Source organism: Cetorhinus maximus, chromosome 6 (genome assembly GCF_964194155.1).
Source record: "Cetorhinus maximus chromosome 6, sCetMax3.hap1.1, whole genome shotgun sequence".
NCBI lineage: Eukaryota > Metazoa > Chordata > Chondrichthyes > Lamniformes > Cetorhinidae > Cetorhinus > Cetorhinus maximus.
This window is the reverse complement of record NC_135884.1, coordinates 25,246,002-25,318,090: the sequence shown is the minus strand read 5'-3', so window position 1 is coordinate 25,318,090 and position 72,089 is coordinate 25,246,002. Positions and strand designations below refer to the sequence as shown.

Here is a 72,089-nt window from a genome sequence, read left to right as displayed (position 1 = left end):
GGATGGTGTGGCAAACTGGTCGCATGGTAAAATTCATATCCCGCTGCAAATTGTCAGAAATGTTCATTCATAAACTGTGGACTGTTGTCCGAGACTACCTCATCCAGAATGCCATGCTTCTGCGGTTTTGGCATGGAGTCTGCCGATTTCCATCAGCGAGAGTAATAACCAATGACTGGAAGGTAGATTTTTCCTCTGAAGTCAAACATATCCATTCCTAGCCTTTGCCAATGCCTGTGTGGAAATGTTGATGGTAGTCATAATTCTATTGGTTCTTGGCTGTTCCTGATGACATGGCGAAATGTTAAGGAATTGCCTCAGTCTATGAAAGGGTTAAAAATTCAGCTAAACTAAAATTCAGCTAAAAGCCTTGGTGAGAAATACATACACTTTCACAGAGACAGAAAAACAGACAGGGACCTTGACAGGCTATGCTTTTCCAAGCAGGGAGTCATACTTAAAGCTGCTAACAAGTACAGCTGCATTACGAAAAACATGTCGATTCTCAAGATCCTCAGTAAAACAAAGATGTTTCATATTAAGCCAGACAATGGTACTTTATTCTCAAACCAACAGATTTTCTTTATAATTAGCAAACTTAGTAAGCAAAAAGTCAGACGGGAAGAGGTCCGCAATAGATTCAGATCTCATGGGTAGAGGTCCAAAATTGAGTTACTTTGGATTGTAAGTATAAGTCGTTTTATTGTTTGTTTGGATATCTTAATCATTTTTATTTTTTAACTGGATTCGAGAACTGAAGTTAGTACTCTTAGAGGAATTAATATATGTTGTATATACACTTTGTATATTTCAATGTAATCTTAGACACGTATACTTAAAAATAAATGAAGATTTATTGTACTCATTTAACAGGTTGTAGTCTCATTCTGTAAACCTCACGAACCCTATGCATATGTGTTTGGCTTCTAGAATTCTTAATTGTAAGGTTCTAAATTCTAATAAAGGAATGCTCCAAGAAATTCAAGTCTTTTATAAATATACAGTTTATGTTTCTTCCTGAGATAGTTTTGTTTAGTTTAGGAACTCCTTGGAGAAAGGTTATTAATCTTAACACCCAATTGCTATTTAGCTTGGTGATTAAACACTTATAATGTTTTAGAATGTCTCTTAGTTGAGGTTTTAAACTAGCAATAAATTCAAAAGGAAGATTTACCCTTGCCAGCAGTGGCAGGGGGAGGAGGGGATTGAGGGGGGTGGGGGTGTAAAGATAACAGAATTCTAACAGAAATAAAAGCTTCGATACATTTCCAAATTCCCAGCCATCATATTGATTGTTGTGCCTGTGCTCTGCATTTGGAAATGCCCAAATGGCCACTGTGGATCTTTCGGAGAATGTTTTCTCACGTTGCTCTCTCAGGATTACTAGCCTGTCATTGAAGACTCGAAAGTTATCAACAATCGTTAGATGTTTTTGTTGTTCGTGGTATTGTCTTAACACCTGATTGCTTGGGGTGTATTCAGGCCAACCGTCTTGGCAATACCTTTGGGCCTGACTGCACTCTGTGTCCTTCAGCTGGGCTTGTCTGATCTCCTGGGGCAGAATTTTCTGCCTGTCGGGCGGGTGGGCCCGACCCAGTCTCTGGCGGGCGGGGAGTTGATCCCCGCCGGAGAAGCGGGCCCTGCCGCCATTTTACGTGGGCGGGCCAATTAAGGCCCGCCCAGCGTGATGTCCGGTGGGAAGTGCTATGTGCTTCCTGTGCGAGTGGGGGGGATTCCCCAAATGGGAGAGTGCGTTCTTTCGCGCATGCGCATGAAAGAGCGCACATCTCCCTGAGGCTAAGTGCTGCCTCGGGGAGATCGCTTACACTTTGAAAAATATGAAAAATAGAAAAAAAATTCTCTAACATGTTCCCCTCATGTCACATGAGATGGGACATGTTCAAAATGTACAATTGTAACTTTATTAAACTTTTTAAAACCCTGCATGAAACCTCATCCCACAGGTGGATGAGGTTTCATGTTTTATCTACTTCCCGCCGGGGCTCCTGGCCTGCCCGCCAACCTTAAGGTTGGACGGGCAGGTCCTTTAATTGTATAATTGACCCTGTCAATGGCCTCAATTGGCCATTGACAGGTCAGCAGGCCCACAGCTGATTTTGCTGCGCTCCTGCCTTCCTGAAAATTTAAATGGGTCGGGATGACGTCAGGGGTTCCGCCCAACGTCATCCCGCCTCATTTAACGTGTCGGCGAGCAGGCCCCGCCCCCTGCTCGCCAACAGGAAAATTCTGCCCCTGGAGTTCGTGTGCAGAGGCCGGTAGGGTACCTGTTATTGATGAATAATATGCTTCCATCTCAGAGATAAGTGTCAAATGATGTTCTGTAGCCTGGTCGCCTGTAGCTCCCAACAGTGTGTTAGCAGTTGTCTGACTTTTCCCCAGCACGTGCAGAGCTGTAGAGTCATAGCACATGAGTCTTAGCTGGAAACGTTGTATTCTTGGTGGCATCATAGCAATTTTCTTGGAATTCAGGAGGGTGAGCAGAGGTTTATTTTCCATCTCAACTCTAAATTGTAAGCCCATTAAGTAATCTGAAAAATTTTTACAGGCCCAGTCGCCAAAAGTGCTTCCTTTTCAATCATTGCATAATGTTTTTCAGTCTCTGTCAATGATGAGAAGCACAGTAAACAAGTTTTTCCCTGCTGTCCTCCTGGATCTGTAGCAGGATGGCTCCAAGCCACGTTGCTGATGCATCAGCTGCCACTGTTATTGGCAGTCATACTGGGGTCATAATGTGTAAGCGCATCCGAAGAGACGAGCAGCTCTTTAATCTTGTCAAAGGCATTCTTCTGCTCAACTCCCCAATACCACTGCTGAACTTTTCTCAGTAGGTCTCATAAATGTTCATTGATGGCAGACAGATTGCGCATGATTTTCCCCATCTGATTAACTGTGCCTAAAAATTGTCATATATCAGCAACCGTCTCGGGCTGTGGAAATTCTTTCATCACCTTGGTCTTTTGGAGTCTACTGTTATCCTTTTTTTTGGTGCATTATATGGCCTAAAAATTTGATGGTGGTCTTCCCAAACTCGCACCTTTCACTCAGGGTAAGGCCTTCTAGTTCAAGCACTTTTAAAAGCTCCTGGACTGTATGGTTGTGTTCTTCGTTAGTAGCACCATGTGGCAAATAATTCCTTCTTTGCCTTCAAGGATGTTGGGCATAGTGCTTTGAAAGATTTCTGGCGCAGAGGATATGCCAAAGGGAAGTTGATTGAACAAAAGTGACCAAAGGGAATGGTAAACATTGGTAAAGGGGAATCTGCCATAAACCACTGTTGACATCCAGCTTCATAAAAAGAATGCTTTTGGACAACTTCGCCACTCTGTAATCAACAGGGGACATAGGGTATATCTCTCCTTGAGTGGCTTTATTTAGCAGTGTCAGTGTCAGAGCCTGATTTCACCATTAGGTTTAGGGACTATCACTAGGCTTGAGCACCATCTTGTAGGCACTGTAACAGGAGACACCAACCCTTGATGTGGCATCCTGTCAATTTATTCTTTGACTTTTCCAATCAGCGGGCGTGATGCCCTCCTAGGGGTAAATAAGCAGGCGGGTTTGGCATCTGGGAATAGAGTGATATCATACTCACTTTTGAGCTTCCCAGTCCCTGGAACAACCTAGGAAATTAATTCATAAATACGGTTCCATTGTCACCTTGTACTACCTCATCGATGCTTTGTAAAAGAGTGAGCCCTGAACACACTGCCCTGCAGACCAAAGAAATTTGCTGATTCCGTACGAAAAAGAGTTTCATTAATTTTTTTGTCTTTAGGGTTGTAGCGATCTGGCCCTTCACTTTTACGTCTGTGCCTCCTGGCCATATAACTTTATTTTTGATGGCTGGATCTCAACATTATTAAACCAGTCCAATTTGTCTGATAAGACTGTGATCCCAGCCCCTACGTCCAGTTCAAATTCTGTTCTATAACCTTTGACATCCAGCTCTACACACCAGAACTGCTTGTTAGGATCTTTTATTTCCCCCAGGAAATCTTCATCCTGACTGTCTGTATTTCCAATTTGTTGAATGTTAGAATAATGAGAAGCTCGTTCCCACTCTCTTCTTTTCAATTGCGCTTGGATCCGCAGAACCATTTAAAATGTCCGGGCCTGAGTTTTTCGGTTGTCGGGCACGCGATATCGGCGAGCCTGGGAGTGGACGGGAAATGGGCCACTGGCTGCGAGTGGCCTCCAGCCATGATTTCATGCTGGCTGGCCAATTAACAGCCAGCCAGCGTGAAACGCGCGCTGAAACGCTCAGCGCTGCCGGGGTGGGGGCAGGAAGAGGGCAGACGCTAACGTAACTGAGGGTGTGGGTGAGTGCTTCAAGAGAGCTCCCTGAAGGCAGACAGCTGGCCCATGGAGCTGCAGACCTCCACACACTAAAGGGCACGACAAAAATGCTGCAAAATAAGTCCATGCAGCACAATCAAGCACACCTCACAAAAAACCATTACCCAGATATCTCTTTTTATTTTACTTTTTTTCACTGAGATTTTATCCCGCTCTAGATCGAGGTTTGAGCAAAAATGTGAATGCCGCCTGGGAGAATGGCCCATTCGTCAACCCAAGGCCTGACTCACAACCGCCTCCCCCATCCCAAGGCCCGATTCACAACTACCTCCGTCCCCACCCCCAAGGCACAACTCCTGACCTCTCCCCCAACCAAGGCCTGACTCCCCACCTATACCCCCCGCCCCCCAGGCAGCCCAACTCCCTCCCACCACCCCCGCAGGTCAGACTTGGCTTCCATCCTCCCACCTCAGCCAGGCCCGCTCCCTCCCCCCAACCCCACCCCCAGCCCCACCGCCCCACCAATTCCTACCCATTAACCTGATATACTTACCTTCTCTCTAGCTTGCCAAAGGCCTTTAAACCTGCTGGACCTTTAAACAAGCCTGGTTTATAGCAGCTAATTCTGTAGAAAAAGGAGGCATCACTTATCTGCGCCCGAGCTGCCCTTGACGGTTGGCCCCGACAGTGAGCTGCACTGCACAGATCTTGCCCAGCCTGCGTTGGAATGTCAGGCGTGATAGGATTGCCTGGATTTCTAGGTGAGATCTTTTGAGCGGCTCAAATGCCTCTCCATCAGAAGTTACAGCCCAGTGATGATCTTCACAATAGTTAATTGGAAAAAATTGCTGCTCATCCAAAATTGGATGTCGGACAAGCTGTCTAACAATTTAGAGACAGTGGAGGGGCCAAGAGAGATAATGGTGAGAGAACATGCATACTGAAATTGAAGCCGTGCTTTTGGATAATATTGCCAAGGGGCAGCCAGTAGACAGGAAATAAGAGAGAGAAAAGGGTAGATCCTTAGGGGACACGAGAGGAAACCATTCCGGAATAGGAAGAAAAGTCATTGCAAATGGTTCTCTGACTACAAAGAATGGAACCAAGCAAGTGCATTCCTATGGGGGTGGACAACAGTGGAGAGGCTTTGGAAGGGGATGGAGTGGTAAACCATGTCAAAAGCTGCAGACAGGTCCAGAAAGATAGTTTATCTTTGTAACAGTCACATAGGAAGTCATTTGTGACTTTGGTAAGAGCTGTTTCATTACTGTAGCAGGGGCAAAAAACAATAAATTATAAAGCACAGAAAGTGATTTTTAGTCCATGTTGCGTGACAGCAGAAGAAAGTAAGCCCAAAGAGTTCGCATATTTTTGAAAATTTGTCATGTTCGACAGATACGTACACAAATGTATAAAGAAAGTTTTATGTATTATATATTATAAACATTGTTTACTGATCTTGTTCTTTCCTTTTTATTTGCTTTCAGAATGCTGGCTTTCCCAGGTTTAGCCGTGTTGTTTCTCCTGAGGTCTTCCAATGCTGAACAATGTCCAGAATCCTGCCAGTGTAAATCTGTTTCTCATGGTATGATAATTAACTGCAGCTCCAGAGGCCTACAGGAATTACCATTTATTCCAGAAACTGCAACAAAGCTTTATCTGCACAATAACTTACTAACTACAGTTTCTCCAGGTGCTTTTGACAAACTGCAGAACCTACAGACTATTAGCCTCCACAACAACACCTGGAACTGTGATTGCCATATTGCATACCTTAAACAGTGGCTACAGAACACAGCAACAATGGTTCATTCTAACATCACCTGCTTCACACCGACTTCTTTTGGAACGAAGCCTGTGGCAGAACTAAGTGGAAGTGAATTTTCAAGTTGTCATTCCCATAACCAATACCAATGTCAGGTCTTATACTTTGGAAGCATTGCTGTTTGTCTTATCCTTCTGCTTCTCCTTGTCCTGATGATGTTTTCACTCATCTGTGTCAAATCAAAAGTTTACATATTTACTCCAAATACTGATTTTAAAAAATTTGATCGCATTCCTTTAATAAAGCGAAGGAGAGCCACAAGCTGCATACAAGACAAGAGGAGACAGGAGCTGTCAGGTCTTGAGTCAAGCATTGGGTGGTCATGTGACGACTTGATAGAGAAACCCTTTCTCCCTGACAGTATGGAAATTTTGCCACAGATACTAAGTACACTGCATACAAATCATAACATTAAAATTAAATTACACTGAGCCAACTGTGTATTTTTTAATGACATGTGGATTAACATTTTAAGGACAATCTGAAGTCCGCATATGCCATTTCTTTAAATTTATTCATGGGATGTGAGCATATATTGCCCATGCCTAATCACCCTTAAGAAGGTGGGGGTGATTTGTTTTCTTGAACTGCTACAGTCCTTGAGGTGTAGGTATACCCATAGTGCTGTCAGGAAGTTCCACGATTTTGACCCTGTGGTAGTGCAGGAAAAACGATATAGTTCCAAGTCAGGATGGTGTGTGACTTGAAGGGGAACTTGCAGGTGGTGGTGTTCCCATGCCTCTGCTGTGCTTGTTCTTCTAGATGGTCACAAGTTTGGAAGGTGCTGTCAAAGGAGCCTTGGTGAGTTGATGCAGTATATCTTGCAGATGGTACACACTGCTGCCAGTGTGCACCAGTGATGAATGTTTAAGGGCAGATGGAATGTCAATCAAGTGGGCTGCTTTCTCGTGCATAGAGTTGAGCTTCTTGATGTCATTCGAGCAGCACTCATCCAGGCAAGTGAGGATATTCCATCACATTCCTGTCTTGCGCCTTGCAGATGGTGAAAAGGCCTTGGGGAATCAGGAGTGAGTTACTCACTGCAGGGTTCCCAGCCTACGACCTGCTCTTGTAGTCACACTATTTATATGCTGGTCCAGTTAATTTTCTGATCGATGGTGACTACCCCACCCCCCCATCCCCAAACCCAGGATGTTGATGGTGGGGGAATCAGTAGTTGTGATGCTGTTGAACATCAAGGGGAGATGGTTAAATTCTCTCTCTTTGGAGAAAGTCATTGCCTTGAGGTGAGAATGTTACTTGGCACTTATCAGCACAAGCCTGGATGTTGTCCAGGTCTTGCTGCATGTGAGCATAGGCTGCTTCAGTATCTGTGGAGTTGCAAACACTGTGATTCGCAAACTTCCCTGCTTCTGACCTTCTGACCTACTGTCTCCAACTAGAGTGACCAAAAATCTGGATCAAATAGATCAGTTGAATGATTGACAGATAAAAGTGCTAGTTGTAATTAATCATGGAAAGCTGGAACAACAGATTTATAATGCTGAGATGAATGTATTTGGTTATGGCTAAATAATAGGCAAATTGAGATAGACCAGCCTACAAATATGAATATTGCTTTAATGAGCAAATCCAGTAGTCATGATTTCCTTTCCTCCCACCCACTGGCAGGTGAATGACCTCCTGTTGCCCAACACAGCAGAATTAACAACAATTCCACATCTTCCTTTCCCAATCTTATTTCACAGGTGAAAGCTTGAGAGTTGGAGAATGAGAGGAAAAATGGGAAAATACAAAACACAAAATCAACAATGATGTTCAGAAAACAAAATATTTGGTTTTCATTGTGTCTAAAGCTCATCCAAATAATTGAAAGAGGCGACATTAGCATTGGTCATTTGGTTACATGCCAGTAATTGTTTGTTTCATTTGTACATTTGGGTTGCACTTTTACATTTTTCTAACAGTGCAGTGGATTTACACTTTCACCACTGCATTGATTTGCCATCTGTGTAGTTTTTAATTCACAATAATGTTTCTTTAAATAGTTACAATGGCAAAAAAAAGGAAAAAAACATGAATTGGGATTTCTGGTTCCGACCACAGGGGAAAATTTGGCAGAGCAGCCAAAGGGCCGTTGACTTCGGGCAGGAATTTCAGCGGGACCGGAGAATCCTGGCCTAATACAAAAGAAAAGAGGAAAGGTTAAAAAATGTCAGAAAGAGGTTTAATAATAAAGAATTTATTATATAAATGAACCAGTGGAACTGCATGTTAATGTGATCAACCATTGCACTAATAAATAGGTAAAATTCTTTTAGAATGATTGTCTGTGTAATATTTTAAAGAAATGTACCAATCAAATATACTCATATTACTGTTTGCACCAGTGATAGCCTACCAGCAGCTGCCCAGATGGACCAAGAACATGACAACAGAATGCTTTCTAAATGGCAAAAGTACATCTATTGTCAGAAAGGGGAGACTGTGGAGTGGTGTGGTGGTAATGTCTCTGGACTCTAATCCAGATGCCCAGGCTAATACTCTGAGGAACATGGTTTCAAATCTTACCATGGCAGATGGTGAAGTTTGAATTCAGTTAATAAATCTGGTTATTAGTAATGACAACTGTGAAACTATTGTCGATTATTGTTAAAAGCACATCTGGCTCATTAATGTCCTTTAGGGGAGGAAATCCTTACCTGGTCTGGCCTACCTGTAACTCCAGACCCACAGCAATGTGGTTGACTCTTAACTGCCCTTTGAAATGGCCTGGTATGACACTTAGTTCAAGGGCAGTTAGGGGTGAGCAACAAATGCTGCCTTTGCCAGCAATGCCCACATTCCACGAAATAATTTTAAAAAGTTTACAGTAATAGTGATGTTTTCTAAATTCTAGAAAAGAGAAGACTGAGGGGTGACCTGACAGAGGCTATGAAATGATTTGATAAAGTAGATGTAGAGAAGATGTTTCTATTTGCAGTGTGATCCAGAACTAGGGGATCTAATAAATCCAATAGGGAATTCATGAGAATTTTTTTGAGTCATAAAGTGGTGAGAATGTGGCACTTGCTACCGCAAGGAGTAGCTGAGGTGACTAGCATAAATGCATTTATGAGGAAGCTGGATAAACAATGAGGGAGAAAGGATTAGAGGGATATGTTGTTGAGGTTAGATGAAGCAGGGTAGCAGGAGGCTCATGTGGAGCATAAGTATCAGCATGGACCTATTGGGCTGAATGCTCTGTTACTGTCCTGTTAAATATTTTGTAACATTATGTAACACTATGTATTTGTGATTTAATATTTTTCATCCATAAAATTAAACTGTTAACATATTATTCTGTCAACTAGCCTGATTCAAAAAGAACTTCTTTTTCAATTTTTTGACATTGAGTACATATATAAAGCAAAGGATTATGGCACCAAATTTGGTTCAATACAAACAATATCAGTTGAAATGAATTCTGAACTTACAAACGTTAACGGACAGTCAAAACTGCATATTCCAATGTAACCCAAACACATCCTATATAGGCATTTTCTTACTTAATTCATTAAGCAACTTCAGCACAATGTCATGTTTTTCAGATCTAGTGCCACACTAGTGAATCATCTGGTCTATACAATTGTGGAAGGTGAATTCAATGTTAGAACCAGAAAATTAGGTAAAGGATTAGCAATGATTCTGTGTGAATTGCACCAGTAGAAAATGTGCATTTTGTAAGAAGATAACTTGATGAGTATTTGTGACAGTTAAAACTCCAGATAAAACAAGTTGTCCCACGATGGCAAGTGATGTATAACAACTACAGTGAACAAGTCAATAGAATAAACATTTAATTTCCATCTGCTTTTCTGGTCGAGAATTTATTGTCTTGTCTGTGTCCTTACGGAGCTTGTCTTGAGGCAACTTCCCAGCAGTCTTTTTTGTAGTCATGTGTTTATACAACTAAAGAAGACAAAGAAATCAGCACAAGTGTGTATTAATGACTCTCACCCTTTAAATGTTGAGCTTGCGTTTTACAAAACACAGATATGGGAATCAGTTATCCTGTCCTCCCATCTTTGCCAAGCCACTACTCCTGTCAATATGACCCAAACCCACCAGTATTTCCAAGTCGGACAGATATACCTCAAGGGCCTGTACCAGGGCCTAGGACTTTTGCCATATATATTAATGATTTCAATGAAGGAATACTGTAAAGAGTTGTACATCTAAATTTTCAGTTAGCCCTAAGTTGGCAGGCACAGTAAATTGTGTAGATAAGAGCAGGAAGTTACAAAGAGACATGGACAGATTAAGTGACCAGGTAAAATTATGGCAAATGGAGTTAAATGTGGGACAGTGTGAAGGTATTGGGAGAAAATTTGGATCTGAGTAAAACAAACTGAATATTTTCTTAATGGTGACAGATTTGGAGCTGTAGAGGGACAACGTGATTTAAGTATCCACATATACAAATCACTAAAAGCTAGTGTATAGATACAAAACGTAATCAACAAAGCCAATGAAATATTGGTCTTTATCTCATCAACCAGTTCCCGCAGCTTGTAGGAAGTATTTTAATGAGATTCAAGGATCAATTTCTATTGATCTTTGCATCTCTTTCTTTGAGTGGTGCACTAGTCAAACAACACCAAAATATGGGCTTTTAGAGAACTTTTGTTTGTAGAGATTCTAGAGGTTTTTATTATTCCAGACCAGATTCTACACCCCCTACCTCCACACCCCCACCAAGTGTCTCGCAGGTCATTCCCTGCGCTGGATACTCAGCAATTGAACAGTATAAAACAAAATGGAAATATAAGCCTGAAATTTACACTCCCACCCAACATGAGTGGGCTGGCAGGTGGCGGGGGTGGGAGGGCATAAAATCTGGTGAGATGACGGGAGGTGCCGTGCCTGCCACCTACCCACCTCTGCTGGCATTTTACTAGTGGCAGGGTAGGTGGCAGGAGGCTCCTATTGGCCCTTAAGAGCCTCTTCCTGCCACCATTGCTATTTTACTAGCGGCTGGGGTGCTCAGACCACATGGTGTGGCTGCCCTGGCAGCCTGCCTCCAGGCTTGGGGAGGTGGGGTTCTCTCTTGTTCAGGTATCCTGTGCCCCACAAAGGGCTACCTAACTGGCAAAGGTCACTTCACTTAAAGAAGCCCTCCCTGGCCTCTCAATCACACTCCCATTGCTGGGTTCTGCATGCAGGCCCAGATGAGCCCACCCCAGTCAACCTAACTCTGGGCCTTCTGCAATGTTCCTCGTCAAAGGACTACAGCAATCCCAACAGTGGCCACTGCTCCAAAGAGCTGCTAGTCAGGGAGAGAAATCATGGGCTCCGGAGATTCTCCAGTTTCTGGGCCCCTTATCCTCTTCCTGCCCTTTAACCCTCACCCTCAATTGTGCATGCAATTTTTTTCCCCTTTCAAGATTCACCAATCCATTCACCAAACAATAACTGGAAGGTCCTAGTGAAATGATAACTTCCAATGTTAGCATCTGATTACAAATATTGTCCGATACATGTGCAGTACGGGTCATTACTATTAAGAGCAGCAACAATATAATGCAGTGTCAGTTTGTGTGTGCCCTATAGGTGATCCCACTGTGACTATTAGACAAACCAGAGAATATAAATTTTAATTTAATAGCTTCATGCAATATTGTTAAGGCTCCATTTGCTGCCAACGACATAGCCATCGCCGGGCATACTCAGCTGATTCTGTTGCTCCCTCACATTATAGCGAGCAATGGTGTTGGCAGTGGCCAGGACCAAAAATGGCACCACTCAAACAATCACAGCTTTGTTTTCTCCCATGGTCAGTCAACAGTCAATCCCGGCCCTTTTTAATAATGTTACAATTCTCAGTTCAGAACTTGAGTTAATTACCTTTGTGAATCATGAATTCACCAATATCATTTTAAGAAGAAAGGCAGAAATCTTAGACTGTATCCTCTTCATTTTAAGCCTGACATCAATATCAAATGCACTGCACAAACACATCCAATGCATCATGGTTTGTATAGACAACTTACAATGCTGTTTTTAATGTCTTTTAATGCCAGACTATAGAGTCAGATTTCATAGGGGAGCCATCACATGTGTACACACACGTACCTAAAAATACCGGCTGTAATTTGCATAATCACAGGCCCATGAAAGCTGCAACTGAATACCAGTACAGTATTGTGATGCTGTTTTCCAAACTCGCCTATTAAACTCAGCTAACACAACATTCCATTGAGCTTTAGAGGCAGAAGATTTCTGTTCAACTGCTACTCTGACAAAGACTCGGTCTTCTCCTCGGGATGAGTTTTAACCATAGGAGTTGGGGTTCAGCCTATCCTCTCTGGCAGACTCGACAATTTGACACAGGAGCCAGAGATTTGCACAGTATGTCAGATCACTCTATTGTTACTGAGCTTGGCTGGCTCAACATTGGAAGTTGTAAGGATACCTTTCCTTAATTAATTAATTGTTGCTTTATCGTGTTTCAGGCTAAACCTGCATATTCATTGCAGGCAGTGTGTCCATACAGATATAAAAGCTTTTTACACATGTGCAGAGGTGTACTGGCAGGCTGGGCACAGCGGAATGACATCATTGGTGTTATGCACATGCATGGGCCAGTGCACATGCGCACAGTGAACATTTGCATTAGCAGGAGTTCCAGTGTACTGCTAATTTGACAGGAAAATATCCCATTAGTCGTTTATAACACTGTGCAGGCAATTGGTGATTGCCTCATTAACATGTTCACCGTATTGCACCATATGTACCCAATGGCAGTAAATTCAGATTTTGGGGAAAGATTCAATACTTGCAACCCAGTTGCAAGTAAACCTCTCAGGTTTTGTTTTATATATTTTGACTACCTGTTCTGTATAGAAAAGGAAGACTGTGCCCACGCTGCAGCTTGCATTGTTTCATTGTTGGAGATTTGTAGAAGGGAAAGAGGGAGGGAGTGAGAGGAGGAGGTGGGGAGGGAATGGTCCCATTCACTTGCTGCTCCCTCCCTGGACACACTGACACAGCACTCACTCACTTCACTCAAGATAACTCAGTATCACTAGAAGTGAAGTTCCAGTTTTCTGGAGTGACTCGTGCTGCAGACAGACAACAGCCTGGGGTGAGGCTGAGTGACAGCTCCCCCGGGCCTGCTCTGGTGGAGACTCCCTCCTGTTCTTTCATTTTCTGCTTCTTCTCCTTGGCCTCCAGAAGATGTTGTGACAAATCATTCAGTGCAGCTGAAAGCCTCCTGCATGGCGGCCAGCGAGAACAGCCAGAATTACTGCTCCCAGCTCCTCCAATCATAGGCTCCCTCTCTCCTGCCCTGGCTACTCCTCCAATCATAGATTCTGTTTCTGGAGGAGCAGCAAAATTGGGAGAGAGGGAATCCGTGATTGGAGGAGCTGGAGCAATCACCTGCCCTTACTATGTCTATATGCACAGCCTCATCCCTGATCATCCTTCCTTCCTTTTTTTCCCATGAGTTGAATGCGTAAATCCTGGAGTACTTGATTTCAACAAATAAATAATCCACATTCACTGAAGCAGTGGGAGCAGCGGGATCTGTCATTGGAGGAGCGGCTCTGTCTTTCTCCACTTGCTGCTCCTCCAGTCACTGCTCTGTTGCTTCTGACTTTCTGGCAGCTTCATGGTTGACTGGCTTAAAAAAAAAACTGGAACCACAAAGCTTCCAGAAGGTTGGAAGCAGCAGCGTAGCAACTCAGGGAAACTGACCTGAATGACCAGCTTTAAAAGAAAATCAGAACTGTCAGGCTGATGGTTCCAATTCTTTTTTAAAGCTGGTCTTTTAGATCTGCAGCTCTGCCGCTGGTTGCTCAGGCTGGACAAATTCAACACCCAGCCCGGGCCCTCCTTGCCCCCAGTGTTTTGTACCGGGTGCACTCCCCTCTCCCGGGCCCTGCTGCTGGTCCTCTGATTGGCCGCCAGCTCTTGGAGGTGACATTCTGCCTTAGAGGGGTGGAAGCCACGACTTCAGGCAACTAATTTCCTGAGCCACGTAAAAGGCAGGTGGTGGTGGGTTTGCCCCTGACTTTCTAGCCGTTGGGTGGGGCCACTTGTCGCGGAAAAACGGAGTGAACACTCAGAACCTGGAGGTTTGTCTAGGAAGTCTTTATTAAAGTCGTGATATCTTTTTTTTTGGCAAAAATATACTTTATTCATAAAATATCTTCAACCACATTCCAAACCATTTCAAAAACACCATTACAAGGTTCATTTTACAAAATGTATCACCAGGTGCATCAGTACGAACAATATTACAATCATTTACAGCCTTTCATTTTGAGCTGTACAGCCCGAGGGGGTTTAAACAGTTCCCAGCCCCTCGGTGCGCTGTGGCAGAAAGGGCTTAGACAGTGACCCTTTCCCATTGCGCCTTTGCGGCAGCTGCCCCAAGCTTTAGTGCGTCCCTCAGCACGTAGTCCTGGACTTTGGATTGTTCCAGTCCGCAACACTCGGTCGGGGACAACTCTTTGTGCTGGAAGACCAACAAGTTTCGGGCAGACCAAAGCGCGTCTTTCACCGAGCTGATGATCCTCCAGCTGCAGTTGATGTTTCTCTCGGTGTGTGTCCCTGGGAACAGCCCATAGAGCACAGAGTCCTGTGTCACAGAACTGCTCGGGATGAACCTCGACAGAAACCACTGCATCTCTCTCCAGACCTTCTTTGCAAAGGCACAATCCACAAGGAGGTGAACAACGGTCTCGTCCCCACCACAGCCACCTCGAGGGCAACGTGCAGAGGGGGTGAGACTCCTGGCGTGTAGGAAGGATCTGACGGGGAGGGCCTTTCTCACCACCAGCCAAGCCACGTCTTGGTGCTTGTTGGAAAGTTCTGGCGATGAGGCATTCTGCCAAATGACTTTGACAGTCTGCTCGGGGAACCATCCCACAGGATCCACCCTCTCCTTTTCCCACAGGGCCTCTAAGACGTTACGTGCTGGCCACTGCCTGATGGACTTGTGGTCAAAGGTGTTTTTCTGCATAAATTTTTCCACCAGGGACAGGTGGTATGGCACGGTCCAACTACTTGGAGCGTTCTGCGGCAGCGTGGCCAGACCCATCCTTCGCAACACCGGGGACAGGTAGAACCTCAGCACGTAGTGACACTTGGTGTTTGCGTACTGAGGGTCTACGCACCGCTTGATGCAGCCACACACAAAGGTGGCCATCAGTATGAGGGTGATGTTGGGCACGTTTTTTCCCTCTTTATCTAGAGGCTTGTACATCGCGTCCCTGCGGACACGATCCATTTTTGACCTCCAGATAAAGCGGAAGATGGCTCGAGTGATCGCCACCACGCAGGACTGTGGAATGGACCAGACCTGCGCCATGTACAGCAACAGCGAGACTGCCTCACACCTGATGACCAGGTTCTTACCCGCAATGGAGAGGGAGCGTCGCTCCCACATGCCCAGTTTCCTTTTCACCATAGACACTCGCTCCTTCCAGTTTCTAACGCATGCCCTGGTACCTCCGAACCATATCCCCAGCACCTTCAGGCCGTCAGCCCTGACAGTGAAGGGGACAAAGGATCGGTCAGCCCAGTTCCCAAAGAACATGGCCTCGCTCTACCCATGATTTACCTTGGCTCCCGAGGCCAGTTCGAACTGGTCGCAGATGTGGATCAGTTTGCGCACCGACAGCGGATCCGAGCAGAAGACGGCGACATCATCCATGTACAGGGAGGCTTTTACCTGAGTGCCTCCACTGCCTGGGATCGTCACTCCTCTTATGCCCGGATCCTTCCTGATGGACTCGGCAAAGGGTTCTATGCAACACACGAAAAGAACAGGCGAGAGAGGACAGCCCTGCCTGACTCCAGATTTAATCGGAAAGCTATCTGTTTCCCACCCATTGATTGAGACTGTGCTACTGATGTTAGTGTAGAGCAGTTGGATCCAATTTCGAATTCCCTCCCCAAACCCCATTTTGAAGAGCACATCCACCATGTAGGTGTGCGATATTCTGTCAAAGGCCTTCTCCTGATCCAAGCTGATGAGGCAGGTGTCCACACCCCTGTCCTGTACATAGGCAATCGTATCCCTGAGCAGCACGAGGCTGTCAGAGATCTTCCTGCCTGGCACAGTGCAGGTCTGGTCAGGGTGAATCACCAATTCCAGAGCGGATTTGACCCGATTGGCGATGACCTTGGACAGAATCTTATAGTCCACATTCAACAGTGAAATGGGTCGCCAATTTCTAATTTCCTCCCTTCTCCCCTTGTGCTTGTGGATGAGGGTGATAATGCCTTTCCTCATGGATTCTGACATACTGCTGGCCAGGAGCATACTCTCGTACACTTCTAGCAGGTCTGGGCCGATCCAGTCCCACAGAGCCGAATACAACTCCGCCGGCAAGCCGTCGCTTCCGGGAGTTTTACTCTTCTCAAAGGACTCAAGGGCCTTAGTCAGTTCATCAGGAGTTAGCGGTTTGTCCAGGCTCTCCCGCGTACTGTCGTCTAAGACCTCCGTGATAGAGGACAGGAAGGACTGGGAGGCCGTGCTGTCCGTGGGCTTCACGTCATACAATCCGGCATATAAGGATTTGCTGACCCTCAAAATGTTGGACTGCGATGACTTTACTGAGCCGTCTTCTTCCTTCAGGCTGCTGATCACAGAGATCTCTCTGTGTACCTTTTGGAAGAAGAAACGTGAGCACGTCTCATCCTGCTCCACGGAGCGGACTCTGGAACGGAAGATGATCTTGGAGGCCTCCGAGGCAAAGTGCGAGGCTTGCTGGCTCTTCACCTCTTGGAGTTCCTCCTTGACATCGACCCCCATCGACCGCAGCCGGAGCAGATTCTGCATGTTTTTCTGGAGTCGAGACATTTCCCTTTGTTCCTTTCTAGCTTTCTGGGTGCCTTTGAGGATGAAAAACCTCTTGATGTTTCCCTTGATCGCTTCCCACCAGTGTGTCAGGGACTCAAAGAGGGGTTTCACGGTTCTCCAACCTTTGTAATCCCTCTTGAGCTCCTCAATGTTCTCTGGGGTCAGCAGTTGCACATTTAGCTTCCATGCCCCCCTGCCCACCCTCAGGTCCTTCTCTAAGTGGCAGTCCGCCAGTAGGAGGCAGTGGTCAGAGAAAAACACCGGCTTGACGTCGGTGGATCTGACTGTGAATGCACGGGACACAAACAGGAAGTCTATCCTGGATCGAATGGACCCGTCTGGCCGTGACCAGGTGTATCTACGCTGCGCTCCATCTGCAGGGTTGCTGAAGACGTTGTGCAGCTTGGCATCCTTAACTGTTTCCATCAGGGATCTGGACGTAGCGTCCAATCTGCTGTCGGCCCTGCTGGATCGTCCAGCCGCATCGATGATGCAGTTGAAGTCACCGCACAGAATGACCGGCCTGGAGGTCGCTAGCAGCAGTGGGAGCTGCTGAAAAACCTCCAGCCACTCAGCCCCTTGTGACGGGCCATACACGTTAATTAACCGGAGTGGAGCGTTCTTGTACATCACGTCTGCTACGAGGAGGCGCCCGCCCACCACGTCCTTAACCTCGGAGACGGTGAAGTTGCCTCCCCGCAGCAGAATACCCAGGCCGGAGGAACGAGAGTCGTTTCCGCCCGACCAGATCGATGGCCCATGGGACCACCATTGTGACCATTGCCTGTAGGAGCTGAGGTGCAGTATCGCACACTCCTGCAGAAACAACAGGTCAGCTTTGACCTTGGCAAGGTAATCCAAGTTCGTAACACATCGCGTAGTAGATTTAATGCTACGCACATTTATGGATACAATCTTTAAACCCATTTTAAAGCATTTATTCTCCTACCAAACCCGTTGTCTCTGAGAGTCCCAGACCTTTAGTCTGCTCCTTCATACCCGTAGTGAGCTCAAATTCCTTCACTTTGGATGGGCTGAGGTAGTTCTCCTTGGCAGTGTTCTGCTCAGGTGGCATCTGGGGGTTCGCGTAGAGAGCGGGTTTTGAGATGACCTTTGCTGGAGAAGCTTCTCCAAAACTCACCCCCTCTGGGGCGTTGCTGTTCCCGGCTTCCCAGAGCTGGGGTGCGATGATTGCCTCACTGCTCCCAGATTCCTGGGGCTGTGGTGCACTGGCCTCCTCAGGTTGCAGGCAAAGTTGGGGTGCGCTGGTCTCCTTGTTGTCTCCAATGTTCTGGAGCTTGGGTGCCTCGTCCTCCAATGCCCTGGAGCTTTGCCGCTTCTTCTGTCGGTGCCGCCCTGGCACTTCTTCATCCGAAGAGCTGCTGCCTTTGTCATCCATGTCGGATGGGAGACGCCTCTTGCCACTTGTCTGGGAAGTGGCTTTGCCTCTTCTTCGCTCCTTCTTCCTTTTGGCTCTCTTCACCGTCTGCCACTCCCCCTGCTGCTTTTCCACTGCTGCCTCCTCCTCCATTGATTCGCTGTCCTGAGGACTGGGAGGTTCAGGGGGTAGTGCTGTTGATTGGCTATCTGTTGCCTCAATCTCTTCCTCCACCTTGTCTCTCTCTGTGTCCTCCTTTGTCCCGTTGAGCTCCCTGGGGGTCTTGGTGATTGGGTGACACGAAGCATTTCTTCTGCTTCCCCTTCGTTGGCTTTGGCTGCCTGTGCGTAAGTACGGCAGCATTTGGGGCAGGTCCTGTAGAGGTGACCTGCCTCGCCACACAGGTCGCAGCACTTAGCCTGTTTGCAGTCTTTTGTCTGGTGCCCTTCCTGTTTGCAGATCTTGCAGAGGGAGGCACTGCAGTTGGCCGCCACATGACTAGCCTTGCCGCATGAGCGACAATGCTTGGGTTGCCCAGCGTAGACCAGGTAGCCACGGTTTCCCCTGATAGCGAATCTGGAAGGAGGGTGGAAAATGGCTCCCTTACCGTCGGTCTTTAGCGTGACCTTAAACTGGCGTTTGCCTGTCCAGATCCCCAAGTCGTCTCGAATCTCGGTGCCGCTCCCCACCTTATCGAAGTACCTGGTGAGGAAGGTGACCACTTCGGCGACAGGGACGAAGGGGTTGTACAGATGCACCGTCACCACCCGGTCCCGTTGCAACGGCAGAGCAAAGAGCGGCTCCACCGTCAGGATCTTCATCTCTGGCAGGTCTCTCTTCTGCTTGAACACCGTCAGGAGCTGGACGCAGTCTGCCACCCGCTTGAACGTCACGTCGAAAAATCCAGTGCTGGGGAAGTCCTGCAGGGTGAAGATCTCCGGAGCTTCAAAACCGCACGCCTTCAACAGGATCCTCCTGGCGAAGAAGGCCCGATCCATAGGTGATCCTCCTTCGCTGTCCTTCACCGTGACTCGGATGGTGTTAGATAACCCATGGTATGGGTTTCAATTGGTTATAGCCTTTGCTTCCCGACCTTGCCTTGGCAGGACCATGCTCATGGTCTCTCCCCTGCCAGGTAAGTATCTATATCAGAAATCTGGGCAATTACAATAGTTTCAAATGGTTTCAAAAGATAGCGATCAGTGTTAATGGTTTAACGATTAGACAGGACAATGTCAATGGTTTAGCAAATGGACAGGACAATGTCAATGGTTTAGCAAATAGACAGGACAATGTCAATGGTTTAGCATATAGACAGGACAATGTCAATGGTTTAGCAAATAGACAGGACAATGTCAATGGTTTAGCAAATAGACAGGACAATGTCAATGATTTAGCAAATAGACAGTGATAATTGGTTACATATCCTGGGCAATGCACACACAATAGTTTTTTTCCCTTAGATTTTGCCACCGTATCTGACATCCGGGGCCCCTTAGTCTGGGAAGGTAGCACTGGCCCTTTGATATGCTAATTTATGTGCTGGCTGCGTGACTGTTTGGGGACAGCCTACAGTAAATTACATTATACATGTATTGTAAGTTTACTTCTCTCACAAATATAGGTGTATTTTATTTATTTCACAATTGTACGTGTATTTTATTTCATTCACAATTATACATGTATTTTATTTCATTCACAATTACACACGTATTTTATTCCTCCACAGTCCCTCCTTGTTAATCTTTTCTTTTAGATTAACACCAGTGAGGAATAATATCTTCATCATCATACGGGGGTTCATAACCATGAGGAAAAGGCCGGTCCCTGGTGGGGTAAACTTTCTCCCCCCACCAGTGGGCTTCGCTGGGGCCAGTGCGCATCATTTGGGGAATGATTGGGGCACCCCCTAATCCAGTGGAGACACTATTGATAATCTGGGAGCAGCAAATCCGTAAAGTAACACACGCACAGCACCCTATGATACATGCCATGACTAATCCAATTAAAAAGTATAGCAACCAACTTCCCCAACCGGAAAACCAACCTAGTATTGTCGACCACTGAGAATCTTTTTTTATAAAAATCGCTCGAACTTTCCCCAGCCTTCTTTATTTCTTGTACCTTGTCCATGACATGCTTTCCCAAGTCAGTGATATTTTCAGAGACATCGGGGACATAAGTGCAGCACTCTGAGCCTATCATAGCATAAGTGCCACCTTTTTCAGCTAGAAGGAAGTCAAGGGCCATCCTGTTTTGTAATACGGTTAGGCGTAATGCTATCGTTTCAGTGGTGCTGGCTGAGATCTGCTTCTGCGTTTTAATCAGAGCATCAACCGTTGAATTAGCGACTTTTTCAAGCGCAGCTGCCAGGTTGATAATTTCACGTGAATTACGAGCCGATCCATAAGGGGGCAAAGCAATCATCCAGAATCGTTCAGATTCCGAGATGCCACGGCGATGTAGGCGCCGATGTGGGTGCATATCTGATTTACCTATATGGCGAAGATAGGGATTTAAGTATGCTAGATAGCAACAGCCACTCCAGGTGGGAGTGGTTTTGTTCTTTTCCGAATTTCCTACTGACATGTTAGAGAAAAGGGACAGCTGAGGCATCCCAGGCAACCAGGGGTAAGCTTTATCTCCACAAACCCAATATGTACCATTAAGAGGGTCTGGTGGATGTTCAGCACCGGCGGGCTTTCGGACAGATAGGCCAAAGATGTGTGATACTGTAGTATGACAGGAGCTTCGTCCCAGATCATAAGTGCTGAGTGTAAGGTTGGAACACCAACAGGTGGCGTTTACCGGCTCTAGTGGGGATCTAATTCTAATCCCATGTTTTTGTATAGTTCCACCCATTGGCAGGTGGAGAGCGACGGAACCAACCCCTAAACATATTGTGCTGCGATGTTACAATATCAAAAGTTCGAACGTCAGCATACTCAGTGTCATTTAGAGGGACAGCACGCCAATTACCCGTCTCTCCCCCATGTTGGGGAGTCTGGGCGCATATCCAACAGGCACCCTGTCCTACCTCTCTAGCATAGGTGCGGCATAGAGACAAAAAGGTGTTTGGGTGAGGGTCCCTTGGGCATACTCCGCGGAATATAACAAAGAACAATATCCTATACATAATGCAAGTTAAATCACTTAGTAACAGTTGCTATACTGTCGCCAGACAATGTTTTTTACAGCGGATGACGTGGATCCAGTCTTCCTTCCCTTCAACCTTCAAAGCTGTCCGAGCTGTTAGCAACACGAGGTAGGGTCCTTTCCACCTAAGAGAAAGAGAGTCTTTATTTAGATTTTTTACATACACTTGATCACCTGGCTGGAAGTCGTGTATAGGAGTATCTTCTGCGGTCACCTGAGCCTGCCTTACCCTCTCATGCAATTCAGCTGCAGTTTTGCATAGTGCTTGGGCATAAGCCAAAGTCTGTTCATTGTTCCATACTAAGGCTAATTTTTCGGCACATACAGGGGGCTGGGCTCCAGTAGTCATAGGACGTCCCATAAGAGTTTCATGGGGGCGTTATTCCAGTGGCTCTATTTTTTCTATTTCGCATAGCATAAAGCACTACTGGGAGTGCTTCTGGCCACGGAAGTTTATTATCCTGACAAACTTTAGACAGGGCGTTTTTTAATTCCCCATTTACCCTTTCTACCATCCCTGAGGACTGTGGCTGGTAGGGAATATGCAATCTCCACTGAAATCCCATAACCTGCACTAAGTCTTTTACTATCTTTCCGGTAAAGTGAGTCCCTCGGTCACTATTTATTCCCATAGGTATTCCGTATCTAGGTATTATTCCTTTCCACAATATTTTCACTACCGTTCGAGCATCATCTTTTCGTGTGGGGTAAGCTTCTACCCATCGGCTGAACATGTCTACTATCACTAACATATACTTATATCCCAAGGCCGGGGGCATATGTACAAAATCAATCTGTAAATTTTCGAAGTCATCTTGGGCACCGGGAGGTGATCATACTTGGCTGCTGGCCCTTTGTTATTCTGCTGGCAAATTGAACAAGAGCAAGTGATTTTTTTGTATGGTTGGGGTTATGCCTGGTGCAAACCATTGTTGTTAATCGCATGTTGCATCCCTCCTTTGCCCATGTGTGCCTGTGCATGCACTAGGCGACACAGGGGCAAAAACAGACTTTGGGGACATACCACCCGCCCATCTGGATGAAACCAAACTCCTTCCTTAGGACTGCATTGTGCCCGTTCCCATGTCCGCTTTTCCTGTTGAGTAGAGTTTTGTTGTGCTGTCTGTAGTTCAGAAGACTCTAAAACAGGGATGGGAGGGTGGCTGGAGACGCGGAGAGCTTGCAGGAGAGGTACTTGTGCGGCAGCTACTCCTTTGGCTGCCTGGTCAGCGCGGGCATTTCCTTTGGCGACATCATCAGTTAAATTAGTGTGTGCTTCACATTTAATAATTGCCAGGCGCTTGGGCAACTGAATTGCTTCGAGGAGGTTTAATACAAGTTGGGAATGCTTGATGGACTTTCCCGCTGATGTAATAAAACCCCGATTTTTCCATATCTGTCCGAAATCATGCACAACACCAAAGGCATAGCGGGAATTGGTGTAAATATTGGCTGCCTGATCACCGGCCAGGATGCAGGCTCGGGTGAGGGCAAAAAGTTCCGCTGCCTGCGCTGAAGTGCCAGGGGGCAATGCATAGGCTTCCACAGTGTGGTGCGGGTCCACGATGGCACAACCGGCGAGGAGTAAATAGTCTCTTGGTCAATGAGAAGAGCCGTCGGTGTAAAAGATAACATCCAGATCGAGCAGGGGGTCTATCCGCAGATCCTCCCTGGGGGAGGTAGTTCGTTCGACCACTGTGAGGCAGTCATGCTCCGCATCAGTTGAGGGCTCCGGCACAAAGGTGGCAGGATTAATTGCAGGTGATCGGCAGTAGGTGTAATTGGGGTGTGATAGCAAAATTACTTCATATCCTGTACGTCGTGAGGCAGTAAAATGTTGTGTAGCGGCGGAGTTTAAAAGTAACATGACAGCATGGGGTACTCGCACCTGACAAGGGTGGTCGAGGACCAACGGTAAAGACTTTTCGACCATGGCAGCGGTGGCTGCGATGGCACGGAGGCAGGCAGGCATTCCCAGTACTACAGCAGGGAGAGCCGGAGAGTAGTAAGCGACTGACCTCCTTCCTCCTCCATGGTCCTGTGTAAGCACTTCCGTGGTGATTCCTTCCTTCTCACAGACGTGCAAATGAAAAGGCCGCGCATAGTTAGGTAGCCCCAAAGCCGGGTCTGTTGTTACAGCTGTCTTGAGGGCTCGGAATGCTGACTCCCGTTCTGGAGTCCATTGAACGAGTGCAGGTGCTTCTTTCAGAGTAGCAGCACGGAGGACAGCATCATGCAGGCGATAATCAGGTATCCATTGTCGACAATAGCCAACCATGCCTAGAAAAGAAAGGATTTCCTTTTTAGTCTTAGGAGGGGGTATTCGTAGGATAGCCTGTACTCGCTCAGGTCCTATTTGCCGAGTTCCAGCCTTCAAGGTAAATCCCAGGTACTGGACTTGTGACTGGCAGAACTGTAGTTTAGACCTCGATACCCTGTGGCCTCTTGTAGCTAAGAATTGGAGCAAAGTCACTGAGTCCTCTACACAGTCTTCCAGGGTAGGTGAGGCCACTAAAGGTTCATCAGCATATTGTATCAGGGTAGAATTTCCATTCAGACAGCATTCTTCCAAATCACATTTCACAGCAGCTGCATACACAGCGGGGCTCTCTGTATACCCTTGGGGAAGCCGTGTCCAGGTATATTGTCGTCCTTTATATGTAAAAGCAAACAAATACTGGCTATCAGGGTGGAGAGGGATGGAAAAGAATGCAGAACACAAGTCAACCACAGTGTAAACCGCAGCTTCAGACAGGATAGAGGATAGAATCACATTTACATCGGGCACCACCGGGGCTATGGGAATCACGATGTTATTTACAGCTCACAAGTCCTGCACAAAACGCCATTCATCTGGCCGTCCAACTTTAGGTATAGGCAGTATCGGTGTGTTACAGGTGCTGACAGTAGGCTTGAGAACCCCTTGTTGGAGCAGGGAGTCTATGACTGCTGCGATGCCTGCCTCAGCTTCAGGGGTCAGTTAGTACTGTCGAACGCAGGGCAGCACAACATCCTTTCGGAGTATGACACGGTGGTCTGGGGCAGTGAGCACTCGGCCTACATGAGTATTGTGCAGGGCCCACAAATCGCTATTGATTATGTCCAAGGCTGGAGGGCCAATGAGGCTGGGCTGCTCAGGGGGCTGCTGCCGCTGAAATTCAGCAAGAGGGTCAATTAACTGACAGGAAATACCAGGGAGGTATATTCTCAGGTCCAAACCACTCAAAAGATCCAATGCATTCAGAGGTAGAGGCCGACTGTAACCGTTTAATCATGGGACCTATGTGCTTTGCCAGGAAGGGGGCCGAATAGTGAGTGTCAAGTGGGGCGTTGAATCAAGGTCCATACGGAACAGGGGCTGCTGCTCTGTGGTTAGGTGCACTGGGACGCCTATGCCCGCTTCCCCGAAATAAAGGTAGGGGTCGGGGCTGACGGAGGTTAACTGTCCTGCAAGAGCATTGGCGATACTCAGGGTCATCTTTCATTGTAATCCACGCAGTACAGTGTAAGCGAGAGTAATACTGCACCACCTGTAACCGGCTTTTCAGAGTCCTAACAGGAGTTAAAAACGGCAGCTTGTCAATTTCCTGCCACAAGCGGCCCATCTTTGCCGCATAAGGGTTACCCTCAAGTTGCCAGCAGTATAAGGTCGGTTCGGGCTCAGCTTCGGGGGTAAGGAGTAGGGACGTTAACTGATGGGTTTGGGGCGAGGGTACCTCCATATACATGCCTTGAGGTGTACAGTAGATAGTGGCTCCTAATTTGCACAGGGTCTGGCGTCCTAGCAGGAGTAAGGGAGTGGTTGCTGATACTATCAGTGTCTCCTCTACACGGTTGTCTTTTAATGATAAATCAACTGGTTTCAATAGGGGCTCTGATAAAGGAACCCCAGACACTCCCACAGTCACTACCCTGTTCTGACTAAGGGGCAATCCCAGGGAGGGGGGTACAGAGGACAGGGTAGCGCCAGTGTCCACTAAGGCTCGTAAATGAGTATCTCCTATTCTAAGGGTTACCATAGGTTGTGTTTCTGAGTCTTGGGAAAGTGATATAACCGCTCCCTGTACCATAACCTCCCCTGGGCCCTGCTAATTTTGTGGAAAAGGGTTATTATAAGTAAAAGAGGGAACCGCGGTCATCGGCTGCCTGTGTGGCATAGCATGCTCCTTGGGGGGAGTAGATGGGCAGTCCCTGGCCCAGTGCCCTTTCTTCCCGCATTTACGGCAAATGTCTTGGGATTTGTCCTGTCTCAGACCCCTAGCCTGTCCCTTACATCTGCCCTGCTCCTGACGATAGGATTGGGTCTTTTGTTGTTTGGGGCCCTCCCGCGGGCTAGCAAACAGACCCTCACGGTCCATATTGACCAAAGTAGTGGTAATTTCAGACCAGCGCATCGTTTGCCAATTTAGATTTCGCATCTTAAAGGCCTGGGCTTGTTGGGGCAGCATACAGTTCAGCAGCGTCTGAATAGCCAAGGGCCCATTGCCCTCCAAGGGAACACCTGCATACTCTTCCCAGGTATTACGGAATCTGGCAATAAAATCAGGGGCGCCCTCATCTTTCTTCTGCAAACACCGAGTTACTTCCCCCAGGTCCCCATGTCTCTGTGCTGCCTCCATAATTGCAATACGTCCCCTCCCTCGTAACCAATGCTCTAAACTTTCATTTCCCGTGTCAGCTTGATCATCATCGGACCGCCAATCCCCATTTTCCCCAGGTGGCACCAGAATGGTATCCCTCAGTGTGGCCCAGGAACTGCCATAAGCAAATTTTAATAAGGCTTGTAAGTCGCCTGGAAGGGGTTGATAAATTGCACACATTTGCTCCAACCAATTGAGGAAGGCTGCGGGACGCTTAATGGGGTTGGGTGCCTCGGCTACCATGGCGCGAGCCTCAGCTGGGGTCCAAGGTTAAGTACGGCCATGTCTCCAATCATTATTTTAGGGGCCTGAAATGCATGAGAGGCAGAGTCAGCTGCTATCTGTCCAGAGAGGCTTCGCGTGATGGCTCCATTTAGCCGAGTCGCTTTCTTACATTCACTATCAGATTCCGACCCCCTGAATCGGGAAGGGTGTTTACGCTGGTCGTCAGTTGGGACGGGATTTGGTGGTCCCGGACCCGTTTCTGCCTCTGCTCCAGCTTCCGCACCCGGTCTCGCTACTTTATTACACTGTCTCCAAGGCGCTACCATCTCTATTAGTTCTTCTGTCAGGGTATCAGGGAGAGGAGGCTGACAGGGGCTGTCAGAAACGGGCGACATGAGTCTAGGGAACTGGGGATAAGGCCCCAGTAGTCTGCAGTTAGTGGGATAAGGTGGAGGGGCAGAGGGGTTTTCAGGCTCTGGAGCGGGAGTTTTCTCCTTTAGGGTGGTATCAGGGGTACCCCCTCAGTTGGTCGGGGTCTCATTATCAGAAGCCAAACCCTCCTGTTTACTCTTTTGTTTGGGGGGCTGATGCCGCTTTGCTACTTCCATCCATTTTTCAAAACAACCCAGCATATAATTAAAATCCCAAGTAGGATCTCTGGCCCCATTCGCAACTCCATCCCACCAGGTCTGGATGAGGGGTATTTTAAAACTGCCGTCATACGGCCATTCCCCTTGTGTCCAGCCATATAAGTCACTACTAAAAGGCACCGCATACCTGTCATCTCCCGTTTCTGTTATAACAACGTCGGCTGGCAACCCCAGGGGGGCCAGCGGATCTCCTACCTTCTGCCGAGCCCTGGTTACCATTTTCATACATTTTTCCGTTCTCTTGCCCATCTTCAAAGTTCCTGATTTGGGTTCTGGCTTCGGTCTGTTTTTGAATTCCCGTGGAGCCGGGGATGCAGCAGATGCCTCTCTGCTGCCACGATTTCCCATTTTATCTGGAAAGGAAACACAATTAAACAGCGCAGTGCGTTTTGCCTACCTATGCGCTCACCGGTGTTTAAGAATTCCTCAACAATTCCTCCAGATCCTTGGGTCTTTCAAATCTTTTCGGTCGGTAGCCACCCTTTTTCAAGCACTCCCCCTTTCAGCTAGGATGCTTGTTCGTCCCCCTTTCACCTCTCCAACTTAAGAGGCCACCTCTCCAACTTAAGAGGCCACCTCTCCAACTTAAGAGGTAGCTGGGACGCTATTCAACTGCACTCCCCCTTTCAGCTAGGATGCAGTTCGTATTCTCACCAATTTAGGAGAGTCTCTCCCTTTCTCCGCGAGGGTTCTTTTTCAAAGATCCGACGGTCCAGGTTTTCAATTACCTCTCCAACTTAAGAGGCCACTGGACTTCAGTCGGATCCCACTCTCGTCACCATCTGTCGCGGAAAAACGGAGTGAACACTCAGAACCCGGAGGTTTGTCTAGGAAGTCTTTATTAAAGTTGTGATTTTTTTTTTTGCAAAAATATACTTTATTCGCAAAATATCTTCAACCACATTCCAAACCATTTCAAAAACACCATTACAAAGGTACAATCAGGTTCAACTTTTACAACGTGTATCACCAGGTACATCAGTACAAACAATATTACAATCATTTACAGACATTCATTTTGAGCTGTACAGCCCAAGTGGATTTAAACAGTTCCCAGTCCCTCAGTGCACCGTGGCAGAAAGGTCTTAGACAGCGACCCTTCCCCATTGCGCCTTTACGGCAGCTGCCCCAAGCTTTAGTGCGTCCCTCAGCATGTAGTCCTGGACTTTGGAATGTGCCAGTCTGCAACACTCGGTCGGGGACAACTCTTTGTGCTGGAAGACCAACAAGTTTCGGGCAGACCAAAGAGCGTCTTTCACCGAGTTGATGATCCTCCAGCTGCAGTTGATGTTTGTCTCGGTGTGTGTCCCTGGGAACAGCCCGTAGAGCACAGAGTCCTGTGTCACAGAACTGCTCGGGATGAACCTCGACAGCAACCACTGCATCTCTCTCCAGACCTTCTTTGCAAAGGCACAATCTACAAGGAGGTGAACAACGGTCTCTTCCCCACCACAGCCACCTCGAGGGCAACGTGCAGAGGGGGTGAGACTCCTGGCGTGTAGGAAGGATCTGACGGGGAGGGCCTTTCTCACCACCAGCCAAGCTACATCTTGGTGCTTGTTGGAAAGTTCTGGCGATGAGGCATTCTGCCAAATGACTTTGACAGTCTGCTCGAGGTACCATCCCACAGGATCCACCCTCTCCTTTTCCCTCAGGGCCTCTAAGACGTTACGTGCCGACCACTGCCTGATGGACTTGTGGTCAAAGGTGTTTTTCTGCATAAAGTTTTCCACCAGGGACAGGTGGTACAGCACGGTCCAACTACTTGGAGCGTTCCGTGGCAGCGTGGCCAGACCCATCCTTCACAACACCGGGGACAGGTAGAACCTCAGCACATAGTGACACTTGGTGTTTGCGTACTGAGGGTCTACGCACCGCTTGATGCAGCCACACACAAAGGTGGCCATCAGTATGAGGGCGATGTTGGGCACGTTTTTTTCCCCCTTTATCTAGAGGCTTGTACATCGCGTCCCTGCGGACATGATCCATTTTTAACCTCCAGATAAAGCGGAAGATGGCTCGAGTGATCGCCACCACGCAGGAGTGTGGAATGGGCCAGACCTGCGCCACGTACAGCAACAGCGAGAGTGCCTCACACCTGATGACCAGGTTCTTACCCGCAATGGAGAGGGAGCGTTGCTCCCACATGCCCAGTTTCCTTTTCACCATAGACACTCGCTCCCTCCAGTTTCTAACGCATGCCCTGGTCCCTCCGAACCATATCCCCAGCACCTTCAGGCCGTCAGCCCTGACAGTGAAGGGGACAAAGGATCGGTCAGCCCAGTTCCCAAAGAATATGGCCTCGCTCTTCCCACGATTTACCTTGGCTCCCGAGGCCAGTTCGAACTGGTCGCAGATGTGGATCAGTCTGCGCACCGACAGCGGATCTGAGCAGAAGATGGCGACATCATCCATGTACAGGGAGGCTTTGACCTGAGTGCCTCCACTGCCTGGGATCGTCACTCCTCTTATGCCTGGATTCTTCCTGATGGATTCAGCAAAGGGTTCTATGCAACACACGAAAAGAACAGGCGAGAGAGGACAGCCCTGCCTGACTCCAGATTTAATCGGAAAGCTATCTGTTTCCCACCCATTGATTGAGGCTGCGCTACTGATGCAGTTGGATCCAATTTCGAATTCCCTCCCCAAACCCCATTTTGGAGAGCACATCCACCATGTAGGTGTGCGATATTCTGTCAAAGGCCTTCTCCTGATCCAAGCTGATGAGGCAGGTGTCCACACCCCTGTCCTGTACATAGGCAATCGTATCCCTGAGCAGCACGAGGCTGTCAGAGATCTTCCTGCCTGGCACAGTGCAGGTCTGGTCAGGGTGGATCACCAATTCCAGAGCGGATTTGACCCGAATGGCGATGACCTTGGACAGAATCTTATAGTCCACATTCAACAGTGAAATGGGTTGCCAATTTCTAATTTCCTCCCTTTCCCCCTTGTGCTTGTAGATGAGGGTGATAATGCCTTTCCGGAGAGCCTAGTCGCATACAACAGAGCGAACCAGTCTCTGCCTAACACCTCTTTACACACATAGATATAGCAAAAGGTTCGTGACAGAAACTTGGGCAATTACAATAGTTTCAAATGGTTTCAAAAGATAGCGATCAGTGTTAATGGTTTAACGATTAGACAGGACAATGTCAATGGTTTAGCAAATAGACAGGACAATGTCAATGGTTTAGCATATAGACAGGACAATGTCAATGGTTTAGCAAATAGACAGTGATAATAGATTACATATCCTGGGCAATGCACACACACAATAGTTTTTTTCTCTTAGATTTTGCCACCGTATCTGACATCCGGAGCCCCTTAGTCTGGGAAGGTAGCACTGGCCCTTTGATATGCTAGTTTATGTGCTGGCTGCGTGACTGTTTGGGGACAGCCTACAGTAAATTACATTATACATTATTGTAAGTTTATTTCTCTCACAAATAATATAGGTGCATTTTATTTATTTCACAATTGTACGTGTATTTCATTTCATTCACAATTGTACATGTATTTCATTTCATTCACAATTGTACGTGTATTTCATTTCATTCACAATTGTACGTGTATTTTATTTCATTCACAATTATACGTGTATTTTATTTCATTCACAATTATATGTGTAGTTTATTTCATTCACAATTACACACGTATTTTATTCCTCCACACCACTGCCACCATGTTAAATCCTGGCTATTGTATCACATGTTGGTAAGTGATTGACTGGTCATTGAATACACAGTCAAATTCTTCCGTCTAGGGTGGTCAGATTCCAGCCAGCTCGCTGGCCTCTATACTTCAATCTGTCACAAGTTAAACAACTGAAGTTGATTATTTTGAAAATACAGTGCTTTAATTCTCAAAAACAACTACAGTTCATAGGTAGATGTGGAGGAGAATATGGCATGGCACACTTAATTGTGAATACAAATCAGCCCTTAGGTTGTAACAGTGCTAAACATGAGTTATTTCTAGAATTAGTCAAGAAGCTGTTACAACTTCTAAAGTATTATTATTGAGGAGAGTTCCTCAGCTCAATTTCAGCAAGTGACCTTGTGAGAGTTTTAATTAAAAGATTATGGAAGAGTCAGACCATATTAATCTTTTCAGTGATGATGGGGAGCAGAGAGTCAGTTCAAACTCACCTGCACACTGGGAAAAAAATGTCATGAAGGCACCAATAGGAAGCTTGCTATTCAAGTGTTTATTCAGCTGCTTAAAAAAATGCAACATCTGTAGCCTGATCACATTTGTGATGTAATTTACACTTAGTACACTTTCGCCATTGATGCTCATATTCATAAAAGCAAAAAACGGCGGATGCTGGAAATCCAAAACAAAAACAAAAATACCTGGAAAAACTCAGCAGGTCTGACAGCATCTGCAGAGAGGAACACCGTTAACGTTTCGAGTCTGTATGACTCTTCAACAGAACAGCTCATATTCATGTTCGGTCAGGATAACCTAATTTGATTAAGGTCTAAATCAGTTCAGACACTGTAGGGTACACAACGCTTGCCCAGTGCAAATACTTGCACTTCTCTGTGATTGAATACAGTTAGAGATTTGCATCAGACTGTTCTGTACCAGCCTAACTTAACAATGGAGATCTAAACTAAGATCTGGAATTGAAGTTTCTAACTAGAATGTGCCAGCAAAATAAATAACTCGCACCAATTGCCATGTAACATACCATCAGTCTCCTGAAATTAAGATGCAGCATTTTCCTACCCCAGATTTGATATAATGGGCCATATCTTCCAATCAGTGGCGATACTGTGTGCATTGCTGCTGACTGCGGAGATCATTGCATGCTTATCTTCTTTGTGTCCTTCCAGCTGGGACTTCTGATCCTGGCTGGAACAATGAAGCCTGGGCACAGCGATCCAGGAGAAGACTAGAGAAGAGGAGCAGTGCACAGGACAGGCCATCTTTTTACAATATCAGCTGCTGTATTCAGGTAAGTTTTTAAAAGTCTCAAGTCTTTCAGTGTAATAATGGGTGAGTGTGTGAGTGGGTGAGTGGGTGAATGAGTGAGTGAATAAGTGAGTGGCCGGGATTTTCCGTGCCCGCCAGTGTTGGGCATATTCAGTGGTGTGAGTGGACAATATGGCACGATCGGTTTCACGTTGGGGCGCAAGGCCAGTTTGTGATCACCCGCTCAGCCCGCCGAGGCCAGGCCACATTTCTTGCCATCGGACTACAGGAGCCGCTTTGTAATACATCTGCATATCACTAATTGGCCAGCCCGCCAGAATTGTACCCCTCCCACAGCTGGATAGTCTGCCCACGTTAGCGGGAAAATACGCCAACGTGTTTCACAACAGCACATACGCGACATGGACTTTGCTCAGGGCTTCAAGGTTTGTTTGCCTACCTTGCCTCGGTCAGCACCCGCAGTCATCAGTGTCAGGATTCACAGACAGCACTGCATCACTTTTAGGGGGGCTCACAGCAGGTCCCTACCTACCAGACTAGCCACATGTGGGTGGCTTTCTAATGGCTGCAGGGCTAGGGATTGCTTGGTGAAGGGGGAGAAGTGGCCTCAGGCAAAGGAAGAGGCTGCAGGATGAGGGCTGTACTGGGGAAGGAGGGTATCCCAGGGTGTGTGTGGGGACACATGTTGATCTGCGCAAGTGGCCTCTAGGTGGCGAGGGCTGAGGAGGCAGTCTCCAGAGATGAGGCCAGATGGAGTGTGAGGGTGTGTGTGTGAGATTGGGTGGTGATGTCCCCTGAGCTGGCAGTGAATGAGATGCCAGTGAATGTGTGATGGGCTTGAGCGTGTGAGTTTAGAGTGATGAGGTGGTTGCCATACCCTGGCTGCATGGATGAGATCATCATCCTCTATCTGCATTTGAAGGCCAAACTTTTCTGTGCAGCATTGGCACTGATCACCACTGCCACCACCTCCCAAGCCTGGTTGGTCATGCTGCTGCCCATCCTGCGGCCAGAACGGTGGTACAGGACATTGCAGCAGGCCTCCAAGGCATCCAAAAGACGTGTCACTAAACCTGAGGGCTGCAGTCTTTTTGCCTTTCATGGACATCTTCCCTGCAGTATTCCTGGGCTGGAAGCACTGAGAAACGTGCACGCATCTGGACTTTAAATATGGTGGCCAGTATGATGAAGCGGCGAGGTGATGGCGTGGCGGGCGAATGAGAGCCTGCCCACCATTGAAACAGTGTGTTTCTCCGGGAATGTGTAACTAATGCAGTGGGTTTGGGACAATATGGCGTGAAAACCCACCATTACCGCCGGCAGGTAAAACAATGTTTTACCCGCCCGCTACCGCACTTAATGCAAATCTGGGAAGATTCCACCCAGAGAGTAAATGAGTGAATGGGTGGGTAAGTGAGTGAGTGAGTGATTTAAAGGCTTCATTCCGCTGCGCTGGTATTCATTCAGTAGTGGGCGAAGGACTCGCCATATGGGGAGCGTGACAAACTTTCGAGTGGGCTTCCAGGGGTGTCCATCATTCAAAGCCATGATGCTTTCATTCTAAACCATTGAAGTCTCCCATGGATATTCACATTGCTAAGCAGAGTCAGTGGTTGGCTCCTTGGAGACAAAGATTGGCCTCTACAGATGTAGCTGATGACACCTGTGAGGAGCCCTCCCATTGTCGTACAGGAAAGCTGCAACATATGAACATATGTTCATGAAGTGCCTGGACAAATCTGGGGGAGCCCTTCAGTGTACACCAGCAAGGGCATCCAGAATGATGGTGATACACTGTGCTTTGTGCAACATAGTGCAGCAGAGAGGATTAGAGCTGCAGGAGGAAGGAAATGACTACCCACATCTTCAGAGAAGGAAGGAGAGGAGGAGCCATAGGAGGAACAAGAAGGGGATCCTGAAAAAGAAACAAAATTTGCTGAATAATGTTCAGCAAGTCTGGCAGCATCGGTCCAGAGAGAAACAGAGTTAACATTTCAGGTCTGCCACCATTCGTCAGAACAGGAGGAGCCTGGTGTGACCAAGGTACCTGGAGCTATGAACTTAGCTGCCTGGGATTCACGGTTCAAATTCATTCTGGATGCTTCAGCTAATCTAAGACAGTGCATTCATCTGACACACCAATTGTGAAGTCATTGTGCCCACCCCAAGCTCCCAGCATAAAGCAGTCTCACAGTCGACAATCCAACCCTCTCACTGTCATACCATTTCCTCAAGGTTGAAGGACAATTGGCAGGTGAGAGGCAATGAAGCTTAGCAATAAAGTTTATGATGCATAAACATTGGCAATAGAAGTGACAATTTAAAAAAACTTATGATACCCAAGTGATTTCCCCTGTGGAACTATAAATTATTTCTGTTGCTTTTCCTATTACTCTTACACGGTGCTACCCTTGGGGCTTCAGCAGAGCTACAGGCAGGCTGTTAATTCCCCTGCACTGACTGTTCAGATGCTCATGGCAAATGTCGCCTGGGTTTTGAAGCCCATGAGGGCCCCCCAAAGAGTGCCGCACCTGTACCTGTGCAGGAGCAGATATGCCCATTTGGACAAGGGGCAGCAGGTAGGGCTCTAACTGGGGGAGTGAGGATGTGTGGGGCGAGGAGTGGGAGTAACTTGAGCAGAGTCCCCGCTTCTATGTTCCCTTTCTCCATCTTCCCTCTTGTGGCCCATCCACACTTCCCTGCCTGTTAGCCAAGAGCTGGAGAGCACTTTGTTGTATTTCAGTGAGGTGCTGAACAGCTCAGGTGATGTTTTACTCTATCCTGTTTAAGCTGGCAGGATTTTCCTGGCGGGATCATCTGGTCCTGCCGAAAGTCAATGGGCTTTTGGCTGGCCCACCACATTCCCCACGGCGGGTCCCACCACAGCAAGGCCGGAAAATCCTGGCCTAAGTGTACAGACCATTGGTCAAGGCCAGCATGCACTCAGTTGCCTGTTGCGTCTGATGCTCCATACAGGTGCCCACACTTTTCATACAGCACTGCTTCCCATGTTATTTTCCAACTGGCTCCATTTTAACGCTTGAAAATTAACATATCCCCAGACGCCAGCAAGTACAAAATAGCAATAAAAGCAGCATAGTAACATTCAGAATATAATCATTAAAATTACACATTATAAATCAACATATAATACATTGGATAAATATGAAAATCTGTATTTTCAAAGTGCTTTGTAAAAGTGTTATGATTTTATGTTCTCATGCTAAGTTTCAGCCAAGCTCTCCCTGTTCCCTGGTGACAAAAGAAACAGTGAAGCCCCTCATCAGCCCCCAACACCACACATATTGTAGTTAGCCCACACATACATACACACACACACACACACACGCACACACACACACACACTCTCTCCCCTCTTCTCAGCCCTCCTCCTCACCACCCCCACACACACCAGCCGGTCTTTCCAACACCCACTCGCTCAGACATTCAACAACCCCTTTCCACTGTCAGGGTAGCTTTCAGTGCCTGTAAAGCAGAGTCGCTATCCTGGGTTAAGGAGTCTGTACAACAGGCAAACAGGAGCAGAAACACAGTGAAACTTGAAGCCGCCTGCTGCTCACCTTCCTGGCTCAGCCACATGACCTCCTAGTTTTTCCTGCACTCTGGACACAGTCAATCTCTGCCCGCCTTTGCCTGCACCAAATAGGTCAGATCATTATTATCAAATCACCATTAATCCCACTCAGCACTCACTGATAATTGTGTTTCCTAAGATTAAAGAGCACTTTGGGTTCATCTTCCATCCCTTGCTATTGGTGGCAGGATCCAGTGGATACAGGGCTGTCCCGCCGGGGCCTCCAGACTAGGCAGTCTCCTTTCCAGTTGCCATTGCTGCTTTGAAGGAGGGGGAGCTGGCGACCCCAAATGTGATTTCTGCAACTCCACTGGGGGTCACAACCCACAGTTTGGGAACTCCTGCAGTAGAGGTTAACATCATGCAAAGGCCTAAGACATCATGGTGAAGACAGGTTCCCTATCTTGGAGGTCCCATTGAGGTGTGTGTATTTGAGTTGGTGGAGGGAACACACCAACCTCCCACCAGTCCCTGAGTGATGCTTGAAAGGCGATGGGAGATGAAAGGCATGAATTAGAATTGACAAGATCATAGAGTTCAAAATCAATATTGTGTAGATCATCTTCTTTGTGGCTGCTAACATCAAGTTAATATGAGTGAGTGTTGTTTGCCATGTAGGCTTATGATATCTAATCCTGTCACCAGGTATCTGGGAGACACCCAACTTTCCATCACCAATGGCCATGCATTCTGAGGCCCTGCTTATCTCGTCTTCTGCAGGAATCAGGGCTGCTATGACTGGTGGACCGCCCCCAGTTCTCTGCCTCTGCCTGGCATTCTGCGTTCTCTTGTCTTGCATTGAGAGAAAGATGAGAGGTCTGAATGTGAGAATTGGAATGTGTTGAGATGGCAACAAGATGAGGGTGAATGTCAGTGGTAGCTGTTCAGATGGGGCTGGGAGGAAGTCCACAGAGAGATTGGGTGCATTCCTATCTTCGTTCACGTCACCAGTCTATTTCTATTCTTGTATGTATCTGTCTGAGTTTTTACACCTTTTGCTTTCCTGTTAATCAGTTCCTTTCTATTCCAGTATGTCACAAAGAGCTTTACAGCGAGTGAAATGTCTTTTAAATGTTGTCACTGTGGTAGGAAACACAGCACCCGATTTGCACACAGTAATCACAAAAATAGCAGTGAGATTAATAATGGTCTGATAATTAGATCACTAAAGTTTGGAATATGAATAAATAAAACTGAAAAATAAACATTCCCTGTTATTCTTCATAATACTGCCATGGGATCTTTAGTGTGACCTGAGAGGATATTCAGGATCTTAATTTAATGTCTCATGTTCTAACAATGCAGTACTGAGGGAGTACTACCAATGAACTTATGATGACATTCACAGCATAGTACAATAGTTAGATTTTTTACTGTTATTGGATTATCCTTTGTCCAGAGCAGATCATTCACTGATAGACTGCGGCTGATATTGTATTTTCAGGATTCCCTGCTTTCACACCCAGCATTATCTAAACTTATCTAAACTATTCATTAAATGTTGTTCCATCTTAAGAAACTTTATTGTGGCTATTTGGGAGTACATCAAGAGCATTGCAATCTAATCAAAGGTGACATCATAAACCAGAGGAGATCATAAACATCATCTAAAATCAGAGAGATGTTCAACCTTGAATCCCTTTATGTTCGAATAAAATTCTAAAATTACACAAAACAGGACCTCTTTCAAAACTGGTGAGCTATCATTATGCAAGCCAGCATCATGCCTCTTAATGTGCCAGAAATTGCAACAAAAATAGTCTAACAGAAGTAAAAGCAAAATATTCCGGGTGTCAAAATTCTAAAATAAAAAAAATGCTGTGGAAACACTCAGCAGGTCAGGTAGTATCTCCATAGTGGGAAACGGAGTTAATGGACTGAGTTTTTATTCCCGGGTCAGGACCCCAACATCAAGATCATTTCTAGATCCTGACCCTGCTTGCTGTTGCTACTGAATGTCCAATGGCATTTTGGAAGAGACGACCAAATAGGGACCTGCTGGTGCACTCGCCGTCCAATTAGGCGGATCCATTGAGGAGGATGTAGACGTGGCGGACCTGATTTATAGGGCAGCCATAAGGGTGGGCGCAGGCATTGCGGGTGATGGTAGAGTGTGGAAGGTATTGGCACAGCAGTATGGCATGCACCCGTGGAACGGTGTTCTCAAGACTTTCCAAATCCTCCCTGAAGGTGCTATTAGAGGTGGTGGCAACCAGAGGAAGGTCCTATTTCTGATGAGTGGCAGGAGGAGGCCCATTACCATTTCCACTTGAAGGGGATGGAGCTCTGTTCTCATTTGAGTAGTCCATGCCAATGAATAATCGGCTATGGGCTGCTGCAGCACTTCTTAGCTGTCACAAAAAGCGGGACAAATTCAACACGGCCAAGTACGGCCCCATCAGCAAAGTGATGGAAGGTGTCATCGATAGTGTTATCAAACGGCTTTGCAATAACCTGCTCACTGTTTGGGGCCACTCCTCAAGGCAGCATTTGACTGAGTGTGGCATCAAAGAACCACAGAAAAGTTGAAGTCAAGGGAATTAGGGGGAACCTCTCCACCTAGCACAAAAGGAAGATGGTTGTTGTTGGAGGTCAGTCATCTCAGCTCCAGGACATCACTGCAGGAGTTCCTTAGGGTAATGTCCTTGGCCCAACCATCTTTAGCTGCTTCATCAATGACCTTCCTTCTATCATAAGGTCAGTAATGGGGATGTTCGCTGATGATTGCACAATGTTCAGCACCATTTGCGACTCCTCAGTTACTGAAACAGTCCGTGTCCATAAGCAGTAAGTCCTGGACAACATTCAGGCTCGGCTGATAAGTGGCAATTAACATTCATGCCACACATGTGCCAGGTAATGACCATCTCCAACAAGAGAGAATCTAACTGTCACTCCCTTGACATTCAAAAGGCAATACTATCGCTGAATCCCCGACTTTCAACATCCTGGAGGTTACCATTGATGAGAAACTGAATGGGACTAGCCATATAAATACTGTGGCTACAAGAGCAGGTCAGAGGCTAGGAATCCTGTAGCAAATAACTAACCTCCTGACTCCCCAAAGCCCATCCACCATCTACAAGGCAGAAGTCAGGTGAGTGATGGAATACTCTCCACTTGCCTGGATGAGTGCAGCTCCAACAACACTCAAGAAGCTTGACACTATCCAGGACAAAGCAGCCCGCTTGATTGGCACCCCATTTACCACCTTCAACATTCATTCCCTCCACCACCGACACACACTGGCAGTAGTGTGCACCATCTACAAGATGCACTGGAGCAACTCACCAAGGCTCATTCCATAAAGCTTCCCAAACCTGCAACGTCTACTACCTAGAAGGGCAACAGACACATGGGAACACAGTTGGAACTACATTGCTGTTCACTGTTGCTGGGTAAAAATCCTGGAACTCCCTAACAGCACTGTGGGTGTCACTACACCAGATGGACTACAGCGATTCAAGAAGGGAGCTCACCACAAACTTCTCAAGGGCAATTAGAGACGGGCAAGAAATGTTGGCCTAGCCAGCAATGCCCAGATCCCATGAAAGAATAAATTTTTAAAAAGCTGTCAGTGGCAACTTCAGAGCAAGAAGATGTATCCAAGGCACCACAATCACAGAAGTAAAATGTACCCTCCATCAGTGCAGAAATACTCCACTTTGGTGGGCCCTTACACAAGTTTAGAACAGAGGGCATGAGGTAACCAGCACTTCATATATGAACAGGAGGTAGTGACTAAGACAGAGGCAGCCTTGTGCAGTCCTGCTTGGAGGATGAAGGAAAGAGACAGACATGCTCAGCTGGGCAGAGATGCAGAGCCCCAGGATCACATACAAGCAGAATATTTCTAGAGCAGTAATGAGAAGCGTGCATCCAAATGTCAGAGATCACTAAGGTAGTGCAGAGCCATGAGCAGAGAATGGAGGGGTCCATCTGTGAGATGATTCTCCAATGTTTCGGGCATATGAGCACCAGAGCTCCTGCATTGAAAGAGTGGCCAACCTACTGGAGAGCCATATGCAGCATCATGCTGATTGGATGCAGGAATATTGCGTTGACATGCACAGAAAGCATGCCACACTCTGCAGCATTGACCAGTCAGTTGCACTGATAGCGCAAAGGTGCATGTGTGGGCAACCAGAATACACTCCTCCACACCCCACCCCCACTGCTGGTTCCCTTAGATGTTCATACACTCCATGAATATGCTGAGGTGGACAAGAATAAGTTTAGGGGGCCAACCCTCACAGGGCATCTTCGTCATTAACTAAACTCTTGGTCCCCAGACTGAGTCACCATGTATAAAGCAAGCTCCTACGACTGAGGCTGCCCCTGCATCATTGCATATGGGGCAGCCTCTGCTGGTGGTCCCTATTGGCAATGTGGCACTGAGGGTGGGCAAAAAGAGCAGCTCAACTTCATGCAAAGACTAAGGGCTGAATTTTCCCAGAATTGTACTAAGTGCGGTAGTGGGTGGGTAAAATGGAGTCCTACCCGCCAATGAAAATGGCAGGTTTTCACACAGTATCTGCCCGAGCCCCCCCTCATTGTATATTCACTCCCACGAAACACGCCGTTTCCATGGCGGGCGGGCTGTCATTCACCTGCTCGCCATCACCGCGCTGTTGCATCACGCTGGCTGTCATCTTTAAAATGCAGCCGCCAGCAAAGTGCTCATCGCCACCAGCTCACCACCGCTAACTGGGAGACATGGCCTGCAAAGGCAAAAAGACTGCAGCCCCCCGCTTCAACAACAGGTCCCTCGAGCGACTGCTGTGCAGCCACCATCTCTCTCCTTGGGCATGCTGCTGAACCAGCATGTTATTCAGGCATTGCTTGGAAAATCTAAATCAGCTGTTGTTATGACACAGCTGATGGTAAATGCTGAGCTGTTCAAATCCCAGAGGGAAACTTGAAACAACTGTCACAACTAATTTTCAATTTGTATAAATTTCGAGATCAGTACCTTGAATAATAAGACCACCAAGTCTTCTAGGTTTTATAAAACTAGATTAAATATTTATTTACAAGAGAAATGATTTTAAATACATACATAGCTCTACAAATTACTACTATGATAACTTTTAAATCCCCTTAATCAATCTAACTCCCAGTTACACTTACATTAAGGCAACAATGAGACACATAGGCCAGGATTTTGTCTTCGTTGGGTGGGCTAGGCTGGGGTGCGCGTGAGCGGTTGGGAAGCCGACCACCGCCCGCAATCGGGCCGGACCATGATTTCACGCTGGCGGGCCAATTAAGGCCCACCCAGCATAAACACGCGCTGCAGCACTCAGTGTGGGGGTTGAGGTGGCCAGTGAACAACTTCATGCATGCACAGTACTGCCTCATGAAGCTGGAGATATAAAAAATCAAAAATAAAGATTTAAAAAATGTTACAAAACATGTCCCCTCATGTGATTCTGTCCCATGAGCAGGGACATGTTATTAATGAAAAGTCAAAATTTTTATTTAATGTTTAATTGCTGTTGGAAACCTCATCCAGCCCATGGATGAGGTTTCCTAAAAAATGCAAAGGCCGCTTGGCCTTCTCACCTGCCCACCAACCATAAGGTTGGATGAGCAGTGGCAAATTACATTTAATTGGCACTTTAATGGCCTTAATAAGCCTGTTAATTGTCAGTGAGCACGCTGCCAACTCCCGCCGACTGAAATATCGCATGAGCGCGCAATGACATCGGGATGCTCGCCCGACGTCATCGCATGTCATTTTACGCTCATTTGGGTCAGGCTGTGCCCACCCGATGAGCTAAATGTTCTGTCCATAGATTTTAAAAGATCCAGGCAAAGAAACAAGATACCCTGAACAAGATGAATTCAAAGTGACTTCTCTTCACTTCAGTCCCTGGAGACAGCAGCTTGAGGCATAGATGCTGAAGGCTTTTTCATACACTTGTAAGATCTTAAAAATGCCTCCCCTTACATACAGCCTTTGTTCCTTTATACATATCTTCCTCTTTGAATGCAAATATCCATTTTTTCACTTTGTCTTTGGACTTTATCTCCCTGATACTAAAACCCTTTCATAGCACTAAGTTTTACCAGTAATCTTTGGGAAAAATAAACACACTGTTTCTAAACTTCACCTGGCTAGGTGACACACTTCACCCTCCCTTTGAAAACAATCTAGTCTGGTTTATTTAAAAATGCAAATGTTCCCTTAACACCTATGTTTCTAAACTTTCCCATGTTTACCTAATTAACATTTCAAACCTCTCTTCTTAGATCAAATTTAATCTCTTTAGTCTCTGATTTAATTAAATCTCACACACACAGACACATATAGACACATAGACACATCCCACTATTATTCTATTTTACAATAAATTCCAATAACATTGAGAATTATTATATCTCCTTGACACCATGCAATTTAGATTTTTAGGGGGAGACAGTGGCGTGATGGTAATACCTCTGGACCAGGGGCCCGGGCTAATGTTCTGGTGACACAACTTCAAATCCCACCACAGCAGCTGGTGGAATTTAAATTCAATTAATAAAAACTGGAATGGTAAAGCTAGTCTCAGGAATGGTCACCATGAAACTATCCATCTGGTTCACTCATGCCCTTCAGGGAAAGGACCTGCCATCCTCGCCCGGTCTGGCACACATGTGACCCCCCCCTCCCCTCCCCTCCCCTCAGATCCACAGCAATGTGGTTGACCATTGACCCTCAGCTACCACTCGGTTCAAGGGCGATGAGGGATGGGCAATAAACGCTTGACCTTGCCAGCGACGCCCACGTCCCCATGAATGAAAGAACTGGGGGGCGGAGGAGGGGGAAGAAAAAAAATACTCGAACAACACCGGCGTGCTGCAGCGGGCCACGTGCGCCGAGAGGCGTTGGGTCCTGAAGGCGCGTACGGGCCAGCTATGTGCAAGTGCCCTATCGGCTGCATGGGGGCTGCGCTCAGGCAGTGCGGTAGGCAGACCAGCAGCTTGGGGTGGTGGTGTGGGGGGGGCCTGGCGGTGGATCTCTCTGGAACATTTCCGTCGGTCCTGGACTTTTCCGCGTCCACGTCATGTGCAGGAGTGTGAGGGCGCCCGGAGATTATCCTTCTTCCTGCCGTCCTTGCGGGCCGGCCGCCCCTCCGTGCATCGACTGAAGGTTGTCGCCGACTACGGGGAATGAAAAGATGTCGGGGCCTGTGGACCCGGACGAGCCTTACGATTTCCTCTTCAAGATCGTCCTGATCGGGGACGCCGGCGTCGGCAAGACCTGCGTCGTCCAGCGGTTCAAATCGGGTATTTTCGTGGAGAAGCAGGGCAACACGATCGGGGTGGACTTCACCATGAAAACCTTGGAGATTCAAGGCAAGCGGGTCAAAGTAAGTGCGCTGCCCCGGCAGCCCGGGTTTTTTCCGCCCCCCCCCCAGCCTGAAGCCTCTCTGCCCTGCTTCCAGGTTGTGATGCTTTTCCTGCGCCCACTGGTTATTTATTATTTTACACTTGCAGCTCGCCCAGGGGCTCACCCTTCAACTTGATTCCCAGTCCTGGGTTCAGCAGGATTTTTTTTTTTCTTTTTCGTATTATTGTATTTTTATATGAACAGCAGCAATCCGATGGGACTTCTTGCGTTGTTGGGCTAACACACACTCGCAAACTTGGTATGTTTGAATGGATCTTGTTAAAATGCAGCATTATTTCTCTTCTCTTTCTTCCCCTACCCCACCTTCCCCTTCCAACAAAAGCCGTAACTTTATGCAAGCCCCACAAGTCAAGGATGAGTCACTTTGGACTTTGAAGTGTTGACAAAAGTAAACTTCTCACCGACTCCTTTCTGCCACTTTTTAAACCTTCCTCTCCAGGGAGGAATTGAAATGTGTTTTATATTAAAAGACTATGAAACACCCAAAGTGGCAGGAAAGGAAACTATTTTTATTTTAAAAAGTTTTATCTCAAACAGGAAATAGAAAGTTGGCCATCTATCACGTTACATAATATAAACCATATACCCTAAAGATCTATATTAAACCCCAAGTGCGGAATCCATCAACTATGTGGATATATGATCATTGGTGAGGGTCCACCTGCTCTCCCTCAAAAACTTGCAGCATTTTGCCACCATGGTTTTAGGCAAAGGAAAACCAGCAAGTGAAATTCAGTCAGTTGCACATTCAGATAGTTAATACACACGTTATTGAATAAATAATTCAGCCAAGGTGAAATAAACTGTCTATTGTGATGTTTTCAAACTAAACTTATCTCGCATATGAGAATAGGTGTGTATTGCAAATATGTCTTCAGATTGACTTTTTAAAATTGCATTGTATTTTATTTCTTCTTTACACTTACCAAGACTGGGTGGATCTAGGGGCAGGAGAGGGACACATGACGTGATTGTTTCCAGACAACTCTTTACCCTTCATATATTTTTTAAAAATCAATTTTTAAAATCAATTTAATTGTTTTTTTTAGTTTGAATTGGATGTAGATACTGTATAATCATCTCAGGCTTCAAAACAAAGTATCCAATACCCTAGTGTGAATCAAATGGCCTCAGAATAATTTCAGTTAGTATGTATTAATTTAGCAACAGTCAGGTGAACTCCCATGCTATATTTGAGTCACCTCTGACTTGGCAGTTCCCCAACCAGTGACCAGCATTTGTGTTGTACAACAGCTTGCATTTATATAGAGCCTTTAATGTAGGGAAACATGTGGAGGAGAACTTTAAATTCAAGGTGGTGGTGGACTGTTAGTCAGAATAGTTTGGTGAGCATATTGGTGCTGTTTGAAAGATTTACTGTGGATAAGGAAGCAGGCAGCAGAGTATTGGATGAGCTCATGTTTATGGAGGATGGAAGACCAGCCAGGTGAGCAGTGAAATGGTCAAGTCTGGGAGTAACAAAAGCATGGATGAGGATTTCGGTTACAAGAATGCAACATGGTGAGATTTCTATAAAATAAAAAAATGCCATATGTTAACAAATGTTGATACATCTCACAATTTGAATGATATTCATAAAAACTTGAGTCTTGCTCATGGGGAAAGAAATTTTACATTTAAATAGTGCCTTTCATGATCACAGGACATCCCAAAGTGCTTTGCAACTAATGAAGTACTTTCAAAACATTGTCACTGTTGTAATGCAGGAAATGCAGCAGCTACTTTACACACAGGAAACTCCCACCAAGAGAAGTGCAATAATGACCAGAAATCTCTTTTTGTGGTGTTGACTGAGGGATAAATGTTGACCAGGGAGAATACGCCACTCTTTCTCAAAAGAGGACCATGGGATCTTTTACATCCACCTGAGATGGCAGTTGGGACCTGGGTTTGACGTCATGTCTGGATGACAGAACCTCTGATAGTGCAACACTCCCTTGTACTGCTGAACTACTGGAGTGGAATTTGAACCCACAACCTTCTGACTTGGAGGTGAGAGTGCTATTAACTGAGCCACAGCTAATACACACACCACACATTCGTGGTTTCAAATCACCTGAAGCCTGCACATATACTCAACCCCTCCCTATCCAACCTTGAAGGATAACAGATACTTAAAAAAAATTATGTATGTAATAAAAAACTTGCTCTGATAGAAAATGTCAGTATGCACATCAGTAGCATTAATTCTTTGGAAACATCAGCTTTGAGGGATGAACAGGTACTAAAAGTGAAATAACCCAGATAAATGCAATAATAATGCCAAACTAACTAGGTCAGAGTCTTGAATCAATTACACCTGTGCTCATCATCCTTTAACAAGATATGAAGGATGTAAGTGGGTCTCCGCTCCACCCTGTGGCCAAACCAACCCAGAACCAATGTTGAGCAATGATGTTTCTTGCTTCCTGTTTTTCATTATTCTTCATATGTTTTCCTGTTACAGTTGCAGATATGGGACACAGCTGGACAAGAACGATTTAGGACAATTACACAGAGTTATTATCGAAGTGCTAATGGTGCGATTATTGCTTATGACATTAGCAAAAGGGGATCTTTTGAATCTGTGCCACGGTGGATAGAAGATGTGAAGAAGTATGCAGGTTCAAACATTGTGCAATTATTAATTGGTAGGTTTTCTCACGGAAAGTTTAAATTGAAAGTGCCTGGGTACAGAATCATGCAAATACTCATTACCCTGGCCAGGCAAAAATATTGTCATCAATTACCACAGTATTTCCCATGAATACAGCAGCTTTTTTCCACAACTATTTATGTTCAGATGTTGCCCCTTTCTGAAAGTGTATAAGCATGAGTCTTCCGCTTTTTAAATGTACCCTAGTTCTAAACGATGCTTGGCGAGAGGAGTATATGAGGAGGCTGCCTGCTCAATGTCAGTGTCTGTCTCTAAGGGTGGAGGTTGTCTAGTGCCTCCATGTTTGTGCAAGTGGAGCCATCGTGGGTATTGCTGTATTAGCTGCCTGGGCCTACACACTTCATGCACATGGATTGGGATAGTCCAATTTTGCTTTGACAATTTCAGGGTGGAAATGAATGAGTGAGTGAATAAGGAGATAAGAAATGAAAAGCATAGGATAATACTACTCATGAGCTTGGGGGACCTCCAAGCTCCCCCCCCCCCCCCCCCCCCCACCCCCTCCAACCTCACTTCCTCTATTTCCTTGGTGCCCAAAATCTCCAGTGGACCCATGGCTTTCTGCAGCTAAAAGCAGCTGCTGCTGATTATCAGCAACTTTCTGAAACACTTAATGACAGGAATATATATTGTTTAAAAGCGATGGAAAGTCAGATGCCCCAGTACCCACTATGTGACTGTGTGAATCTTATGTGGACAGTATGTGTGATGTTTATTTATCTCATTTAAAGGGCTACATGACCAAACACCTTATCCCACCTGCAATGCTGAATCCTTAGAGAAAAATGGGCATGCTCTGTATATTTGGAAAGTCTGCAAGCAGTTGGCAGAATGCTGTTAATTGTCCCTATGACCCACAGTAACAAGTTTTCAATAATGTGCTATTAAGATATGTTACAAGGCAACATTTTGAAAGGAAACAAAATGTCAGCAGCATTTAATTTAGCAACCTGCCTGAGACCAACAACTTTTTTCTTGACCTGCCCCAGGTCTGTGAGCACCTGACATTTACATTCCACTGTTTCAGTTGCTTCCATCCCTGCAGTTCAGGCACTGAGCCGAACTCAGCTCCGAAAGGAATCACCAGTTCTTGCAGGACCCTCTACAACAGCATCTTGAAATCCACTTCATTAAATTGCCTGTGACGATAGCACCACCACAATCCCTTTGGATTCTTGATTGAATGGTGGTCTTGCAATCACATTTGGATATCCTTTAATCTACTGAAGTTAGTTGTGTTTTCTAATTGAGAACACGTTGAATGATACAATTTTAATGTCAGAGTTAAGTGATGTGCACTTGTGATTTCCTGAAACGTATTCTGTGTGAGCCACTAGCAGCAGGGAATTGGCCCTGTAGTGAGAAGGCAGTTAGATGGAACTTGCTCTATGTAATAGGGACAAGCTTGCTCAGCCTAATGGACTTTCCCTGTTTTTTTTTTATTGTCCTTGGGGTAGATTTTCTTCCTTGTTGCACATGGGAAATATCTGTTCCCAAGTAGTACAAAGAGGTAAGGAGGGAGAAAACATTTGTATCAGGGCTTCATATCTGAAGGGCTGCCCAAGATTTTTGAGACTTTCCAAAATTGACAAAGGGTGTTTGCGCCTGGAGCAGGCTCAGACCCAATGTCTGTGGGGTAGGAAGTGATACTTCCAGCCCCCCAACTTCATTTTCCCCTTGCTGCAGTCACGGATCAGTGAAACAAAGGGGCAGCCCAAGATAGCTGGCCGTGATTTTGTGCTACGGTACACAGTAGCAAACAAAAGATTGATGTGGATTAAGGTATGGCAATGATAGAACATTATTTTTTACCTCCTAAGGCCTTCTGGCTGCTGTTTTCCAGGAAGGTCTCCAAGGCATGAGGCTGGTACGCTGCATCTGTCCAATGTTCAATGTGGTTTTGTCTTTAAATTGGACTAATTTATTAATTTTTTGGGAGGCCTTTCAATTGTTTAAATGCATACTTTTGAAAACTTTCCCTTCATTGTTATTCATTGTCTTCACACAACCTTGTAATAAGAAATATAATGAAATACTCCTTGAAATCTATTTTGATTGTTAGACTTTAATGTGTTTAAGAGACTCTACGTAAGTGTTGAAATGACATTGTAGACTGAAAGCAGACTTTCTTATAGATCATTGCATGGCTTTGTGATCAAAGAATTGAAATCAGCCACCAAAGGTCTTACTGGTTTTAAAAAAAATTCTACCTGCCTCACTGCTTAGCTGAACAAAGTGTTCCTTGGACGTAGCTAATAACTTAAGAGGGATTCTATGGTATGAACTTGCCCAGAGACTCCTTGTAGAGCTTAGCTATTAAATCATTGGCATATCATCTAGCGCTGGTAAATACCCGAATTAAATTACAGCCATAGATCTTAAAAAAAAATTCATGATGGTTGAGAAAACTGAACTTTAAGATGGCAATGTCTACTTGTGGTCCTGGCAAATTTCTGGCAATGTTTCTTTAAGTCAGGTGTTCAATCAATACCATTCTCTCTAGTTGTAAGCTACCTAGCTGATCCAATAACATTGATCATGTGAGTGCTAATGCTTAGTGTGACCTGCATTCAACCCCCTGACCTCCTGGGGAATGCTGGGGAACATCAGGTGGAAGCTGCAGAGAATTTCTTATTGACATCAAAAAGGAAGTGCTTTTGTTTTAATGTTATTGAATAACCAAAGGAGTTAACATGAAGAACATAAACAAGTGTTTCAACACGCTGCGTGTGAAATTGTTTACTTTAAAATGAAACTGTTAGCTTTGTAAGCATAGTTATACTGCAACAGATTTGAAACTGTCACAAAATGCAACTCTTAAGCTGATCTGATCATCTGACCCCAAACTGTTGATTGTTTGACTTTAGTAATACTGGCACTTAGCTTTTTATCACTATGCAACTGAAGTCACTTTGCATGGGACCAAACATACAGGAGAAACCTGTTTTAAGTTTCCTCATTCAGTATTGTTTCGCTTTAGCATCATGGATATAAGGCTAATATGTGCACTTAGCATCAGGATTTTCGCTTTAACATCATTTAATATGATCACTGTCCTACTCGCTCCCTTGCCCACTTTCTTCCTCTCACTGCCACCCTTCTGATCCCTCCAAAGGTTCAGGGATGGAAGCAGCGAGAGGGAGGGGTCACGCAGGGAAATGGCGAACGGGAGGGCTCACACAGGGAGGCGGGAGGGATCTCACAAGGAGGGGGCGAGCTGGAGGGGTCACGCAGGGAAATGGTGAACGGGAGGGCTCACACAAGGAGGCGGCAGGTGGGAGGGATCGCACAGGGAGGCGGGAGGGATCGCGCAAGGAGGCAGCGAGCAGGTATGATCGCGCAGGAAAGCGGCCTGCAGGAGACAGCCAGCCTGCGGAGCTAACTAGAAAGAGTTAGCATGTTTCTTTTATTTTTAATTTATTTATATATATGAATTAGGAGCAGGAGTAGGTCACTCAGCCCCTCAAGCCTGCTACGCCATTCAATAAGATCATGGCTGATCGGAATGTAACCTGAACCCCATATTCCTGGCCCCCCCCCGCACCCCGATAACTTTCACCCCCCTTGTTAATCAAGAATCTATCTAGCTCTGGCTTAAAAATATTCAACGACTCTGCTTCCACCGCCTTTTGAGGAAGAAAGTTCAAAAGACTCGCAACCCTCTGAGAGAAAAAGTTTCTTCTCATCTCTGTCTTAAATGAGCAACTCCTTATTTTTAAACAGTGACCCCTAGTTCTGGATTCTCCCACAAGAGAAAACATCCCCTCTGCATCCACCCTGTCAAGACTCCTCAGGATCTTAAAGGTTTCAATTAAGTCGCCTCTTACTTTTCTAAATTCCAGTGGATACAAGCCTAACCTGTCCAGCCTTTCCTCATAAGACAACCCACCCATTCCTGGTATTAGCCTAGTAAACCTTCTCTGAACTGCTTCTAACGCATTTACACCTTTCTTTAAATTAGGAGACCAGTAATGTATACAGTACTCCAGATGTGGTTCCACTAATAGCTTGTACAACTGAAGCATAACCTCCCTACTTTTGTAATCAATTCCCCTCACAACAAATGATAACGTCCTATTAGCTTTCCTAATTACCTGCTGTACCTGCATACTAACCTTTTGTGATTCATGCACTAGGACACCCGGATTCTTCTGAATCTCCAAGCTCTGCAATATGTCACCATTTAGATTATAAGCTTTTTTTATTCTTCCTGCCAAATGAACAATTTCACATTTACCCACATTATAATCCATTTGCCACATCTTTGCCCATTCACTTAACCTATCTGTGTCACTTTGTAGCCTCCTTACGTCCTCTTCACAATTTACTTTCCTACCTATCTTTGTGTTAGCAAATTTGTCCACCATTCCTTCGGTCCCTTCATCCAAGTCATTTATATAAATTGTAATAAGTTGAGGCCCCAGCACTGATTCCTGTGGCACACCACTCATCACATCCTGCCAACCAGAAAAAGACCCATTTATGCCAACTCTCTGCTTCCTGTTGGCTAGCCAATCTTCTATCCATGCTAATATGTTACCCCCTACACCATGAACTTTTATTTTCTGTAATAACCTTTGAATGTGGCACTTTATCAAATGCCTTCTGGAAAACTAAAGTACAGTACATCCACTGGTTCCCCTTTATCCACAGCACATGTGGCTCCTTCAAAGAACTCCAACAAATTTGTTAAGCATGATTTCCCTTTTACAAAACCATGTTGACTCTGGCTTAATTGCCTTGAATTTTTCTAGATGCCCTGTTATAACATCTTTAATAATAGCTTCTAATATTTTGCTTATGACAGATATTAGGCTAACTGGCCTATAGTTCCCTGCTTTTTGTCTCCCTCCCTTTTTGAATAAAGGGAATATATTTGCTATTTTCCAATCTAATGGACCTTTCCCCGAATCTAGGGGATTTTGGAAATTTAAAACAGTACATCAACTATTTCAACCACTTCTTTCAAGACCTTAGGGTGAAGTCCATCTAGACCTGGGGATTTTCAGTTCGTAGCCACAACAAATTGCTCAATACCACTTCCCTTGTGATTGTAATTTTCCCGAATTCCTCCGTCTCTTCCATTTCCTGACTTGCAGCTGTTTCTGGGATGTTATTTGTGTCGTGTACAGTGGAGATCGAAGCAAAATACCTGTTTGATTCATCCGCCATCTCCCTACTTTCCATTATCAATTCCCTGGATGCACACACTATAGGGCCAACGCTTACTTTGTTAACTCATTTCTTATTTAAATATCTATAGAAACTCTGACTATCCGTCTTTATATTACTAGCTAACTTTCTCTCAGACTCTGTTTTTCCTCCTTATTAATCTTTATCTTATTCTTTGCTGTCCTTTATATTCTTTCTAATCTTCTGACCTGCCATCCATTTTTAAAAGTAATTTCATTTACGAATTTAGGAATGTACAGTATCTCAATTTGCAGAGCATAATGTTTTATTCCTTTCTGAGAGAAAGGTCCTACAGAACGTAACTATAGGTTTTACATTGGTTGTAATGGGAAAATCTAATTTGCTTAAAAGTTGTTTCATTTAAAGTTGCCCTTTCAGGAATGCAACCTTAACTTTAAGTGAAGACTTCCTTTTGCTATGACCACAGCAAATGTTATTTGCTAAGGAGGCTGGATCCCAGAGGGAAAGTTGTTTTCTGATCATAAACTGTGTATAGGGTGTTTTTAAAGTGAGGAGGAAAAGCTACTAACCCCAAAAGCGTAGAACTCCACGAACACCTTTAGGATTTCTTAAATAATAAAAGATTTATTGAAGAGAAAAGAACTTAAGCACATGAAATTAAAGTTACACAGTTAAAACAGTCTTGCAGAGCAACCCCAAAAAAAAAATATACTCACACAAGTATACTACCTTCTTGGCAACAACTCCCTTATAGATTTTAACTATAAAAATCCAGTAATATTACCCAAGGCAAAGAATTGTCATTTTAATAAAGGCATACCACACGACTCTTCAAAACTTCTACTCAGATGTGGAAATCCAAAAGAAAGGTTCAGAAACAGACTGCTTTCTGAAAACAAAGACTTTTTATGACTTCAAATTTAGTAGCTTTCTTAATTCAAATCCTTCACAACTTTTCCTTAAATATTTTTCCCCTTTCATCCCAAATTCCATTGTCCTTACACCTCCTTTGAACTCAACTTCTCCAAATATAAAAATGTTATGTTTTCCTATTGCCTCTACTTTCAGATCAATAAAATTTAATATTCCTTCCCCTGTTTACCTATAAAACCTTCGTAAGTTTTAAAAGTTCCTTCTCACATCTAAACACCCCTTTGAAATTCAACAGCTGAAAAACCAAGTCTCCACTTATCTCATAATGCAAATTTTAAATCCAACCTATTTACTTGTAAATCCAACCTCACCATAACCTCACTACAAATGCATGAACCTAGCACCTTTACCCTTTTATCTCTCAGTTCTCAATAGACAAGCTGTTTTTATTAACCTCCCACAGTTTAATTAATCTTGGACAGACACATACACATACACACACCCTTCTTTACAAAATACCACCATATTCCCAAAAATATTTTAAATATAACATCCATCATCACACTGTACAGCTTGCTTATTGGAGCTATTTACAGGAGCATTTTAAGTCTTGCAATATAAAAATTATAAGAGGTTAGTGGCTTGAGCTAAATGAAAATTTAATTTATTGCTTTATTGCAAAGACATTTAAAAATACTGTTTTGAAGCTGGAAGCATTCTTTTTAAATATGCGGATTTGGGCCTATTTTAGCTTGAAGCTGAATGGGGAGTAGTGATGGCTTCCCTACCTAACCAAACCTGTCGGGAATGGGATACCCCATTTTTTTTCTATAAAAGTTGTATGCTTCCATGTGGAGCTGGAACACTTTTCCAGGCCCAACAAGTAAACTATGGGCCTCCTCTGCCCCAGGATTCCCCATCCCAAACCTTGTGGTCCTGTGAGTTCCTGATGGCCAGACATCTATTTCCTGGTCTTTGTGGTCGGGTGTGGGTAAATGACATGCTCAAAAGGCCTAGCCGTTAAAATTGACTAAGCTTCCTGACTGGTGCTCAGGAACTGGCTGGCCACTTGCAAGGTCACGTTCCTGTCTGGAGTATAAAATTGACACAAATGTTTCACTTTTTTCACTTTCAGAGCCTTTTTGTAATTTTGAAAACCAACCTTCAGCAATCCCTCTTTTCATGTGAGTGAAAATCCGTATATTTAATATCCAGCACATTCCCGTTATTAAAAGATTTTTTGATCATTCCAATTCATTTAAAGAGAAAATTCTGTCTGATATGTTGCAAGGCTTTGTCTCTCCACATTAACATTGCAATACTTGAAACTATTTTGTACAGGCCTGTGGTCGATTGTTTGTGTAAATTGCAGTTAAATATAGATTAAGTGAAACTATGGGGAAATGCCACTGAACTGGGGTTTAAATCTAATATAGTATACTGATATACCACTTCCCTAATCCAAAAACACTACACCAAGAAGCCATTCTAAAGAGTGAATTCAACTTGGCCCTTCAAATTAAGGAACAGGAACGTGCGTTGAAGAAAATTAGCTCATGGGGTTGTGTTATTTGAGTTGTTTAGAACTAAAAATGATGAATTATACATAATTCAAGAATTATGAAAACATTTCCAAAATGAAATAATTTAAACACTTTAGACGTTGTCTGAGATGTCCTTTCAGATTTGAATAAATAGAGTACATAGAGGTATATTTTCATGAAACAACCTTAGGCTGGCCAAATTGATTGAAATGGTTATTTCCTACCAATATATAACTATATTTCTGAGTTCTGTGTGTATTTAATACTGTGTTTTATTGAAAAACAACCACTCTAATGTAGATCGCATGTAGCTTGTGTATACAGAGTGTACTGCTGAAAAGGCTCCCTTGACTGAGTTATTGGACTCGAAGTGGGCTTTCATGCCAGTATTTTGGTCACTTTGGAGCAAAATACTGGCATGTAGGCCCATCTTGAGTTAACCCCGTTTTTTGGAAGGGACATTAAGCTGAGGCCCAGAAGGCCCCCTCAGGTGGACATAAAAGATCCCATAGCATTAATTTTGAGAAGAGCTGTAGAATTTTCTCTGGTGTCCTAGCCAATATTGATTCCTCAGTCAATATTACAAAAACAGATGATCTGGTCATTATTGCATTGTTCTTTGTGGGGGCCTGCCCCATGCAAATTGACTGCCACATTCCCTGTATCACAACAGCGATTAACACTTCCGAAGAGTACAACATTGGCTGTTAAGGGCTTTGGGACGTTGTATGGATGTGAAATGCACTGTACAAATGCAAGCTTTTTTCCTTTTTGAATAATAGTGTACACGGAGATATATTTTGCCCTTTTGATTGTGTACAGTGCCATGTTTAAAAGGGGATGAGCAAAGTTACACCCAGAATTACATGAATTAGGTAAACTTGCTGTCACTTTGGATGCAGTACGCACTTTAATTCGTAGATTTAACATACTTTCCCCTCTTTAGGCCCCTTTCAGTATTACCAAAGTGAGTCAGAGGGCAGTCAAAACAACCTGCTTTCGGCCCTATGCCCTGTACATTTTAGTTAGCCATTAAGAAATGTGTGCCCAGTGGCCAAGTCTCACCGGCCATTCATTTTAATCTATCCCCCTATATGGGGAGTGAGTCTGCTGAAAAACTCATGTAACACCAAATGAATGATGAATACATGTTAACTTTTCAGATTTTTCAAATGTACGACAGTTTGTCAACTTAATTCTGTCTTTTTAAGATTTCATAAACCTGTTATTGGTTTAATGGAATAAACACATGTAGGTGTCAAAACAATTACATCCACATTTCACCCCCAATCCACTTAGTTCAATCATTCAGTGCAGTTTAATTTTACCAGTTGTTCTGATTCTGCTATAAATTTGTAACATTAAAACAACTGCAGTGAAAATTACTAATGTTTGAATTAATGAATTCAGTATATAGGTATACAGAAATTATATGACTCTGTGGTAGATTGAGCGTGGTTAAGTCACAGACCTAGATTAGACTCATGGACTGTTGCAGCATAGAAGGAGGCTGTTGAACCTGTTGTGTCTTTGCCAGCTCTTTGAAAGAACTGTCTAATTGGTCACATTCACCAGCTCTTTCCTTATAACCCTGCAATTTTTTCTGCTTAAAGTATTTATCCAATTCCTTTTTGAAAGTTCGATCCTCTTCCATCACCCTTTCAGACAGTACATTCCGGATCACAGCAACTCACTGAATAAAAAATGTTTTCCATATGTCACCTTTGGCTCTTTTGCCAACTACCTTAAATCTGTGTCTTCTAGTTACCGACCCTTCTGCCATGATGAACAGTTTCTCCTTGTCTGCTCTATCAAAACCATTTATGATTTTGAACACCTATGTCAAATCTCCCTTAAACTTTCCTGCTTTAAGGAGAACAATCCCTGTTGCTCTAGTCTCTGTGTGAATGAAGCCTTTCATCCCTGACACCATTCCAGTAGTCTTCTTTTGCAACCTCTATAGGTCTTAACGTCCGCCCTAAAGTGCACGGCTTAGCATTTGACACAATAATCCAGCTAGGTTTGGCATAACTTCCTTGCTTTTGTACTATGTGTCTATATTTTTAAGGCCGTATGCCTTTTTAATGATCATCTCAGTTTGTTCAACCACCTTCAAAGACTTGTGAATGTACATTCCAAGTTTCTATGTGCCTGCACCTCCTTTATTTAGATGGCTATATTTATGTTCGTAGAAAGAAAATTCAATTTATTATAATCCAATAAAACATATTCTTCAGACTATTGTTTAAATCTCAAACCTTCATCCAATATCTTTAAAATGTGAGATTGCATTAAGAATTAAGATCTATTCAGTTTGTAAATGAAACAGAATGTTCAGACCTCAGCCATGGTCTAATTAATATGAAAGTTTAACAGCCAGATTTCAGCTGTTTACATACAAATAAGGTCCCCTGCTAAACTTTCTTAACCTTACACTGTTGCAGTGTGCAGAAATCTAGCTTATTACAATTGCTTTATTATTGCACCCACCTGGAGGCTGTGGATTTTACCTTGTGGAATGCATCCTATGATGGTTGACAGTATTACAGTCTATTCTTAATAATTTAAAGACATGTTACTTAATTTGAATTACTGTATAATTTAATTTTTAAGTAACATAATTAGCAGCATGAAAATTTAGAGCTGAAAAAGATTTAAATGATCAAAATTTGAAGTTAGCAACTTTGAATTAAAAGGAGTAGACTGCATAAACCATAGGATTCCTAACCCTCTCCAGATTGTCCTGGAGTTTTCAGGAATTTGAGAGAAACCTTCTGGATACTGTTGTGAGTAAGCCAGGAGAAAAATTGAGGTTATTTTTTAAAAACTGTATTTTTTTTTCAAATTCTTTGAACACTTCCGTTTATTAGTTATAAAACTATTGAAGATGGGGGAAATTGATTGCCCGTTAGGACTCTTCCAATCAGGTAATGAGTCTGTTCACCTTCCAATTGATGTGGGAAAGCAGTGCGCCACGAAATTGAAAGTGTCGGGTAATCAATAGCGGGAGACTGGGAACAGACTGCCTGGAGGTGAGAAGTCAAGTAATGAAACTTTCAGGAATATGACCCCCTGGAGTTATCAAGCTAAATACACCAGAATAATCGTGTGATATTTTATGCAGATATTGGCATCATTGACAAAATTTTAAAATCTATTTCCATTAATCAGTCAAATAATAATCAGAAGCAGTTTTATATCCTGGTTACTGGTCTTGATCCAGCAACAGCTTATAATTTTTAAAATTATTAATTCATGGGATGTGGGTATCGCTGGCTAGGCCAACATTTATTGCCCATCACTAATTGGCCTTGAGAAGGTGGTGGTGAGCTGCCGCCTTGAACCGCTGCAGTCCATGTCCTGTAGGTACACCCGTAGTGCTGTTGGGAAGGGATATCCAAGATTTTGACCCAGCGACAGTGAAGGGATGACAATATATTTCCAAGTCAGGATGGTGAGTGGCTTCAAGGGGAACATCCAAGCGGTGGTGTTCCCTTCTATCTGCTGCCCTTGTCCTTCCAAATGATAGTGGTTGTGGGTTTGGAAGGTGCTATCTTATGGAGGATTGGTTGAGTTCCTGCAGTGCATCTTGTAGATGGTACATGCTGCTGCCATTGTGCATCGGTGGTGGAGGCAATGAATGAGTGTCACAAAAATTACAGTGAGCCTACTTTCCGGAAAGCGCTGTATGAATAAAAAAAATTAGTGAGGGCTAAGTTCAAAAGGCCCCAGAAACTGGTGCAGGGATCACCATGTGCAAATAACCTGAACCTGTTGATTGCAATTCAGGCAGCGTGTTAACTTCATGCTGCCTGCTGATTTGATTTTAGTGCCCAGCCAGTGCTAATCATGCTGTTAATTGGCTGAGTGCATCAATGGGAACCCAATATCGTGACTGGCTAGTGCCATTTAAAACTAACCTGCATTACTTAAAGTTATTTCCCGTCTCTTAAAGAGGAGGTGCATTGTGTCTGGAACAGTTGCTGACAATTGTGCTGGAAGTGAATTTGACCTGGGAAACATTGAATAATGGGAGAGTTTGGCCTCCCTGGTTTTCGGGCTTTGCACTGGATGCTTTGGTGGAGGAGGTGGAAAGGGGGAAGAGATGCCCTATATCCAGAGGGCTACAAGAAGCCTGCCTAGACACTGGCTCAGTATGCAGTGGGAGCAGATAACTATGGATATCAATGGCAGGAGTCATGGATGTAGTGTTGCAAGAAACTCAAAGACCTCACACAAGTGTTCAAGGTCAGTGAATGCACCTTTAAAACTAACTATTATTAGCCTCAGGCATTGCTTAATTTACCACCAACAACCTCTATCGATCAGGACTCTCACCTGACATTCACATGCTTCACCGCACCCTCACACAGACAGCACTGCCACAAACTTCGCACCCAAATCTTACAGCTTGCGCACACTGCCAGCAGTCAGCCATGACAGCCAAACCAATTGCACAACACACACACACACTTCCCTTGCTCCTTTAGAAAAAAGTCGGGCATAACCAGAAGCAGCAGGAGCTAACCAGAGGGGAAGAGGCACTGCATGTCCAAATCCCCATGGAGGAAACAGCACTGGCCATTATTGGACATCCAGTACTGAAGCCATGGCCAGGAGGAGGGCTGAAGCTATTGAAGATGATGGTATCCTCATACTTAATTTTTCTGTTCACATCCCACCTCCCTCTCATTCCACAGTCTCTTATGATTTACAAGCTGCAGATGGTGTAAGCATGTGCCTCTTTGCTTTGAGCACCTCCCCCTCCCCCCCAACACACCACAACCGTACCCTTTTTAAGATATGAAAGAAGTGCAGCTTGGACAGGCTTTGAAGGAACTGCAAGAAGCCAGTGATGATTAAGACACACCTGTCAATTTCACACTCGCAGGCAGTTACTGACACTACTCTTTAAACAGTGATGAGACACTGGGCACATGGGCTGCAGCTGGGTTGGGGAAAGGATAGCACAGGTGCCAGCTTGCAGGTGGTGCATTTGCGCGCATGTTCTGCTCAGAGAACTCCGATGAGGACTTTGAAGTGATGGCCTACAGAAGAAGGCTGGTAAATATGCACAACAAAATGCTTGGCAATTTACAAGGGTATTTGATTAACATGTGCATGGGCTATGCAATGGTGTCTTCAGCAGATAGCCTTTGTTGCCTTATAGCTATCATTTGGTTTGTGGTGGTGACTCAAATGCAGCAGGCATGGTGGATTGCTGTAGAATGAAGCCATCATAACTACTGCCAAGATACTGGTTGTTTACCTGCAAAGCAGCTGGATGTTGAGTGGGTGGAATCCCTTTTCGTTCTGGTTTAGGCAGAGTTGACTTAGGGTGCCCATAAAGCAACATGTGTGCAGTCAATGGCACCTTGCACCACAGAGAAGTCAGCAATCCTAGTGAAACTGTATGCTCACTCTGCCTGCTTCTCTCTGGCAAAATAATTAAATGTGGTTGGCTCTCGATGAATGCCTTAGTGTCCACCCTTGCGTAACAATGGATGGCAAATTTGCGAGATGTTCTAAATATCTCCAGCTCCGGTCTGGAAGGAGCAAAAAGAATGCATAAAAATTCATTGCTACATTCATCATGCAGTCATCTTCAGTCATTGTCAAAGTCGTCTGTGAGGCTGACTCAAGTGGCAGATTTCAGTAAGGATGTCCTTGCTGAAGCATAGAGGACACCAAGGCAGATATGGCTTCCTGCTGAAAGCCCTTCTCCTCCTCCCTCTTCCAGTAGCTTGTCCTGCTTCACGTGGCCTCTGTTCATGCTCCAAGTCATGTTGTAATCCAAAACGAATGACTACTAGTGCATCGTGTCTGGGAACAACTTGTCTGTGCAGAAGCCTTGAACTCCTTCAGCACCTGTCACACTACTTCTTATAGGCTTTTGCAACTTTCAATTATTAAAATCACCAAACACTTGTACAATTAAAGCTGCAACCAGAAGACATCAGCCAGCAACTAACCTTTAAGTAGTTGATCCTTTTAAATAGCACTGATAGAGGTCAGGGTCCTGAATAAGTGCCAGCTGTCCAAGTTAAGAGAGGGTGTTAGTTGGGGCCTTGAGCTCCAAAATGATACCACTGGTGTCAAATCAGCATTTCATGCTGATTGACCTCATGATGTGCCTGTTCTACGTACTTCCGGTGGTTGTTTACTGCATGCAGACTACATGCGTACAGTCATAGAGTCAATGCTTAATGTAGAAATCTTACCTTAAGTGCACCTGCATGCAGACTACATAAATTCAAATGAAAACCACTTCTGAATGAAGCCTCTGGAATATGTATTTAATGTACAAAGTTATATGGTTTGTAGGCATAGGTGAAATTGTTGCTCAGTATCTTTCTTTATGTTAATATAGTTTAGATTGACAGACTTCTTGTATACCATGTAATTTCATATTCTTCAATGTAAACTACATTTTGAAATGCCATTTATAAATACAGTACATTGATCTTCATTCATAATTATTTCCACATTAAGATGTCATACATGGCAATAGTCCCAAGAGTGACTTTCAGAGTGCACATGGTCCTTTACAGTTATAGTGATGATAATTGACAAACTACAAGCACTGCACTTGTACTGTTTTGGTATTTTAGCCAGTGCTAATCACTTGGAACATTTCTGTTTGATTCCAGTAATTTGCTTCATGTATCTGAGATGAAAAAAGAAGAGTGTCTGCCAATCATGCAGCACTTTTGTTAAAACCTTTAAAGTAGCTTTGTAGTTACCTATTTGTAACCAGAGCGTCTCTAGCATTGGCTTCTCTTCCAGCAGGGGACCCATCTGTGGCCCCATCCTGTTGCCCTGTGGCAACATTGTCTGCAAACATGAAGTTGACTTCCACATTTAGGCTGTTAACATTTGGCTGCACCTTTCTCATCCCCTCCATCACTTGTGTGCATCAGACTGCATATCCAATATACAATCTTGGATGAGCTGGAATTTCCTCCAGCTAAACACTGGGAAGATCAAAGCTGTTGGCTTTAGTCCCTCCCATAATCTCTGTACCCCCACCATTCCTGTCTTCTGGGCTGAGCCAGACTGTTTGCAAGCTCAGCGTTGTGTTCAAACCTGAGATGAATTTTTGATAAAAACAAAAAACTGCGGATGCTGGAAATCCAAAACAAAAACAGAGATACCTGGAAAAACTCAGCGGGTCTGGCAGCATCGGCGGAGAAGAGCAAAGTTGACGTTTTGAGTCCTCATGACCCTTCAACAGAACTAAGTAGAAATAGGAAAGGGGTGAAATATAAGCTGGTTTAAGGGGGGGGGGAGGTGGTTGTTGGGACAAGCAAGCAGTGATAGGAGGAGATAACCAAAAGATGTCACAGACAAAAGAACAAAGAGGTGTTGAAGGTGGTGATATTATCTAAAAGAATGTGCTAATTAAGAATGGAGAGCAGGACAAGCAAAGTAGCTCTAGTGGGGGTGGGGTGAAATAAACCATGGGTGGAATACATTTAAAAATAATGGAAATAGGTGGGAAAAGAAAAATCTATATGAATTATTGGAAAAAACAAAAGGGAGGGGGAAGAAACGGAAAGGGGGTAGGGATGGAGGAGGGAGTTCAAGATCTAAAGTTGTTGAACTCAATATTCAGTCCGGAAGACTGTAAAGTGCCTAGTCGGAAGATGAGGTGCTGTTCCTCCAGTTTGCGTTGAGCTTCACTGGAACAATGCAGCAAGCCAAGGACAGACATGTGGGCAAGAGAGCAGGGTGGAGTGTTAAAATGGCAAGCGACAGGGAGGTCTGGGTCATGCTTGTGGACAGACCGAAGATGTTCTGCAAAGCGGTCACCCAGTCTGCGTTTGGTCTCTCCAATGTAGAGGAAACCGCATTGGGAGCAACGAATGCAGTAGACTAAGTTGGGGAAATGCAAGTGAAATGCTGCTTCACTTGAAAGGAGTGTTTGGGCCCTTGGACGGTGAGGAGAGAGGAAGTGAAGGGGCAGGTGTTGCATCTTTTGCGTGGGCATGGGGAGGTGCCGTAGGTGGGGGTTGAGGAGTAGGGGGTGATTGAGGTGTGGACCAGGGTGTCACGGAGGGAACGATCCCTACGGAATGCTGCCGGGGGGGTGAAGGGAAGATGTGTTTGGTGGTGGCATCATGCTGGAGTTGGCGGAAATGGCGGAGGATGATCCTTTGAATGCGGAGACTGGTGGGGTGATAAGTGAGGACAAGGGGGACCCTATCCTGTTTCTGGGAGGAAGTAGAAGGCATGAGGGCGGTTGCGCGGGAGATGGGCCGTACACGGTTGAGGGCCCTGTCAACTTCCGTGGGTGGACAATCTCGGTTAAGGAAGAAGGGAGACATGTCAGAGGAACTGTTTTTGAAGGTAGCATCATCAGAACAGATGCGACGGAGGCGAAGGAACTGAGAGAATGGGATGGAGTCCTCACAGGAAGCGGGGTGTGAGGAGCTGTAGTCGAGGTAGCTGTGGGAGTCGGTAGGCTTGTAATGGATATTGGTGGACAGTCTATCACCAGAGATTGAGTCAGAGAGGTCAAGGAAGGGAAGTGTCAGAGATGGACCATGTGAAAATGATGGAGGGGTGGAGATTGGAAGCAAAATTAATAAATTTTTCCAGGTCCCGACGAGAGCATGAAGCAGCATCGATGTACAGGAGAAAGAGTTGTGGGAGGGGGCTGGAGTAGGACTGGAACAAGGAATGTTCCACATACCCCATAAAGAGACAGGCATAGCTGGGGCCCATGCGGGTACCCATAGCCACACGTTTTATTTGGACGAAGTGAGAGGAGTTAAAGGAGAAATTGTTCAGTGTGAGAACAAGTTCAGCCAGACGGAGGAGAGTAGTGGTGGATGAGGATTGTTCAGGCCTCTGTTCGATGAAGAAGCGGAGAGCCCTCAGACCATCCCGGTGGGGGATGGAGGTGTAGAGGGATTGGACGTCCATGGTGAAGAGGAGGCGGTTGGGGCCAGGGAACTGGAAATTGTTGATGTGACGTAAGGTGTCAGAGGAATCACAGATGTAGGTGGGAAGGGGCTGGACAAGGGGAAAGAGAAGGGAGTCAAGATAGCGAGAAATGAGTTCCGTGGGGCAGGAACAGGCTGACACGATCGGTCTGCCGGGCCAGTCCTGTTTGTGGATTTTGGGTAGGAGGTAGAAGCGGGCTGTCCGAGGTTGGATGACTATCAGGTTGGAAGCTGTGGAAGGAAGATCTCCAGAGGAGATGAGGTCAGTGACAGTCCTGGAAACAATGGCTTGATGTTCAGTGGTGGGGTCATGGTCCAGGGAGAGGTAGGAGGAAGTGTCTGCAAGTTGACGCTCAGCCTCCGCGAGGTATAGGACAGTGCGCAATTTTTGATCTCTGTCCACTCCTTCACAAACACTACCTGTTTCCACCAGCATAACATCACCCCAGTCTGTTACTTGCTCAGTTCAGCTGCACCAAAACCCTAATTTAGGCTTGTGTCGCTTCCAGGCTGATTCATACCTTGGTTGGCTTTCCACGCTCTACCTCCATAAACTTCAACTCACCTGAAACTCTTGCTAGTGTTAATGTGTAACAGGGCCTGATTGTCCATCACTCCTTTCCTTATTGACCTGATGGAAAAAATCATGAGCAGCGTTAACCTTTACATGTAAGAAGACGTGAAAATTCCATCATAAATGACTTTAAAATTACTAATATTCATGCAGCTATCTTCAGCCCACTATTCAGATGAATGGAATCATGGGCTGTATACAGCATAAAACATCAACACTGACCCAACAATTGAGGTTCCTGGCTTCTGTCTGCCTTGAGGACATGCATAGACAGTGATTAACTGAATAAACACAAGGCATGTGTGGCTATATGCTCTACAAGTGGAAGTTGAGGGATGAACCAAGCGTGACTGTGGCCATCTCGGACCATGGAAGACATCCATCAGCCTGCCCACTAAGATCTATTATGGGAGGTAATTCATTTTTCCACTTGGCATTGCAAGAGGGCATTGAAGGGAATGGCCAAAACAGACATCCCATACCCATCATTGTATCCATCATACTACTACACCAGTGTAGTAGTAGCATTGACCTACATTGACTTCAAAGCCTCAAAAATGAAAATTCCTGCAAGGCCTCACCTCTATCTAACTCTGTATTTGGGCTTAGTGATCTCTTCGTTCCAGGGATTCCTTCAATGAACCGCCCTATTTTGCAGCTTTCAATGCCAGCGAACATGTAAAAGGACTCTAAAGCATGCCATAATTGTTGTAATTCCATATTGAAGATAGGCTGGGGTTTAAAGACACTTGTGAGATTCACCAGAAGTTCTGTTTTCTAAAAACTGTCACTTTTATGATCACGGGATAATGGTCAAATGCTTCAGTGATATGCTACACGTATATTTTCAAAATATTTATTTAAAAATACATATAAAAATTGAAAATGTCTGAAAAATCTATTTTAATCATTTTTTTGCCTATTATGAGGAAATACAAATACAAAAAAAACTTGGAAAAATATCACTCTCGTTAAAACCATGCAAATTAAAGGGTGATACGATAGAACTATTTAATATTATGAAAGCTGGGACATGGTAGATAAAAGCAGACAGTTTCCAGTAACTGATGGACCTATATATCACCTCTGCATCAGAAGGTTGTGGGTTCAAATTCTATTCCAGAGACTTGAGTGCAAAGATCTGGCTGACACTCTAGTGCAGTACTGATGGAGTGGTGCATTGTCAGACATGCTGACTTTCAACTGAGACATTAAACCAAAGCCCAGTGTACCTTCATGGGTGAACACAAAGATTCCATGGTGATATTTTAAAGATGGGCAGAGGAGTTATTCCCAGTGTCCTGGCCAATATTTATCCCTCAGTCGGCATCACCTCAAAATAGATTATTTTGTCATTCTGTTTGTGGGCACTTGCTGTGTGTAAATCGGCAGCCCCATTTCTTATATTACAACTACACCACAAGTATTTTATTGGGTATGAAACTCTTTGGCACATCCTGAGGTTGTGAAAGGCATTACAGAAATGGAAGTTCTTCTTTAGAACAAGGAGCCATAGATACAAAATTAAATGTGTATGATTTAGCACGACAGCATGAGAAACTTTTTTAACAGAGATGTATGAGGCTGTGGAATTCACTGCCAGGGATTGTGTAAGAGGCACAAACAATCAAGATTAGATTGGATAGGTGAATGAAGAATAAAAGGATATGGAACCAAATGAATGAATGTGATGAGGACTTTCTGCTCACAGACTGGTTAGCCAGTTTCTGTATAATGTCTATGTTTTTGATAAGTTTGAGGCTGAATGTGCTATAGGACAAACTACTGCACATTGCTAAATCAAAATGTTAAGTTTCTGTTTATTGTTGCAGGTAACAAGTCTGATAAGAATGATGCCCGAGAGGTTCAATGCCAAGAAGCCCAAACTCTTGCAGTTCACTATGATATGGTGGTATTAGAAACTTCTGCCAAAGATTCCAGCAACGTGGAAGAAGCTTTTATAAAAATGGCCACAGAGCTAATGCTGAGACATGCTGGGCCTATGTTCACTGAAAAAGCAACCGAAGGCATCAAATTAAACAGCAAAGATGTTGGTGAAGGATGGGGATGTAGCTGCTGACATTGCAGGTTAATTTTATTGGGTTTTGCATCATCTCGTTTTAAAATAGATCAATCACAAATACGGTTTAAGTCAGTTGGCTTGGACCCAGTTTTTAGTAGTGTGTTTGTGCACAGAATCTGTGCAAACCATTGTGAACTGTATCCATTCCTCCAATTTGAAGACTGACAGTTAAAGCTGTTCTTGCTGGTCATGAAATCTTGACATTCCAATAACAACCATAATCCCATCGCCTTAACTACTGATCCTGAAGCACTCATCTTCTCTAACCGCTTTTTTTCTAATTAAATTTATATATCGGAACAGAAAATTTTACAGAGAAGACATGAACATTTCAAATATGAAACTGTAATTAAAATTAAATTGGACATGGTACATAGGACTGCTTTTTTAAAATAAAAATGACTGTTGGTAGCAGTCATTGGGGACCGGGTGGGGAGATGTGAATAATTATCTAATTTTCTTCTGCATATCCATTGTTGCCTTACAAATTAAAAACACCTGCATTCCAGCTACTTTTTGTCTCAGTTCGTATGCATTAGGAATTTTGGCAGTCCTGCGTATAGCTCTTTAAAATCTGAGTTTATATTTTACTGTGGGGTGTTGTATACTTGCCTGACCTATTTTAATAGGTGGTGATTTAATTTGAAACTTGAATCAGTTGCATACATGTAATAATTAATCTTGAAGGTGATTGCTATTTTTGCTCAGTGTGTTGTGGCGCACACTGACCCAAATGTTTTGTTGCTCCCAAGACAATGATGTAACTCTCACTGCTGATTGGACAAAATCAGAGAGCAGCTGAGAGAAGACATTGGTTAGCCTAGCAACAGATAATTGCAACTCCCAGCCTGGGTGTTGTGCTTTGTATTGTGCGATCCTGCATGTAACTTACAACTAGGATCAATGCCAGCCTTATTATTGATTCAAAGTACGTAGTCTGTATTGGTGAGAACAAAGCATCCAGCAACAGACAGTACTGATGTGTTCTTTGCTTTGCATTTGCAAAATGCTGGCAGGGATAATCTCTCCTAGAAAATGCATCATGCACTTTATTTTTTTTAAAAGCAGGTTCCAGAGTATGTTATGAAGTAATTTTATCAGCAATAGTGATTTTTGGGAGGTGGGAATAGTCCGTGTTATCCAACAGTCTCCCAGAACTAGTCTTCATTATATTGAAAATGACAGCACTACTTCCTGACAATACTTATTTCAGATCAACATCAACAATGTTAATTAACAATGAATAAGCCAGAGAATTTTGGGCATTCTGATTTACAAAGAGGATTGGATGTAGTTTGGTACAATATTATTTTATGGAAGGGGGTTAAAGAAAAATTTTGTGCTTATGATGAAATAGTGAACATTCGGAGTACATAAATTTTAATAACCAGATAAAGGGGTAGTGCCTACAGTATTTAGCTATATAAGAGTTTTGCACATGTTGCTTTACTAATATCTAGTGTGTTAACTGCAACTTTCTGTGGAAATTTGATGCTGGTGTAAATAGTCCCTGGTGTTATTCCTATTTTAAATACAAGAATGAAAGGGTACTGGGATAATGCAGGGTGTTAACAGTGGCTTTTTATCTCAAAGATTTGCTTTCAATTCCAGTCCAAACTGGTGGCATAATGTCTCTCTCTGTCACCAGTAAGGGCAATCCTCTGCAAAATAATGCAATATATATATATAATATAAAATAAAAACAGAAAATGCTGGAAAAACTCAGCAGGTCTGATCGCGTCCGTGGAGAGAGAAACAGAATTAATGTTTTGAGTCTCACACGGACCCGGAACATTAACTCTGTTTCTCCCTCCAAGAATGCTGTTAGACCTGCTGAGTTTTTCCAGCATTTTCTGTTTTTAATTCATATTTGCAGCATCCACAGTATTTTGCTTTTATCTCTGCAAAACAAATCTGGGTATTTTCAATCCTGCTCCTTGTTAGGGATAAATCAACAGACAAAATGATTGTTGTGGAAAATGAAAACATTAATGCCATATGGGTTGATTTTCTAAAGCTGTGGTTAATTTATATTTGGGCAGAATATTACTTCAACTAGCCTGGCCTGATATTGCTGCCACTTGAGGGCCAATTCTAAGTCCTGGGGAGAGTGGTCAGCATTCCCCCTTTCCTGGGTGTTTAAGTTGAAGGAAACAGTGCGGTTTAACCGCTGAGCCTCATTTGAATGTTGCCAGTTTGCAGCTTGCTTGTTTGGCCCAAAGTAGCAGCTGGACAGGTGAAGAAGAGCAAATGGCCTGGAGTTGTTCATCGGCATCAACAGAAGGCAGCTGGCGGCTAAGGTGGGGTGGGGGGTGGTGCGGTGTTGGCTGTGTTCCAAAGGTGTCTCACACCTAGAGAAGGAATTAGGGTATAGAAGGCCAAGGTGTTCCTTGTAGGGCCTGGTGGAGCACATCCTGCTCCTCCTGGCCACACTAAGGAAAGTTGACTCGCCTTCAGTTTCCTCGCTGGCTTCCCGCTAGCTTTATCTGACTGGCCCTGAGAGATGTTCCACTCAGCAGAGGGTTAAAATTCCACAGGGCGCTATGGTTTGTCAGAGTCCAGTGGGAGCCTTGCTGCCAAAATTATCGGTGTTAAAATGAAACTTCGGTGGGAATAGATCCATTCGATTTTAACTGCTGCCCCACTCTTTTTGCACCGGTTGGGGGAAGAGTTAAAATTCCTCCTTTAATGTGGAAAGCAGAAAAAACCCATTTTATTTCCCGATGCTGACTTCCTCCAGCTCACTGCCCACAAAAAGATATAGAAAACATAAAATGCAAACTTTCTCAATGAGGTTATACTACATTGAATTGATACTGAATTTCTATAGGATTTTAATGGGACTGACTGAATTATCATTTAATTATTCTGTCATGTTGCACTCTGGCTCCATTAAAGTCATGCTTTTCGAGCTGTAGACTGGTAGTGGCTGCCTTTTGCTGGGTATATTTTTGTTTTAATTTAAATAAAGGAAATCTCAGTTAGTAATAATGCTAACTTATGCAATCATTTACACCGTGATGTATAGATACATAAAATAGGTCATTAATCCATTGATATATCATGTAAAATTGTGTGGTTGCCAAATTCAACTGATTGTCAATAAGGACAATACAATAACATCCCATCTCAAAGAACTTGTTCTAGACGTTTAGTTATTTATAGACTATTCCTCCCCTGATCCATACAGCAGTACTCTGCACATCTATCACCACCATAAACAGTATTGTTTTCTCGATAGACCCAAGTTCATAAATTCTTAAGTTAAAATAAAAGTTACTAAATTGTGTAAATGTTTGGTGACCAAGCTGTCAGAATGTATTCCAGATGATATTGTCTCTAATCTTCAATAATACACATATTGCTGATCTACTTTATTATCTGCATAAGTCTTGAAACTTCTCTAATTTGGATGGTCTCACTCTACTGTATTGACTGTTTAGAGATCAGTGCCTGTTTTTTACCCAAAAAGATGGGGTTTATATCTTGTCAATTTAATTTGATTTTAATTCAATGGCATAAATCGTTCCTAACTTTTTCAGAATCCATTCCTTTATAACCTGTCCACATGTATCATGTTTTTTAAAAGCAAATTTTAAATTTGCAAACTGTATGAGAAACATGCATTTTGTAAAATATTAAGGTGGCACCAAGCAAACATCTAATCAGTCTGTTCTATTAGCATATAATTTAGCAAAGTTAGACCTAAAGTCTGGCTGCAAGGTGATTCTTACAATATTCAAAATTCACACACCAAATATTCCAATACTGCACTTTATTACCAATGAACAAGAACATGGACATAAGGGCTAAACACATAATAATCAATCAAATGATAGACATCAACTAGTCTTCTGTATTTACATTTTATAATTCTTCATAGTCTATTTTAGTATAATAAGGATTTTGTATAAAATTGATTTAGATTTTAATCTACTTAATTTGATAATTCTGATATTTTTGAGAAGGGAGTTTTATACCATACCTGTCCTTGGACTGAAGTCATTCCATGGAATCCCTTTGCTAGGTTACACAGCAAGTTAGCTGAGGCATATGACAGGGAAGGCTCAGGTTTGAGAGGCAGTTTTAATGCTGAGTTAGCTGATCTCACCCTGGATAGGGGTCGGAATGCCACTATTATTTGCAACAGCCCATGAACAGGTAGGGTGGGAAAGCAGTTGATTGGCATTCAGCAACCTGTACTGGCAACATATATGTGTATGCTGGATTGGGCTTAACTGTGATATGCTCATATTCAAAGTCTACTAATATTCACCAACAAGGCTCACACATGAATAACAGTAAACTGGCAAGATAGCAATGCTAATGGAACTGTGTCAACAATTTCAGAAGAGATGGGGAGGGAAGAAAATTGGCGAGAAAAGGTTTTTAAAAAAAACTTATTCCGTGTACCTGTAGTATGAAATAATTTCTTCAGGCTGCCATAATAATTAATTTCTGATGTTAGAACAATACTTTAGCACATTAATACATTAGTAAGGGATCTAACAGGATTTGCAGTTCTGAAAGTTTTTTTTAAAAATTAGTGTAAAACACAATTGGAAGAAGTAGCTATAAAGTGAATTTCATTCTTGACATTTTTGGGGTCTCGCACTATAGAACGATAGTTGCATTTTACACAGCTCTGTTCCAAATGTAGATCAGTGGTTAGCTCAGTTTATTGTTAAAAGTAAACCTATCAATCTTCCCTTCACCAATTCACACGATGGATAACTGATTTTGGATGTGCTCATTCTTCACAAGATGTCTGAATAGCAGAAACATCAAAAGGTAACTGGTCCTGGACTGGAGGTAGTCAAATAACAGGCTTTAAAGTGTGAAATTGAATGATTTAGCGACAAGCTCACTATGCAGCTTGCACTGCCTCATAGCTAACCATAGGGACATAGAAATTCTCAAACTTGAATACATTGTTAGAGTATTGTATATGACTGGAGAGAGGGCAGTGAGATATGAGACGCTGCTGCCCCAGCCAGATTGCTTGAAGCAGTTGTAATATTCTTCTCTCCTTTCACTTAATATCCACTTTATCTTGCTGTTTCTTACTGTGTATTGCTTATACATGTAAAAGTAAAATGAATGATTTGGTATAAATAGATGAAACATTTCTGAAACAAAAGGATTGAGATTGAATATTGAAGTCTTGTTGTAAAATACCTTGAAAGTAAAAATAAATCATGGGCATTTAGTATCTGTGTGTTATTTTCTGTACCGTTCTTAGATAATTAATCCTCAGCATTTTGTTAACATAGGAACAGGAGTAGGCTACAGTTGTAGTAAGGAGTACAGCCACCTTAGTGGCTCATTGAGTTTCTCCATAGTGCATTTTAGTCATAAAATTAGGAAGAGCCCAGGCTTGATTGCCTAGTCTATTATGTTAGCCAAACTCAACTGGGGAAATGATAAAGAGCCATAGTCATTTTGGCACAAAGGCATGTTATGTTCATGCTGGCTATCTGTGCAGCAATCCAATCAGTCCTATTCCCCCTTAGACCTGCACTTTCCTTTTGAAATCATTGATTGTCTCCACTTCTATCACCCTTGTAGGCAGTGAGTTCCAGAGTTAGACCCTGCAACTTTCATTAACTGAACAACTAATCACAAGAGGGGCACAAACTTTGGCCTCAGTACCACTTTTTTACTACATAGCGCAGAAAGCCAAAACCAGCAAACCTGGATTTGGTCTAAACCATGGCCCTTCAACCATATTCCCACCTCATGCATGGCATAGGTGTCCTGTTAGTGCAGCATTTTTTTGTCAGCATTGGCAATGCTAACAAGGTTGTATTTATTGCACCTCTCTTCTTAAACCAGTGCAATCCTTACAATGCTGGTGTCTCCCGCACTGGTGTTGGGTGGGAAGTGCCAAGATTTTGATCCACCAGCAATCAATGAAGGAACTGTAATATATCTCCAGTTCACACTGTGAATTGGAGGAAAACTTGAAGGAGACACTCTTTTGTTGTCACTGCCATCAACTTGGTGGTAAGGGCCACAGGGCTGTAGACCTCAGCTTCCTGAGTTGCTGCAGTACATCTTGCAGATTGTGCCTAATACAGCCACAGTCTACCAGCAGTTATCGCGCCCAGTGACCGAGGGCTAATCAAGTAGACTGCTCTGGCTGGTGTTACACTTCGAGTGTTGTTGCAGCTGCACACATCCAGTTAAGTATCTGATACTCTTGTTGATAATGGAGAACAATGCAGACGATCACTACCTCAGTTGCCATAACCTGCATGTTACATGCCACTCCAGCCACTGGAGGGTTCTCTCATTGACCGTACTGACCTCAGCTTCTCTGGGCCCTTGGTGCCATACAGAGTCAGGTGCTATCTTTGATGTTGAGGGCAATTACTCTTTCTCTTGGATTCAGCTCTTGCATTTTTGTCTGTTGAGTTTAGCCAATCTTACACTGCTGTCTTTGGACACTTGTGCACAGGACTGGCTTTAACCATTAATGATTTGGATGAGGGTGGGGGGGGTGGTGGTGTGTGGCTTCATCTTTTATGTACGGGAAAGGGCCCTTAAGATAGAAAATTGATGATTCATCTGGAAAATCAAGATGTCTACTATGCCTCCAAATTATTCAAGATTGTTTATGTACTGCAACTAAGATTATTTGGTCTCGCTTTCAAGATATAACATTCATCTATTAAAACCTTGCCAGTCATTACAGAACATTCAGGTGTATATGGAATGGCAATTTGCTTTTAGTTTAAACATTTACTGAAGCTGGACCAACCATATGAATACTGGCTACAAAAGCAGCTCAGAAGCTGGATATTCAGCAGCAAGTAACTCACTTGACTCTAAAGCCAAACCATTACTTATAAAGCACACGGCATCAGTGTAATGGAAAACTCTCCATTTGTCCGGATGAGTACAGATACAAGAAGCTGACACCATCTAGAATAAAGCAAACTGCTTGTTTGGTATGCCAAACACCAACTGCACACTGCAGCTGCACTTTGTACCATATACAAGATGCACTGCAGCAACTCACCAAGTGTTCTTTTGACAGCACCTTCCAAACCCACGACCCCTACCACTTAGAAGAATAAGGGCAGTACATGTTATAGGAACACTGGCTGGGATTTTACAGGACCCAGGGAGCGTGCAACTTACTCATCATCTTCCTGCCGTCGCTGGCATTTTACCAGCTATGGGGAAGGTGGCGGACAGCTTCCCACTGTTGGGCCAATTGAGGCCATTAAGTGGCCAATTAATGACAATTTACATGCGTCTTCCCACCTCCTCCATGGGGGGAGACCAC

At 44.4% G+C, this 72,089-nt stretch overlaps 1 protein-coding gene across 1 annotated transcript; it reads left to right on the top strand.

The window, feature by feature from the left end:
* The first annotated feature begins 42,485 nt into the window (after window positions 1-42,485).
* Window positions 42,486-70,004, top strand: rab43 (RAB43, member RAS oncogene family). Its single transcript, XM_078543444.1, has 3 exons — window positions 42,486-42,901; window positions 45,410-45,593; window positions 64,545-70,004. The coding sequence occupies exons 1-3, from the start codon at window positions 42,710-42,712 to the stop codon at window positions 64,790-64,792; spliced, it is 624 nt and encodes a 207-aa protein (XP_078399570.1). The 5' UTR covers window positions 42,486-42,709; the 3' UTR covers window positions 64,793-70,004.
* The last annotated feature ends 2,085 nt before the right edge of the window (window positions 70,005-72,089 follow it).

Bases quoted from the DNA above. Each gene is read 5' to 3' on its own strand.
- rab43 (XM_078543444.1), top strand. From the start codon at position 42,710: ATGTCGGGGCCTGTGGACCCGGACGAGCCTTACGATTTCCTCTTCAAG. The intron at 42,902-45,409 runs GTAAGTGCGCTG...TTCCTGTTACAG, and splicing joins TTCAAGGCAAGCGGGTCAAA to TTGCAGATATGGGACACAGC. The intron at 45,594-64,544 runs GTAGGTTTTCTC...TTATTGTTGCAG, and splicing joins CATTGTGCAATTATTAATTG to GTAACAAGTCTGATAAGAAT.